Here is a 72089-nt window from a genome sequence, read left to right as displayed (position 1 = left end):
ACTCTCCCTGATGAAGATAGTCATGGGGCTTATCTCCATGATTACCTCCAACACAACCACACCTGCCCTTATCCTCCACCACCCTCCTGCTCCATTGTTCCAGCTCCTCATTTCATGTATCCCTTCTCAGTAGTTACAATCCCAGTGCTGTCCAGGTGTGTAAGATACACAAGTGCGTTTGGGGAAATTCTGCTCTCCTAGCTTCCCACCCCTGCTCTTTTGTGACTCTGCTAAGCGCTCCTCAGAAAATGGGTTCTGTGCTCCAAGCAGTGACCAGTAAACAAGAGCCCCATCTCCCTCTCTTTTTGTTTGGATGGGGACAGTGCTTCACAGAGCAGACATGGCTAGGTTGTGATTTTCATCATGTCTTACTATGTTAACTTCCCCTCCAAAATCACACTCCTCTACACTTCCTTTTTAGCATCAGGGGTCCCACTATCCTTCCAGTTGCCCAAGTTTCACAACTTTAGGATCATCTTTGATCCCTTGTTCAGTTCAGTCAGTACACAGTTGTCTCCAATTCTTCATGGGGTTTTCTTGGCAGATACTAGAGTGGTTTGCCATTTTTTTCCTCCAGCTTGTTTTACAGATGAGAAAATGAGGCAAATAACGCTAAGTGACTTGCCCAGGATCACACAGCCAGGAGTGTCCAAGGTCAGATTTGAACTCAGGAAGATGAGTCTTCCTGACACCAGGCCTGTTACCCTATCCATTGTACCACCTCGCTGCCCTCTTTGACTCCTGTTGTTCCCTAACCACACATTCAATCATCTGTCAAAACTTGCTGTTTACCTTTACACCATTTTGCATCTGTCCTTTCCTTTCTGCTTACAGAGTCATCATCTCTCACCTATCTCCCTACTTTAAGTTTCTCTCACTCCAATCCATCCTCCACACAGCCACCAAAGTGTTTTTCCTAAAGCACAGCTCTGGAGCTAATTAGTGCTGACAGCTTTTTCTAAGAGTTTGGTTGTAAAAAGGAGGGGAACTTAACAGACTGTAGCTTGAAGAGGTGGCAAGTCTAATGGGCTTTTTTTTTTTTTTTAAGGTTTGGGAAGATATGGTTGTATTTGTATGTAGTAGGTAAGGAGCCAGTAGGTATAGAGAAATTGAAGATTACAGAGGACTTGGTATGTTGACCAGAAATGAAAGGCATTCTTGGGCTGCATTTGGGGTCAATTAGTCTACAGGATTAAGGAAATGGTATTCCCCTTTTCTGTCCCTTGATCAGACTGTACCTAGAGTAGTGTGTAGTTTTGGCTGATACATTTTAGGAAGGACATTAGAAAACTGCAGTGTTCAAAGGCTGTGTTCCAACCAAGGTGTCAAGGGCCTTGTTCATATCATTTAGAATGTTTAGCCCAATAAAGAAAAACTTTAGGGGATTCATAATAACATCTCAAGAATTTGTAACACATAAAAAAAAATTTGACTACTTCTACTTGGCCCAAAGAACAGAACTTAGAACATGGGTAGAAGTTTCAGAGAGAGAGAAATGTTGATCCAGTATAAGCAAAAACTTCGTAAATACTCGCACTGACCAAAAATAGAGTAGGCTACTCTGGAGTATAGTTGGTCCTCCACTGTTTGAAGTCTTCCGATGAAGGCTAGAAAAGCATTTGTCAGGGATTATCTGTGTAGAAGGGATTCCTATTGAAGGGTGTGTCAAATCAGATGCTCTCTGAGGTCCGTACTCACAAAGATTGATTATCCTGAGGGCTTTTTAAAGCAGTAAAGGAGCTCTTGAAGAAATAAAATTATTTCAAACGTTGAAACTTTCTTCCAGGCAACTTATATTCTCTACGCTGGCTGTGTTGGCTGAGGAACGAAAACCTTTGGAATGTTTGGATGCTTTTGGGGCCACTGGTAAGAAAAGAAATTTTAAAGAAAAACCAAGGAAAATTAATTTTACTTGCTAGATTTGTGTTATCTTTTTTTTTTTTTGCCTTTTGGAGGGCAGTTGGGGTTAAGTAACTTGCCCAAGGTTACACGGCTAGTTTTTTTGTGTGTCAAGTGTCTGAGGCCGGAACCGAACTCAGGTCCTCCTGACTCTGGGGCCGGTGCTTTACTTACTGCACCACCTAGCCGCCCCTGTTACCTTTTTTTAAAATAGTTCTTACATAAGAGGCATGTGTATCTAATATGGAAAATTCTATATAAAATTGAAAATCTAACATAATGTAAATGGAGAACAGGAAACTGAACTAACATCCCCAAATATGGATACAATAGTCACAAAAGGAAAGTGACAAAAGCCAATAACATCAAGCCAAGTAGGCCACTTATGCTCAAGCCTCATTCTGGTTCTTGGAAGTTATTTTAGTCAAAGTTCTTTCGGACACCTTGTGCCTAATAAGGTGAAAGTTTGACCCCTTTGTCATCTCCCATTCTCCTAATGATGTCTTTGTGTAGAGCAGGGGGTCTTAACTTTTGTGGTTGGCATGGACCCCCTATAGCAGTCTGGTAAAGCCTATGGATCCCCCCTTCCCATAAAAATGTTTTTAAATGCATAAAATAAAATACCCAGGATTACATGCAAAACCAGTTATATTGAAATACAGTTATAACAGTATTTTTAAAAAGGAGTACATGGAACCCGGGTTAAGAACCTCTGACATATGGGGCGGCCAGGTGGCTCAGCGAGTAAGAGCACTGGCTCCAGTGTTGGGATGACCTGGATCGAATCCCAGGCTCAGATACTCAGCACCACACCCAGAAATAACTGGCCGTGTAACCTTGAGCAAGTTACTTAACCCCAATTGCTTTAAAAAAAAAAAAAAAAGAACCTCTGACATAAGAATCTAAGATACCAAGATTTTTCACTCACCAGCTTTCCCTTTCTTTCATTTCCTTGCTTCTCTCCCTTTCACCCCAGCCAATCAATCACCAAATCCTTTAAGTTCCTCTGTCAGTGATTCTTACTCCCTTTCCATTTCATCAACCCCTAATTTATTCCCCAATTACCTCATACTTAAACTATTGTGGGAATACTACCTCCTGTAATATACTAAAACAAGTTTGTCATGTGACTTCCCTACCTCTGCAACAGGTGTTCATCTGTAAGTTGCAACTTGGTAGTCTTTTAAAAATACTTGTATGTATTTATATAAATATGTACTTCAATACAAGATGACTAACTGTTCCATTAAATTATGGGACATTTTGCTTTTGTACACATGATCAAACCAATATCACTAGCTTTATTTGCCTCTTCAAGAGAACCTATGAGCCAGGCAGTTACAGCCTCCTCCCATCTTCTGATTTCATCTAGAGTAGGAATATCAAGATTTAGAGAATTCCGTTGCTCCGTTTAACAACTATCCAATGTTTTGAATACTAGTGTCTGTAGCTAGTCTAAGAAGTCTGATTTTTAGCTCCCTCTGCCCCCTTTTCTACCACGCCACTACTTTCCTTCTGAATTGGAAGGGGGCTGAGGACCACTTTGCTTTTTTCTTTGTTTCGTGGGTTGCCATGAACAGAGAATTTACTGTTAAATAGACAGGAGTGTCTAGAAACTGGTGATTAGTCTCTCTGTCCCTAGTTGGGCTGCTTCTGGAGAAAGCAAGTACAGAATTTCCAGGACAATTTGTGAGTCTTTCCAGCTTGGTAGGACTTGGCAGAATTTACATTCTATCAGCTTAGCCCTCAGAAATGCAGGATCACATCCATAACCACGGACAGGGTCACAGTGGTACTCTGGGACTTATAGGGCAGGTAGGTGGCACAGTGGAGTAAAAAACACCTGGCTTCCAACCTGTCCTCTTACACTTACTAGCCTGTGTGACACTTAACCTTTGTAAACCTCAGTTTCCTCTGTGTAAAATGAGGATCATAATAGCACCTTCCTTCTAGGGTTGTCAGGAGGGTGAGAAAATAACTGTAAAGTGCTTAGCATGGTACCTGGCACATAGAAAGTGCTGTACAAGTGTTGGCTATTATTATCACTATTATTATTTCTTCCACAAGTATAAACTTCTTAAGATCAAGGATTGCTTTATAGTCTGTTTATTCCCCTAAGAGTCACATGGCCCTTCCTATAGCAAGTGCTTAATAAATCATCGTTCAACAAATAATGAACCAGAAATCAGTAGCAGTCCTGTTTCTCCCTCTGTTCTCTTCTGTTTTTTTTTCCTAATGAAACAATTCTTTACAGTCTTGTGTTCCTTCCTCACGTTTAAAAATTTTATTTTAAGTTTCTCAGTTTCTCAGTTAAGTGGAGCATTGCTTCTGAAAATGGATAGATCATAGCACCTAGAAGGGTTGGAGCACAGTCCTGCTCCCTAAAGTCACAGAGGAGAGGGCCAGACTCTTCAGTAACTGGATGGCAAGGAGAGAGACTCCATCATCAGCCCTGGTTGGTAAGGCTGTGTCTCCAGCACTGAAATTGTGAATGACACTTAAGCCCCCAAACCAGTTGGCCACCCTTTTCTGGGGCAGGCCTATACCTTGTGGCAAAGGTTATCACCCCCATCTCTCATTAGGTGACTATTGTGTCAAAGAAGTTCTTGGTGCCCCAGCACTTCTCTTCAGCACTCCCTGGGTGTAAGAAGAATGCATTTGTCTTCAGCTGGGATCTAAAAAACCTTAATAGGGCTATGAATGAAGCATACTGAGCAGACTTTCTTTGTTAACATTAGGAAATATGTAGCTTCTCTGATGTTGACTAAATATTTAATATCCTAACAGACTCCTAAAAATTGTTTATGAAAACATTCCGAATTTAAAACATGCATTTTAATGTTTCTAAAATTGTACTCTTTGCAACAAGCATAATTTGCATTCTTCTTATTCATGGTTATTTTGTTCAAATAAAATATCTTCTTTTCTTCTTCATCTCTCCTAAGGCATAATGGGATTACAGTGGGCAAAACATCTTGGGAATGCAGTCAAGGTTACTATTAATGATTTTAATGAAAACTCTGTGACAATGATTCAGGAAAATTGCCTTTTAAACAAAATGAAAGTAATGTTGGACAGTAAAGAAGAGGATGAGTCTGATGAAGCTCTTGAAGAAGGAGAGGAAAACGTTGGTGCTATCGAAGTGACAAAAATGGATGCCAACGTGCTAATGCACTTGAGATCTTTTGACTTTATGTAAGATAAAATTGCAGTGTACTTGTTCCTTCTCTGCTGTTTATAGTAGTTCCTTTACTACTGTTGATGCTGGTTGAGAAATTTTTCTATGTTACCTTAAGAAAAGAAAAGCAGCGTTATGTAACACAGTAGACAAAGGCTCTGGCTTTAGTCAGGATTCAAGTCCCACTTTTGACATTTCCAGGCTGTGACCCTGGGCAAGTCAGTTAATTTCACAATGCCCCAGGCAGTTCTCCAACAAGCTTCGCTGCCCATCTTGGTCCTTAAAGGGAGATTCTTCACTGGTAGATCCCTATGCCAATTAAACCAGAGGTCCAGAAAAAAAGAAAGCTTAAGAAAAAGTATCATCAGCTTTAATTTTAAAGCCCTAAATTTTATACTTAGTCCCCTAAGCCCAACTTTATTTTGTTTGTTTCTGATTTGAATTTTCTCAGATTATCCACTTGATTTTCACATACTTTTAAAGATGAACTCCATGTCTGACTTGTAGATGTGTAAAATATTTTTATATCCATGATAGTTTGATAGGAGCATCTCTCCTACAACTCTTCACGTGACCAAATGTGTATCTTTTGCCAGAGTTTCTCTGATGAGCTAACCAGAAGGCTGATTCTCATGGGTTTTGTGGTTATTAATGCATTTTTAATTGCTCACACGTCTTTTGTGGTTTTAGACACTTGGACCCATTTGGAACATCAGTGAACTATCTAGATTCTGCCTTCAGAAATGTAAGGAATCTTGGGATAGTGTCAGTAACTTCGACAGACATCAGTTCTTTATATGCAAAGGCTTTACATGTGGCCCGGCGACACTATGGCTGTAACATTGTACGAACTGAATACTACAAGGAACTGGCAGCCAGAATCGTCGTAGCGGCTGTAGCAAGGTAGTGATTTCTAACAGCACACCTTGTAGTGTTCTAGCATCTTATGTAATTGTGCACAGTAGGGTTTACTGTCTAGTTTACTAGAATATTCATGCGGTATACATTGTATTTCTGTGTTTTGAGTTGAGATAATGATTTATAGGTTTTGTTTTATGTGGCAATTTCTAATTGTTGGGAGTTTCATATAAATAATTCTTGTCTTAAGACACAAAAACCTGTGCCAGGTGTCACCTTTTCCATGAAAGCTTTTCCAACACTTTCTCCCTCAGGCCTCACAAAGCACTTGGTTGTACCACTCTATATGCTTAAATATAATTTGTATTATAGTTATTTACTCATGTATCATACTGTGAGTGCTGCAAAAACCTTGTCTTTGTATCTCTCCCCCAGCACTTAACATATAGTAAATGGTTAATAACTATATATACACACACATACATATATGAAAAACCATATCCTCCTAAGTAAGGAGAATTTCACCCTCAAAATCATCCAGAACAGATTAGTGGCAAAGGAGATGGCGTATGGGACGTAGCTGACGGAAGTCAGCATAGCAGGGGGAGGAAGGGCAACTCTGATTCCTGCCTCACACTCCAAGTAGCCCCATTTCTCCATTTTTTAAAGTGGGTGAAAGTAATAGTGGTAGTTCTGTTTGTGAAGCATTTTTTTTTATAAGAATTGAATTCTCTTTCTTCTCAGTCTACACAGTCCAAGTTCGCATTATCCAGGTAGTGAAACTAACTAATCTCCAAAAGCAACTTCTCCTCTTTCTCATTCCTACAGAGCCTCAACTCGTTGTAATAAAGGTATAGAAGTATTGTTTGCAGTAGCCCTGGAACATTTTGTCCTTGTGGTTGTGAGAGTTTTGAGGGGGCCTACCCCAGCTGATGAAACAGCAAAGAAAATTCGATACTTGATTCACTGTCAGTGGTGTGAAGAGAGGATTTTTCAGAAGGATGGTAATATGGTAGAAGGTAAATAAGATTTTTAATTTCCCATATAATCTATATTTTATTAATATTTGATGTGGATATACTACTTATTTTATTTCCCACGTTAGGGGAAATTAAGGGGACCTTCCTTAGCAGTTATAACATGAATTTGTTATAACAGTTATAATATGAATTTATTAAAATGGTATTTGCTTTTATTACCAAATATATACTTTCCAACCCAACTTCCTCTCTAGTATCCACTTATATAGCATTTTCATTGGCTATCTCCCATACCGGGAATTCTCTCCCTCATCTCTTCCTCCTGGCTTCCTTCAAGTTCAGCTTAAAATCTCATCTTTGGCAAAAAAGCCTTTCCCATTCCTTCATGATCTTAATAGTAGACCTGAAAGAGGAGCAGCTTTTGTTGTGAGAGAACTCAGCAGGTATTATTGTATCCAAATTACAGCCCTGAGTGAAACAATGCTGGCAAATGAAGGCCAGCTTACTGGTGTGGCCACAGTGAAGTGGAACACCATGAAATTGGTTTAGGTTTTACAATCAAAACTAATCTAGCCAATAAACTTGTATGCCTACAGAAAGGAGTCAACAATAGACTCATGGCACTGTGATTGCCTCTTGCAAGAAAACACTATGCCACCATCATCAGTGCCTGTGCTCCCACCATGACTAACCCTGAGGAAGTAAAAGGAAAATTTTATGAAGGCCTGCAGACCCTTATTATCAATGTATCAGAAGAGAACAGATTTATAATTCTGGGTGACTTTAATGCTAGGTAGGTTCATACTACCAGGCATGGCAGGGAGTCCTTGGGAGGAATGGAGTTGGAAAGAGCAGCAGCAGTGGTCACTTACTGCTAAAGCCTTGTGCATCTCATGACCTTCTCCTCACCAACACTTTTCTAAACTCAATGAAACTTTGTGGATGCACCCTTGTAACCAACATTGTCATTCAGTAGACTCTGTGATTTTAAGGAGAAGAGACAGGCAGGATGTGAGGGTGACAAAGACAATGTGTGGCACCAAGTGCTAGACTGATCCTAGACTTGTCCTTTCCAAGCTAAATATTCACATTCAACAGAAGCAGTGACCCCAAGACAATATGTCTAACAGAAGAATTAATGTCAACAAATTAGAGCTCTTCTCTGAGTGGGAATAATTTTTTGCTAACTTGGAGGGAAAGTTGAGGCAATCCCTTCCTAGTTGAAATTCCAACTGAAGAAGAGGTTAAGAATGCTATTAGGCTCCTTTTGTGTGGGAAAGCACTTGGTGCCGATTCTGTTCCAGCTGAGTTTTACAAGGTAGGGGGTCCTTATATGGCAAGAGGAGGTTATCCCCCAGGAGTTCAAGGCCACCTCCATTGTCCATCTCTATAAAGTAACTAGATCGTCCTATGACAATCACAGGGTGGTCTCTCTCTTAGTCATTGCTGGCAAGATTCTTGCCAGAGCACTCCTTAAGGCTGATCCTTCACTTGGAAGATGGTCATCTAACTGAGAGCCAATGTGGCTTTTTAAAGGGCCAAGGGATAGTCGTTATGGTGTTTGCTGCCTGACAACTCCAGGAGAAATACCAGGAGCAGAACAGAGGTCTGTATACATTTGTAGATCTGACCAAGGCCTTTGATGTGGTCATTGCTTAGGCTTATGGAAAATTATGTCAAAATTTGGTTGCCCAGAGAATTTTCCATCAGCATGCCCAGATTCTGGATAATAGACAATGCTTTTGTGCTTTCCCAGTCACCAGTGGAATGAAACAAGGCTGTGTACTTGCTCCCATGCTTTTTTAGCATGATGTTTTCAGCCATGTTGTCAAACACCTTCATTGAGGACAAACCACAGCATCACTCTCAACTACTGCACTGATGATAAATTCTTCGACTCGAAAAGGCTACAAGCCAAGACCAAAGTGTAGGGAATGTTGGTGCGTGATGTTTTTGTTCATAGATGATGATTGTACACTCAGTGTAACCTTTGAAGCTGAGAGGCAACAAAGTATGGATCAGTTCTCTGCTGTTTGTGCTCATTTTAGCCTAACAATTAACACCAAGAAAACACAGGTGCTCCATTAGCCAGCACCACACCATCCATATGGGAACCATCAGTTACAGCAGATGGAGAAGTTTGGAGTACCTTCGCAGTGTACTTTCCAGGGATATATACACATTGATAATGAGGATGACACATCCATTGCCAGAGCTAGCTCAGTGTTTGAGAGACTCCAGAAGGAAAGTTGTGGGAGAAAATAAAAGAGGTTTGAGACTGACTACCAAATTGAAGGGCTACAGAGTCACTGTGATGACTTCATTGTTGTATGCCTGTGAAACCTGGACAGTATACCAGGCCCATGCTAGGAAACAGAATTGCTTCCATTTGACTTGTCTTAGGAAAATTCGGAAGATCACCTGGCAGGACCAGACACTGAGGTCCTTTCTTGAGTTGAACTGCAAAGCATTCAAACTGTACTGCAGACAGTACAACTCCATTGGGCTGACCATATTGTTTGCCAAACAGATACCTGCCAAAAAGACTATTTTATGGAAAACTCACATAAGGCAAGTGCTTACGTGGTGTTCAGCAGAAATAAAAACAAGGACACTCTCAAGGTTTCTGAAGAACTTGGGAATTGATTGCATAACTGAGAGACACTGACTTAGGACCACCCAGCATAGCATGCCCCCATCAGAGAAGGTGCTGTGCTTAGAGATCAAAGCAGAATTGAAGTAGCTCAAAAAAAAAAATGCAAGATACATAAATGTAGAGAATCCACCCCAAATGTTTACATGGACTATTTGTTCCTGACCTGTGGTAGAGCGTTCTGTGCCCATATTGGTATGAATAGCTGTAGATGGGTAGGTATCTTGGCTCTAACATAGTGATGGCATTTTGGTCCTCTTCAAGGATGGAGGACAACAACTAACAAACCTTTTCTTTGAGATATGCCCAATTTACCCTGTCTATATCTTATTACTTGTACGTTATTTGCACAAACATGGTATCTTCTCCCGGTAGACTGTTGGCAGACTCTGTTTTTTGTATTTCTTTGTATCTCCAGCTCTTAGCACAATGACTAGGGCATAAGAGGTACTTAAACACCAGTAGACCAACTTCATAGTTTACAAAGAGCTTTAATGTCCTTTATCTCTTTTGATCATGGGAGTTTTATCTTCATTTTACACATAAATAAGCGGAAGGAAGATGCAGAGAGGATAAGTGATTTTGTCCAAGTCCCACAGCTAAGGAGTAGAACCCAGGTCTTCCGAATACCAGTTGAGTGCTCTTGGTTCTGAACCATACCTCTGCACTTTAAGTAAAATAGATCAGATTACTTTTTTTGCCAAAACCATGTCTAGTCACAGAATCATAAATCTATAACTTGGAGGAATCTCAGATGCTATGTAAACTAATCCCCTCATTTCTGATGATTTATCTTCAAAGGTATCACCATCCTTCCAGACTCCCAGGTACATAACCTTGGCATTGCCCTGAGCACTTCACTCTTCATCATTCCTTTCCCCTACACTTCCAGTCACTTGCCAAATCTTGTCATTTCTACCTTCACAATATTTTCACATCTGTCCTCTTCTCTCCACTTACATAGTCATCACCTTGTCTCTCATCTCACCTGGGTGATTGCAGCACCCTCCAAATCATTCTTCCTTCCCTACTCCAGTTCATCCTCCATACTGCTGCTAAGGTCATTCTTCTTAATCATAGATCTGCTCACGTCACTCCTCTATGCAGTCAACTATAGTGACTTCCTGTTACCTCTAGGATCACATAAAGTCCCCTACTGAGCTCTTTAAATCCCTACACAGCTTAGCTGCAACCTATTGAACATTATTCCGCCTCCCAAACATTTATAAAGAATATTCTCTTATTTGAATCCTCATAGCAACCCTGTTAGGAAAATGCTATTCTGATTCCACCTCATAGGTCAAGATTCTAATGTTAAGAGAGTTTAAGCCAATCAGTGAGCAAACTTTTATTAAGCACCTGCTCTGTAGGGAAGCACTGTGCCAAGCGCTGGGAATACAACAAAGGGCAAAAAGGCAATTGTTGCTAACAGTCTAATAGGGAGAGAGCACGCAAACAGCTACAGACAAATGATGGAAATAATGGATATGGATCATAGATAATCAGAGATGACGAACAGAGAGAAAGCACTAGTATTAAGGGGAACCAGGAATAATGGTGTTTTCTCGAAAAGTGGAATTTTAGCTGCAACTTGAAAGAAGTCAGGAGGCATACATGAGGAAAGAGAAAATTCCAGGAATGGGGGACAGCTAGTGAAAATGGACAGAGTCCAGAGGTATAGAGTGTCTTCTTCAAGGAACAGCAAAGACATCAGTGTCACTCAATCTCAGAGCATGTGCGGGGTAAGGTGTAAGAATACAGGAAAAGGTCAGAGGGAGCCAGGTTCTGAAGGGGTTTAAAAACCAAACAGGATTTTATATTTGAACTCTTAAGTGATAGGAAATTCATTGAATGGAGATTGAGATGATCAGACCTGTGCTTTAGGAAGATGAATCTGACAACTCATTTTGGAGGATGGACTAGAGTGGGGAAATACTTGAGGCAAGCAGACCCACCAGCAACCTATTGCAGTAGTCCCAGGGATGAGGTAATGAGTACCCACACAATGATGGTAGCAGTGTTGGGGAGAGAAGGGGGCATATACCAGAGATGTTACAAAGGCAAAATTGACAAGACTTGGCAAAAAATTGGATGTGGGGGAGTGAGAAAGAGTAAGGATTTGAAGAGGACCTAGCTTAGGTGACTGGTAACGTGGTGGTGCCCTGAGAAGAATAAGAAAATATGAAAGAATTGGCCCAGTCGTGTAAGTGTCTGGGGCAAGATTCAAACTCAGGTCTTCCTGACTTCAAGTCTGGCACATTGTACACTACACTGTGTGTGTAATTATAATAACCAAAAGAAATTTTAAAAATGAACTTCCCTCCATTTTTTACAGAAATAGGACGCTTTGGCACAACCACTCAGTTGATATGTTGGTTTGTGTAGTCAGACTGTTATAAAGTATGGCTCACAGAGTGGGTGAAGGATACATTTGAAAATAAAGGGGATATAAATGCAAAAGTTGTCAAAAATTTAAAATTAATACTAGCGGTATAAGAAAATTCTCTCTGCTCCTTCAAATGCTACCACTACACTTGAATCAATATCCCCACAACTTCTAATATTTCATGGCTGGTATTGGCTTAGAACTAGGAGAACTGAAGAGCAGGATTGTGAGGACAAGCATGCTTTCAGGGGGTGAAAGAGAGAGATGGACTTACATGCCCAGGCCAGTTTGGGGAGGAGGTAGAGTGGGGGATGTCTTACCTGAAATATTTCTCTGAGAGCTTTGACTCTTCTAGAGTATTGATTGAGAGGTGCTAAATTCAACTCCTTATTTGCCATAATTCCCCAAAGTAGCAGTAGAGCCAGTACAGTCTTTTCTTCCTCTGAACCAGGAACGACTGGAGATAATGCCAGATCTCCTAGGGTTTTCTAATGAGTTGTGCTCTCCTTAGGCACACCCCTTTGAGATTATTCCACAAGTGAAGCCAGCTAATAGAATGGAGGGTTGGGTTTTCAGAAGCAGTTTGTGGTTTTGTTTTGGATCTTCCAGGTCCTAGCAAGAGCTGTGTTCTTGTTCTAATATGAGAGCATTTTAATCTACTTAAATAAATTACACCTATACCTCTCTTTTCTTTTATATGCAGAAAACCCATATAGACAGCTGCCATGTGACTGCCATGGAAGCATGCCTGGAAAGACAGCAATAGAACTTGGTCCTTTATGGTATGTACCTAAGAGTAAAATAATATATGCAATTGCTTATCATAGGCAAGATTCAATTAAAGACTATAAAACATTGCCACCTCTTTCTCTCTAGACCTCAGCTATTAATTTGAGATTCACTCCTTTCTTTACCCTGCCTAGCTGCTATCAGTGCTAAAAGGTTATATAGTAGAAGAGGAAAATAGTCTAGATAAACTGCCTAGGGCAGGTAGGGGGTGCAGTGGAGAAAGGACCCAATCTGCAGTGAGGAAGACCTGATTGCAAATTCTGCCTCAGATACTAACCTTGGTTAAGTCACTTAACTTCGGTCTGCTTCAGTTTCCTCATCTGTAAACTGGGGGTAATAGCATGTACCTCACAGGACTCTTGTGAGCTTCCAATGAGATAATAATTATGAAGTACTTAGCACAGTGCCTGGTGCATATAAATGTTCTCGTTTATCATTATAATTCTTGAACAAGAGAATTAGTCCCTGAATTGGAAGTTGACTATATATGTTAGGGAGAGGCTTTTAAAAACATAAAATTATAAAACTAAACTTTACCTTTTAAAAGATTTCTCTCTCACCTCTGACACAGGAGTAAGTTACGTGAAAAGGGTGTACATCAAAACAAGAGACATGAAATGCATATCATGTGATGTAGTAGAAAGTCCCCCAGCCCAGAAGTCAGGAGGCTTCCCATAACTAACAGAGTTATCTCAAGCAAGTCACTTCTGACCTTCAACCACAAAGCTGTAAGATTAGGCAGTTTTTAAAGTATCTTCTACTTGGGGCCGCTAGGTGGTGCAGTGAATAGAGCACCAGCCCTGGAGTCAGGAGGACCTGAGTTCAAATCTGGCCTCAGACACGTAACACAAAAACTAGCCATGTGACCTTAGGCAAGTCACTTAACCCCAATTGCCCTCCAAAAAGCAAAAAAATAAAAATAAAAAACATAAAGTATCTTCTACCACTGACATTTGGGAAACAGTATGACATCATGCAAAGAGGATTTGAGCCTGGAGTCCAGAGAGACCTGGGTTTGAATCCTACTTCTTGAGTGTAACATCTCTCTGCTTCAGACTCCACATGGGTCAAAGGTGAATGATAATGCTTGCAGAGCCTTCCCTCCCAGGCTTTGGGAAAGGCTCTGTCTGGAGGAGAAGCCCTGAATGAGGAGTTGAGGGCCCATCTCCTCATCTGGCCCAGGCCATTGATTCCCTGTGTCCTCAAGACAGTCTTTACCTCCTAGACCTTCCGTTCTTTCATCTGTAAAATAAGGAGTTTGGATTGAGTGTTCCTGAAGGTCCCTTCTAGCTTTAAAGTGAATGTTCTTTGCAAACCTGAATGCCCTGTTTGAGTATGATTATGTTACATTTAAAACAATGGCCATGCTTACCACTATCATGTCAGAAAAAGTTACTTTTCATGCACAGATCAGTTATGAGTTGTAGGAGTCTTAACAGTTTTAAGTTTTTATTTAGAATCTTTACCTCAGGCCTGCTCTGGGCAATATCACAGGATTCATAGCAAGCCTCTCTGCCATCTGCAAGGTGAAAATAGACATATTTTATTACTTCTGAAAGGTACTAATAAAAAGATGGAATTTAGAAGAACATCATGAGTTGGATTTTATGTAGGTAATTTTTTCTTGTCACTCTTATCATAGAATTTCAGTTAGGAGGAACCTCAGGAGGTCATCTAGTCCAGCCCATACCTGAAAAGAAATTCCATCTATAACATCCCTAGCACCATTCCCAGGTCATCTAGCCTTCATCAAGAACTCTGTTTCCCAAGGTTTCTCAGTTCTGAAAAGCACTGTACTATACAAAATTGGTCAATAAAAACCACAGAGTTTACAGGGGAAGTGGACTTAAGGATACAATGCACAAAAATTACACATTAATGTCTCATTTTTTTAAAAAGATAGGAACCTAGTGAAAGTAGGAGCGCAGTTTTAGATATGTGCAATGCTTAAGACATACATAAATAACAAATAGTGCGGCTTGGTCTGCTCTCTGGAAGCCACGAGGGAAGAAGGGAAAAAGGAGAGACCAGCCCTCCTCAGCCCACAGTCCATACTGTGCCAGAAAATGTGTAATAAATATGACAAAGACGTGAGGTTTGATTATGAAAGTGGGCACGATTGGCAGGGCTACAGCTTGAGAGTTATCACAAAGTGGTACAGTTTTCAGTGCTCGTTTCACTTTCCTATAGAAAAAATGACACAGAAGCACATTCAGAATTTGTTATGCTCAAAATGTTCCCTCGCCTTGGAGCAGAATGCACATTATATGAGAGCTGACTGTATGTGTTTACATCGTACAAATCCATTGATCAGCCTCTTAAACTTAATACCTTTTGCTCTTAGTTCTGCCCCCTTCAGATACTTGAATACAGCTGTCACATATTCCCCGAGTCTTCTCTCCAAGCTAAAGCCCCGTAAAAAACAGCATTATAGAAAGGAAAGGCTAAGGGTCTGAATCCTGGTCAATTCTGGATTGAAATCCTAGCTTGAGCAAGTCTCTGACACTCTTGCCTCATCTTTGTCATCTGTAAAGTAAGCAAGTTGTATTAGATGACCTAAATTCCCTTCTGACTCCATACCGTCTTATAATCCTTTCAGACGATCCTTGTGTGGCATACCACCTTAATTATTCTGCTTTTACTGTGTTCTTACTTGTGGACATCATTCCTAAAACATAGTGCCCACAATAGAACAAAATACTCCAGATTGGGTCTGATTGGAGCAGAGTACAATGGGACAGTAACCTAAATTGTTTTGAATATTTTGCCTTATCAATGTAGCCTAAAACCAACCACCCCACTCCCCCCACACATACACATCTTTTTCACATGAACTGTTTGTTGTACAACCATCCAATATTCCACTATATTAAGCATCTGAAATTTATTTTTTCAGACATAGGTAGTTTTTATTTCTAATTATTTAATCTTTTAGGACCCACACACAATAGTAACTCCTTCCTTCAAGTTCCACATCACTTACTTGGCATTTTTTGCCATGTATGGTTTAGTCATATTTTCATGAGTATTTTTATGTGGTATCTTTTCATTTAGTCTGAGCTCTAAACACTGTCTTATATTTCTTTGTATCTTTCTCAAGTGCCCAAAAGAAGGGTACCTTACACATAGAAGTATGGAATTCTTTTTCTTGACTAATCCCACTAGGTTTATCATTAAATAGCTGAACTGAGATCATAAAAAACTATACCCCAGATTAAAAGCAAACAGATCTAAAAATGAATCACAAATTCTATCTATTGAATATTAGCCCTCCCAGTATCACGTAATTATATAGATCAGTCCATGGTTAAATAATATAGTTCTTTTCCTTTAAAGACTCTATGCATTTTTCAGTCTCAGTGTTCATTTTATTTTCTTTATTTGTCCAGGTCAGGTTCCCTCTTTAATACTGGATTCCTCCGAAGAATGCTGTTTGAAGCGGTTCAGCATGGTTTAGACGACATTCAGCCCCTAATAAAGACTTTAATCTGTGAGGCAGAGTGCACCACTCTAAAACAGTTTTCTATTCATGCACCTACAAGTCTCAATAAGCAAGGTGACTAAGGATATGACATAGCACTCACCAAAAATATTTCATCTTTATTGGAATCTGCATTAGTTTTATAATTAAAAATGATGCGCAATGAACTATTAATCTTTCAGCTAAGGTTCCCTTTTCAGAATGAACAAAGGGGAAATTTTAAAAATTATCAGAAACTACTACATATATGCTAGCAAAGCTGAAAATTCAAAGGAAGTAGATGATTTTCTGCAGCAGTGGTGTGTCAAACTCAAATAGAAACAGGGCCACTAACCTGAAGGCCTGCAGATTGACTTAGAAAATTACATGTTAACATTATCTATGTTCTCTTATGTTTTTGAAGAACAGTTAATACCTGTGCCGCAAGAATTCTTTTAAAAAATGTAGAACTAAGTCCCTTCTTACTTGTTTGAAGTCACAGTTGTTTTAAGGTCAGAATATTCATCATGTAATTTGTGTTCATGCTTAATCAGAGGGACAGAGAACATTGATAGCTTTAGTTGGTGGATTATTTTAAATTAGAAGCTAAAGGTTCTTTGTTATTTATTTAGCCCCTTTTTCTGACTTGTAGAAAAGTACTGTTGAGGGTCCTAAGAGTCGTCTTGACCACACATTTCTGTAGGACTTTTTGGGTCTTATCCAAGTAACTCCAAAAAGTTGTTCATCCTTTTTTGCTACTTTCTTCTATAAATGTATTCATGTATAATCTGGCTAGCCCTTGATTAAGATCTGGGACTGTTATCCCCACCTTTTCTTCCATCTATAAATTAAAAGGTAATTCAGATAAAAATCGGGGGGAGGCTGGGGCAGTATCAATAATTTCATATTTAATTTTTGTCTTCACTATAATTTTATAAAATATTTTATCCCCATCTGCTCTTTATCTTTTAGAGGAATGTGGTGTAGTTATTAAAACTCCAGATACTGGAACAGATTATTATGTTGTACATGGTATGTATTTTATTTATCAAAAAAAAAATAGAGATAAGGCTTATTTTTGTAGCATTGTATTCATTGAAAATACCTTACTAGCAATTATATACTTATCTAGCCTAATGACATTTGGAAGTATTAAAAGAGACAAAAGTGCCTTTCAAATGAAAGAAAGATTTAATTTTATTTGTCAAGGTATCAGCTAGAGTATGTGATTATATTCTAGTTATTTAAATTTAAGTAATCTATATATACAATAAGAACTCTCTAATATGAACATTTGATTAATCAAAATACCATGTTCCTCAGCTTTGAGAGTTTTTAGTATGCCTATATGCTAATTAATTGAATTGCATGTCCATATTCTAAACAGTACAAGTTCTTTGGAGTATTTAGATTTAATTATTTTGCCAGATTTCTGTTTTTTAATGAACCAAACATAGCTTTTCATTACATAAAACCTCAGACTTTAAAATGTTTTTGGATATATGCCCCCCAAAAGTACAGAGAAGTGTTCATTTTTTCCCTGAAAAAAATATAGCACTAAACTAGGAGAGGAGACGTCTATGTTTACATCCCAACTCTTCTCTTATTTCTCCTGCAGAGAGGAGGGAGATGATGTTGTTTGGGATGTCTTAACCAGTACCAAATGGTTTTGATGATTCCTGTTTTAAAATATAATTTAAGGTCTGGAAGTACTTTTCCCCTTCATTTCTACATTTTTCAGTTATTTCCCTTAATATTCTAAATCTTTTGTTTCTCCAACTGAATTTTGTTATTTTGTAAAGTATCTTCTAGGTAGTTTAATTGTTATAGCATTAAATTTGTAAATTACTTTTGGGAGTATTTTCATTTCTTTTATGTTGCCACAGCCCAGCCACAAGCACTGAATATTCAGAAGGAGGTGTATTTTATTATCTGTCCTCTGCATCCAGCATTATGCATTGTATTTAGTAGTAATTCATCACAATTTAAGTCATCACAGTGGATGCATTTTTCACTTACTTATTCCAACCCCTGGAAATTTTTGTGAATTGTGGCTTTTGGTGAATCCATCACCAAACAAGTTTTATTGACATTATTCTATTTATTATGCTGTACTGTGAAAGATAAAATATATAAGATAGTACACCTAGCTTTAAGGAGTTTAATATCTAGTTAAAAATATAAACATGAAACAGTCAGCAGCAAAAGCTATAGTAGTATTTAACCTCCAGAGAACTTTATATTTCATTTTTTCATGACATTGGCCCTGTGAGTAAAGGCAAGTATCATCCCCATCTTGCTTATGAATGTTATTATTACATAGAATGTAAATTATTTACTCAGATAACATAGGGAATTAAATTATAATATCCAGCCTTAAGCCAGATCTATGACTCTTGAGTCCAGCAATTTTGTATAAAGATACCATAGTATATTACTAGTATCTCCTAAAGAAGTTATTGGAGTAATCTTTTCTTAGATGACTTTAAGGAATGAGAAGAGGGCAAACTTAAATGACTTAATTGGCACAACAAAAGCATATTTTTTTTGTTCAAGGCACTGTACCATGCTTTCCAAGATCTTTTATAAACATGCTGTTGTATATGTCTTTAAGGAAAGTCAACCAATGTTTCTGTATTTCAGGAAAGAGGAAAAGTAATGAAATATGCAGAAATGCTACAAAGAAACAAAAGGCCGACATCAATGCTGAACATCCTTCCTTCTACTACAACATCCATAGACACAGTATCAAGGGAATGAACATGCCAAAGTAAGAGGGCTCATTATGCCAAAGAGTGCCTTGATGGTTGCTTTTGAAAGCCATCTGATTTAAATGGAAAGGGAAGCATTCATCACTTTTCTTTTCTACTTGGCAGGTTAAATAAGTTTCTGCAGTATCTCTCCCAAGCAGGCTTCCGGGTGAGCCGCACCCACTTTGATCCCATGGGAGTCCGTACAGATGCACCACTGAGCCAATTCAAAGCTATCCTTATGAAGTACAGCACACCCACCTATGCTGGAGGACAGTCTGAGGGTCACATACAGTCAACAGCTGATGATACCAGAACAGACTCCATGCCTGTGTCAGTGGATGGCAGAGCTGACGAGGCCACAGGGAATGATAAATCCAGTGATGAGAGCTTGTTCCCAGATGTCCCGAAAAATGACTGGACAGCTCCTGTTCTGTGATTTACCACCCATGATGTAACAAATATAAAACAGTCAATATTTTTATATAGAAACCTCGGCAGTTTATAATTGGTTTCTAAGTTGGGTGTGAAGAGCTATGCTTTGGAACTTTCTTATTCTGAAGGAATCTTACAGGTGTTTCAGATGTGACTCAAATTTTGTGGTTGCTGTCACCCCTCTTGTTAAATATCTTGGAAGAGTTTCACAGCTGACTGTTGTATATACATTTCTCAAACCAGTTTTGAAATACTCAATTGCACATTACCACTTGAGCCTATTCACCATGTTTATGGTAAATAAACTTTTAATAAGGCAGATAGAGGGAGCCAGAAGCCTTTAAGCATTACCAGGACCTTGAGCGTGCAAGTGTTTCTTCTGGGCCTACATTGTATCTCATCATTAAGTAGTTAGACTATTGGCACTGCTCATGCAGTCCCACCAACCAACCAGTCAGATGTATGTCTGTGCCAAACGTAAAAATGACAAACATTTTATGAGTGAAAGGGAGAAGGATTGGTGTGCAGCAAATTTTTCTTATGCATTTGAGGCTTTTTAAAAATAATTATAATGTAATCCATCAGGCATCATACTTCTTAGACATGTAAGAGATCAACAGGTGAATGATCTCATTGCCTCATACACTGCATAAACACATTAATCTGGTTGTGATGCCTTTTAAAAGTAAAATATGTAATCTTATGAAGTGATTTATTATTTTCAGTGTTAAGCATTATATAAAAAGCATTTTATATAAGCATCAAAGAGTAAAAAGACTAAAAACAGGTTTAAAAATAGGGGGCTTTTTTATTTTTCTATTCCCTCTATCATTTGAAGAGCATTTTGGGCAAAAAGGTTTGGAATATGCTTTTCTGGTCTTAATTTATCCTGTTAATGGTTACTTCTAAGAGAATATTACTACTCTTGAAAGAGCTTTTTAACTTTTTTTTTACTTCAAGACTTAAGTAATATCACAAGTTCTTCCAAAACTACAAGCCTCTCCCCTCTTTTTTGAAGGTTATTAAGATATTTTTCCACCAACATTTCTTTAAAATCCCCAAAATATCAGAGCTTGCTTTAAGAGAGGCAGGGTGGGGAAAGCGGGGCACCAGAGATGGGAAGAAAGGGGCCAGACTTGTGATTTCACTGGTGTAGGGAACTCTCAGTAGAAAAACTCCCTCTACCAGTGCAGGTGTACAGCTGCTCTTTTTAGAGAGTTGCCTTTGGCACTGAAGCATTAAATGACTTTCTTGGGGTTACACAACCAGAATGTGTCAATGATTTGAACCCTGTGCTTCATCCACTATGTTACCCTCTTATAAAATCAGCTAAATAGGTTATATTATTCTTAAGTGAATTTCAGAGAAAATCCAGTGGTAGCTTCTGACATTTCAAAAGAGATTGTCTAGGTACTTGGACTTCACATGTTTTCAATGCATTGTTCTTTTCCAAATTTTCAAAGTTGTCATACTGAATGAACAATAATTTCACTATGCAAAAAGCATTCCCATAGTTCGTGCTCATTTTACAAGCCCAGGTTTTTTTCTTGAAGTGTTATCTTCAGTTTATATTGACAATGTGGTGGTCTTCAAATGGTTGTAAGGAAAATAAATGGTTACAGAATATCGTTGTAATTCCTTGAAGCTTGTTAGAGGAAAAAAAGTGATCCCGTCAACTACAGCTTGAAATAATACATAACTACCATTTAAGTACCTATTTGCAAATCATGATGCTACCTGGGATAGCATCTTTGTAGAACTCTCATGATAGCTTGAGCCATCACCTCTGCTGAACAAATGCCACATCTATACCTTCTGGACTCCACTGTCTGATTTTTACATCTCCTAGACATTCCCACCTGCGCATCCCACGCTGTCATCTCAAACTTACCTTTCTCCAGAGCTCATCCACCCACAGGTGATATTTAGATGTGTGTAATACTGTGGCAGTCTTCAACTCTTGAATGGTTAACTGTCCTTAACTACTTCCTCTTTCATGTCCAAATTAGCCACCAAACTTAGTTTCATCTTCCTTCATGCTTTGAGCATTTACTTTTAACAATTTCAGTTAGAAGGGAACTCAGCATCCATCTAGTCCAATCTCTATGCAAAAAAAGGACCCCTTCTACAACATACCCAGTAAGCTGCCCAGAGTTGTTGCAAGACTTCCAATGAAGAGGAACCCAGTGCCTCCCAAAGTAAGTCAGTCTACTCGAAGATAACTATAGTAAGAAGTTTTCCCTTACATCAAGACTAAATTTGCCTCACTCCCACCTTCAGATTCTTTCCTGTTGAATCAGTAAGATCAATTCTAAACTCTTCAGCATTGGGTCACATAAATGCACCCAACTACATTCCTAGTTCCTTCAGTTTGTATATTGTTCTACTCTGGATGTAGGGTCTGTGGGGTATTTGGGGAAGACCAACAGCTCTGGTATGAGGACTTGCTGAGCCCCCTTCAGTCATTCATCCACCTTTAGTGTCCGCCTGCACTCAGCTCTCACTTCTGGCTCCAAGTGTAGCATGCATAGCAGCCACACCCTGGGAAAACCAGCAGCAGATGAAGTGAACCAGGTTGAGGGTAATGTACAGCCCTCAAACCTGTGGGTGTTAGGGGGATGTGTATCCCAAGCATGTGAAGACTACCCCTGACAGAATGGGTGAGTGACAAGTTTCTTCCAACAGTTATGAAGGCGGCTATGGAGCATTTAAAGCTTGGTCAGACATCCTGGGCCATCACCAATCACCTTGACTTTTGTTCTACCACTGGACTTGAGTGACTAGAAGAGAGTGAGGCTGACAACTGCATACAACTCTGCCTCATTTAAATCCAGTTCACACAGAAGTCAAGATGTCATTGGTCCTTTTCAAAACAAAGTACAAACTCTGAATGTTCTGCCTTTCCTAGGACGTGGTGCCCAGAATCAAACACATTTCAGATGTGTTCTGACCAGGGCAGAACCTAGGTAGGACTATCATCTCGTATCCGAAAGTTACGCATCTCAAAGCATCCTAAGATAAAATTAACTTTTTTGACTGCAACACTACACTGACTCATTGAATGTGTGGCCCACCAAAACCTCCAGATCTTTTTCAAATCAGCTTATGGGATCCATTTTTGGAACCTACATGTATATCACTATATTTGTTCTTCGGGTTTACCTTAGAGAGGCAATGTCGCATAGTGTATGAAATTACAGGTTCTAACTGCCTCTCCCTGCCCCTAACCAAGTTTGGCCTACTGTTCTGACCTATCATCTTTTTGGATCCTGTCATCCAGGGTTAGTTATCTCCCCTGGTTATGTCATCAGAATGCTTAGCTATTCATAGGAACTGCACTTTTAATTTCATTGGTACAGAGAACTCCCAGAAAAAGAGATTCCCTCTACTTGTGTGGGTTAGTACCTTCTATGTAATTTGTTGTCTTGGCTGCCTAGAAAGATCAAGTGACTTACCCAGGGTCATATCTCCAGTATATATCAGAGCCAAGACTTGAAAAAAGATCTTCCTGGCCAGCACTCTGTCCAATTAACCACAGCTTCCTCTCAGGTCATTGATAAGGATGTTTAGTAGCAGAGTTTAATAGACCTACAGATCCCTAGAACACTCCACTAAAGATCTTTATGAACAATTAATGACTAAGCCTTTCTTTGTATCTCTAGTGCTTAAAACAACAGTGTCTCACACATGATAAGCAAAGTAAGTGCTTAATAAATTCTTGGCTGAAATTCCAAATTATTCAGAAGCCCTAGAAGTTATTACCCAAACCCATTACCATTCCTCCCCCCCACACACACAATTCTTATTCTCATCACCCTCAAACCTCCCACCCCAAAGTCTTAACAAAATGCCTTCCATTGTACTCCCTAGGGTGCCTGTTCCACAGACAACAAACATCCTTTCCTTTTATCCTGAATCTTTCCTTCTGTCACTCCTTCCATCTTTTAGCAATCAACAAGACCTAGCTCCTGTTGCCCAACCCCCATGACAGCATTCCTGGCCACCCTTTCCAATACTGGCTGCATTTTCACTCTTTCCCCTCTCCTTTCAGGGTGAAACAGGCAAGTTCTCCCCCCACTTGGGGACTCTTTCAAATAACTCTAACCACTCATTTCCTCTACCTATTCAATTCCTATGACCTACTCTTCCACCTTTCCTTAGCCACGCAAAAAGATAGCCATACCCTTGGTCTTGACATCATTCACAAATGTACTATCTCCATGTTCAAGAATTCTGAATCCCCTCATTTGGCCATAATCTATAGGTTTTCCACCTCTCCTGCCTTCCCTTACTAAACCCTGCACTTTGTCCACACCATGAGTTTCAATCCTTTCGCCCCTTCAATTCTATCCTAGGCAATCACTGCTGCACTAGCCACTCTCTCCTATTCCCTATCTTGACTCCTTAGTGAACCATTTCAACTGTACAGTGTCCTTTTCTTTTGAGTCCCCCGACTCCCTTATAATATCACTGATTGTTACCTATCAAGACTCCCACCATTAAATCACTCCCACCATCTACTGCATTTGTTTCTGCATGTGTTGCTGAATAAAGGTGGAGAAAATCATACAACCATTCTAACTAGGTCCATTACAAATTATGTTACACAACCTCATCAGAGCCTTCACTGCTACTAGGCAATCTTTCTACACCTCTCTTATCAACTCGATATCCTGCTCTCCACAGTAGATCTTCCAAACCATCCTTCCTCCAGCCTCCTCTAGATCCTCCTACCCCGACCCTTTCAGGTGAAAACTTTGCTTCATTTTACAGAAAAAGAAACTGAAGTCACTTACCATGATTTCCCTTTTTTACTCTCTTCTTCATCTATTACCCATATGCTTTCTACCACTATCTCTCCCATTACTCCTATCTCACATGAAGTGGTCACCTTACTCCTTAACTACCTGCACTAGTGATCTCATCCCATCCCATGTCCTCCAAGAGACGGTCATCCCCACTTTTATTCATCTTTGGCTTCTCCTTGTCTGCTGGGTCCTTCCTTATCACCTGTAAAACGTCTTCCTCAAAAAGCCCTCACTGATCCTGTCATCCCCACCATATCTCCTCTGCCTTTTGTGGCCAGATTTTAGGCCATCCACAACAGGTGCCTCTCCTCTCACTCTCTTCAAACCCCCTTACAATCTGGATTCTGACTTTATCATTCCAGCTAAACTACTCTCTCCAGAGTTGCCAGCGTTCCCTTGGTTGCCTAACCCAATGGCTTTTTCTCAGTCCTCATTCTCCTTGATTTCTCCACATCCTTTGACACTGTGGATCACCCTCTTCTTAATTCTCTTTTCTTTTTAGGTTTTCAGGACACTGCTCTCTCCTGTTTCTCATACCTATCAGACCACTCCTTAGTCTCCTTTGCTGTATCTTTATCCAGGCCACGTATGCTAACCATGTCCCACAGGGCTTTATCCTAGGCTCTCTTCTTCCTCTATGTGATTTCGCTTGGTGATCTCATCAGCTCTCATCTCTATGCTGATGATTTTCTAACCTACCTATCCTACTGTCTCTGCTAACTTTCACATTTCCAACTGCCTTTCAGACATTTCAGACTAGATGTGCAGTAAGACATCGCGATGTGTCCAAAACTGAACACTTATTGTTCCCCCTGGACACTCCCACGTCTCCAAACGTCCTTATTACTGTAGGGCAACTATCCTCCTAGTCTCTCAGGCTCATGGTCTGGGTATCATCCTCAACTCTTCACTACCTCTCACCCCTCATAAGCCAATCTTTGGCCAACTTCTACTGATTTCACCTTTGCAACACCCTTCAAATACACCCCCTTCTCTCCTCTGAGATTGCTACCAACCTGGTGACAGGCCTTTATCACCCCACAACCAGACTACTGCAATAGCCTGCTGATGGGTCTACCTGCACAACTCTCTCCCTAACTACCATCCATCCTCCTTTGAGCCACCGAGTGATTTTCTCTAAAGTGCAAGTGTGACCCACACCCCCCTACTCAGTAAACTCCAGAGACGCGATCACCTCTAGGATCAAATACAAAATTCTCCATTTGGCATTCAAAGCCCTTGATAACCCAGCCCCTTTCTACCTTTCTAGTCTTTTTATACCATACTCTTCAATCCAGTGAACCTGGCCTCCTGGCTGTATCAAGAACAAGACAATCCATATCTTTCCTCAGGGTTTCTCTCTGGCTGTTCCCCATGCCTGGAATGCTCTCTCTTCTCTGCTCTAACTACTGACTTGCTGGGCTTCCCTTGGGTCTCAATTAAAATCTCACCTTCTACAGGAAACCTTTCCAAACCTCTCTTAATTCTAGTGCCTTCCCTCTCTTATTTCCTATTTATCCTATGTGTAGCTTGTCCATGCCCTTAGATTGTGAGCTCAGTCTGGAGAGCAGGGACTGTCTTTTGCCTTTTTTTTTTTGTATCCCCAGCATTTAGCACAATCCTGGCATGCAGTAAGCACTTAATAAATAAATAATTGACTGCATGAACTTATGAATCACTATTCTTTGGGTCTTGCCATGCAACCACTTACAAATCCACCTAATTATGCTAACTACATCTCCATCTTTTCCACAAGAAAAGCCTAAGACTTGATTAAATGTTTTGACAAATCTAGGTAAACCATCTGTATCATTTCCCTGAAGTATTGGTTCATAAGTAAGGTTAATCTATACCTATTCTTGATGAAATTATACTAGCTCTTTATGATCACTTTTTTTACTAGATGTTCACTTAATTTTTTCAACAATAATGTCTTAGAATTTTGCCACAAGTTTTAAAGCAAGCTTATAAGTTCATAGTTTGTTTTCACTTTCCTTATAAAAAAAAAGAATTGAGACATTGACCTTAGACAATCCTGAACTCTGCTTCCATATTTTTCCATATTCTTTCAAGCATTATTGACAGAATCTCAGCAACCTCACCTGTCAGCTCTAGACACCAAGATATACTTCATGTGAGCTGGCTGACGAACTCTATCGAGATCCCCTAGGTGAACTCTTATCTTACTTCAACCTTCTATTAGCCACTTTGGTTCTTTGTTTTCTGGTTCAGAGGTCTTTCTCCTTATTAGGACATAAAAGCAGCTTGGGAACTGAGCCCCTGATTTCACCTTCTGTGTCATGACCCCATCCACCCCAAACAGTGGTCCTGTCCCTTTTTGCTCATACTCTTTGCCAATATATTGCCAATTTTTATTGTCCATGGCCTTTCCTCACATCTGGAGGACTGTGTGCACGTCTGGGCACCACATTTTTGGGAAGGGACACTACCAAGCTGGAGCATGATCTGAATGAAATAGGCGACCAGATTGAGTTAATGCCATAAGAGGCCCCCTTAAAAAAAGAAGCTCAATGATGAAAGTTGAAGATTCCGATGGAAAAACTAAAGCACCACTTGTATCACAGTATTCCCCTGTCCACAACACTTCAGTGGCTCATCATAGTGGATAGGACAGAATTCAAATTTATTACTCTTGATCCAATACCCTATATACATTCTGACCCTCCTATCTTCATCTCTCATTTCTCCCATACACAAATCCTCTACTCAAGCCAAAATACTATTCCCTACAGAAGTAGCCAATGATACTGACTACTGACCTCTCTTGCTTCCTTTAAAGTCCCAACTAAAATCCCACCTTCTACAGGAAGCCTTTCCCAAGCTCTCTGAATTGTCTTCCATCTTTTAATTACTTTCTGTTTATCCTGTATGTGGCTTATATTTGTAGGCTCAGAAGAACCTTTTTTCATATTCCCTCTGCCTAAAATTAACAGTACACCAACTTTTCCCCCACCCCTATGAATTATAAGGTCCTTCAAGAAAAAGCTCAAATCTTCCATAAACCTTTAGCTTTTAGAACAAGACTATATACACAAAAGGCATTTTTATTTGTCCTTAGTTGTACAGAAACATGCTCCCAGCCCTCAAAATTCTACAATCTAATTAACTGGTATTTGCCCAAGTATGACTTGACTTCTGTAACTCTTACCTTCTGTGAAAATTTGGGCTGATTATGAAATGGGATTTTAATATTTAATCCACTAAAGATTTAGTAAAGACATTAACTTCATTACCTCTAAAATGGGGATTGGACTAGATCATCTCTAAGGCCCCTTCCAACTCTAAATCCCATGATCCAGGGAGAAATATTAAGGGGTAGAAAATATCAAACTAGTATTTTGATAGGAAATATATTTCAGTGGAAACTGTAAAAAATCCCCCTAAATCAGTATGTTCAAACTTCTGATAAGGCACTATGCTGATCTTGGGGTCGGAAAAGAGCTTAAGCTGGTACCCACATGTCACATAAATGAAAGCTACTTTCCATCTTGTTTCTTTTTTTGACTCACTGCTTGTTCACTTTTCTTTACTTGTCAAAATCTATCTGAAATTCAATTTGTTTCACAAGAAGATAAAAAGGGATTACTGAATTAAAACATTTTTAAGCATATCAAGGTAATGTAAAAAAAAAAAGGGAAAGTAGAAAAAACAGAATGGACTTTACAAATATATGTACAATTAAATAATTTGAAGTTTTTAAAAAGAAGACAGTATCTGGAGCGTAGATCTAATATCACAAATAGCACGTAGAGACTCTTGGTTCGTATAAGAAAGCGATCTCTTATTTGGACTCTATAATAGTCATGCTACATGAGAGAGTCAAATACCTTTGGCAATCATGTCTACCTGTTTTACACTTCACTTGATAAGTCATTAAAAGGTCTCATCCATTATCTCTAAATCTTCCAAACAATCTTTGGAAATGATGGCAGGACACCTTTATTGAATACTTTTAAGGTGATGTTTTCCTCTTAATTAGGTCCTTGATCTTTTCCAAGCATTTGGTACTTAAGTATCACATCTGGATATCAAACTTTAAAGTCCCCTACAAATCACTTTCTTGCATCCAAAAGTTACTTATTCATCTTACTTCTGGCCTGGAGTTTACAACTTGTTCCTAAAATCATAAATCTGGAACTGGGTCACAAGATTATAAATCTGCAACTAGAAAGGGTTATCAAGTGCAATTGCCCCTTATTTTCTATATGAGGCAAAGAAGTAACTTGCCCATTGCCAGAGCTGTTGTCTGAGATTTGAACTCAGGTCTTCTCAACTCCATCTCCAGTGAAGGAAGCCCCCAAACCAACTATTCCAATCCTGTCATTTTACAAATGAAGAAACTCAGACCCAAAGAAGTTAAAATTGCTTACTCAAGGTCACATAGGTTATAAGTGTAAGTGGTGGGATTTTAATTTAGCTGCTTATTGTGGATAACCTATATAAAGATAATTGCATTCTTAATGCCTTTTTCTGTCATCAATGGAGACTACAGTCATGTAAATCAATTTTCCTAATAACAGGTTTTACCTAGCTTCTAAAATATTCTCATAAACTTCTTTGCATTCTTAAACAGACTACACTATACAATTTAACCTTAAGAATTCTTAGCATTATGAATAGCTTTTATTGTACTATAATACTGACATGCCATTGGTATAATTAAGTCCTGCCTTACCCATTGATAGAAGTATAGGCGTTAGGGCTGTTTTGTCAGTGGCATCCCAGAGGTAGAAACATTTGTTAAGCAAAGACTTCCCTGAGGAAAAGATGAAAGAAACAAATTCTTATTCAAGTTGGTATTACAGTGTTATGCTTATCTCTTAAGCTAACGAAAACTCTCAAAAGATTTCAGGCTCCAGCAGAAACTCAATAGTACAGGAACAGCAGACTCGTTCTGTCAATCAAAATGTGATCATTAATACCATCTTGTGGTGGAAACTAGTGTAGCTACTAATGTTTATTAACTTCTTATTGATGTAATGGGAGTGCCTTGAATCATGGAGATGCTATGGACAAATCTTACCACTGATCTTTCTTCAGTACAGCAAACACATGCTTTTCCAAGCAAATCACAAGCCCTCTGAGGCTTAGTAGATTACGTTAACATAGTGAGGAGTCTCTCTATACATAGGCGAGTTCTCTGGGCTCATCTCAAACCCTTTCCCAGCTTGGCCGCACTTGACAGGAGTTTGTGCCTGTACATAACTGAATTGTAACAACGTCATCACCATATCATGAGGTATCAGAGGGCTTTAGTGGAGTCCCAATAATCTGATCACTGGTCTTTTCATAGAAATGTAACCAGACGATTCCCAGGATGATTTCTTGAATAGCTAATAATTTTAAGCAAGCAGTTATATACCACCCAGATGCAAACTGAAAAGCTGGCCACCCGTGTATAAGAGTGGAGGGGAAAGGGGAGAGAGGGGTAGAAGAGCAGCAAGAAGGGTTAACAGTTCATCTTTAACATGTAAGTTTTTCCAAGTAAACTTCCAAGTTTACTGACATAAATTTTTAAATACTTGTAGTCCTACATGAAGTAGATACAAATGTACACACATTTCTTGGGCTTTTACTTTGTTGTACAGTGTTGATAACACGGCAGACGTTCAAATACTGCTTGGTTCCAGTATTTATTAAATATACAATATATGTGAAGTACCAAGGAAAATTAAAAACATACATAAATGGACCAAGACTTGAGGAACTTGATTATTGTACTATAGATGGATGATTTACATCATTATATTAAAAACTTGAAACTACTACAATGCAGTAATAATGGCTTTCCTTTCAATGGCACTTTACAAGTACCAAGTGCTTTCACACACATTATTACATTTGATCCTTACAACAGTTCTTGACACAGGTAAGGAAAAAGCAGAGAAATTAAGTGGCTTGCCTAAATACTAGCTAATAAATGGGTGCAGGTTTTAAATCAGTTTCCCTTTTTTCTAATACCTCACACTGTTTCCTTATGCTATATAAGCCCTCACAAATTTAACAATGTGAAGCTAATCTAAATGATAGCATATTTATTAATATTTGAATGTACAAATAAGTTGTCAAAGTATTACCTAGTAAGACACCCTGAGATGGAACTACTTTCTACCAAAACAAGGCAGATAGTATAAAATTTAAGTGGGAAAAAGATTATTATCGAGGCAAAGGAGACCTGCAAATCATTTATTTTATTGTTGATATGTATGTAAATGGAACAACAAGCTGAAACATTTTGGATATGCTTTGCAGTGCTACAATTTGTCATTTTTATATTAAACCATTTCTATTTCTCTTAGATGGAAGGATTTAGAAAGCTGGACCAAGACACAATATATATGTTTTGGAATCACACAAGTTTTGAGTTGGTTAATTTTTTTTAATAAAGACAGTACACTCAATGATTTATCAAATGCTTACATTATATTTTGTAAAGGACAACAGTCAATAAATTCACTAGTGGTGTAAAGAGATTACATTCTCCCACACTGACATATGAGCACACACATACATTCTCTAAACATAAACATAGCTTAAATTCACAAATACCTCTTTTGCTTCAAGACTAAAGTTCTATTAAAAATCACACAATGGTAATGTAGTTATTTGATGCAACCACTAATCTAATATTTTTCCAACAAAACCCAAGTATTTATATCACAAAACCCAGGTTATAGTCAGTGGACATGCATTAATATACAACTGAACATTTCACCAAAAAAGGTTACCAAATACAAAATTTCTCTTAATTTTGGTGGCTCTCAATTTCATGGCACATTACAAAAAAAAATTGTAAAAACAGGTTTTAAATATTAGAAAGAAATGGTAAAAAAGAAATTATTTAATAAAACTACTGAGTTTTCATGTAGGGCTGAAGCACTTAGAACCGACCCCAACCGTCAAAACAGACGGCTAAATATTTACAAGTATTAGGTTTTAATTACAAGGGAAAGTAGAGGATTCCTTTCTCCCTCTCAAAACCTTACAGGGTTTGGTTTGTCAATGTTAATAATTTTCTGTAAATACTGTAACACTAAAAACTCAGAAACATATCTGGATACATGGCAGGAATAAGAAATAACACGCAAACCTTATTTTTGACCACCAGTTCAAAGCCTTGTCACTCCCAAACACCTAACACTGTACTTCATGTTACAGTAGCACCAAATTAAGAACAGCAAGTGCAGCTTCCTCTTAGGCTGTGCTACTACTCCTTTAACAAAGCATCCTGCACTCTACCAGAGCAGGGCTCAAGTTCTGGGTGGGCTAAACATATTTTTCTGTGGCTCAACAGGAATTGCAAATTATGCTATAACAACCCCCCAAAAAACCAAAACCCAAAATCCCAAAAGCAACCACGGAGGTAAAGTTAGAAAACAACATGATAAATACAAACTTTTCAAATAAAAAAGTATATCCTTGTTTTCCTTCTGTCAGTGTCATGCTGATCTCAAAACGTATAGCCACAAAAAAAGGAAGTGAGGGCAGCTTATTGAAATAGTACAGTATTTTTCATCAAGGTTAAAGTGCAAGTAAGTATATCCCAGAATCTCTGGTATTACAAGAGGGTTATCAAATACTATAAAAAAATGACTATCACAAGGGACTAAAAAAGATGTTTTGGTTATGATCAAAAAAGTGATCCCTTCAATTTTACAAGTGAGAACTACCTATTTAGGGCTAATTTAACTCCCACACCTAGTAAGAATTTTGCAAATATTATACCAGTGTCTCTTTATAGTGTTGATTCGTGTAATTCACTAACTATAGCAAGAGTTCTAAGGCTGGTACTTCAAGAAAAGTGAACAAATAACACAGCTTGAAGAGTAAAATAAGGAACATCAACTTTTAAACAAAAATGCTAGCTAAGAGATTTAATAAAGAGAATCCCATGAAATAAAAATATAAGCATATTTTTTAAGACCTATTTCACCTAGAACTGTATTAAATAAATCAGGTCTTCGGGAAGGAGATCGTATCTTAAATCATATATGTTCCTCAAAAAAATGCCTAATCCACAATTATACCATTAGCTAGCAAAAATTCACCATGAACCAAACTTAACATTCTTTAGCATTAAAAAAACTTTTGAGAGGAAAGAGAAAAACTCCAATTAAAGGTTGTCATTAAGTATGGAGACCCATTAACTCTTCCTTTGCCAGATGAGAGCCTCAAATGAATCCACTGCTTTGTCAGTGAAAAGACACACGTTTTTAATTTTAAAAGAACGCACTGGATAGCTTCATTCAGTCCCTTTGAAAAAGAAAAGCTTAAATAAGAAACAAACAAAACACAAATTCTAATAGTGTAAACAAGTCTGGCTCAGCAAGGAAACTGAACGCAAATCCAAGATGATGTCCATGAAAACAATGATGGTGCATCTTTAATATTAAAGAAATCAGAGCTATAAAAAAAGGTTCATTTTCAAAGCCTTCTTTCCAAAGTTTATTTGTGCTCCTTTGTTGGTGCGTAGTAAAGTTCCATGGGTTTGTTCACTTTCCAATATTTCTCACTGACCAGTTCCAAAGAAAAAGAACCATTTAATACCTAAGAACAAAGAGAAAATATGTATAATTGGGGGTAAGAAATATTATAAGAATTAAGAATTTGAAAACTGCCAAAAGACATGAAACAGTGACATTGAAAAACAAAACATAAATTAGTTCTTGTGTAGTCTAAAAGTTACTTTGGCTAAAAACAGCCTTACCACTGGCACGGCTTATTGTAAGAAATAAAGAGGGTCAGAAAAATCAGCTTCCATAAAGAGCAATTTCTTTCTTTTTCCAGTGATCTAGTATGTACAATTTTCTTCCAATAAGGGAAGGTATATGCTTATAGAAATACTCTAGGCAAATACACTCTAAAACAATAAAATTAGGAAATGTTTCATTAACCAATATTTTCCCCTTTATGTCTTAAGCATACTTTTCCAAATGCTTTCAAGCATTTATCTACTATGGATAAACAGGACACTGAAACTTCTAATAAAACTAGCTCCAACCCTCTTTATGAATCAAAATGTATTTTGTATCCATTACTACTTCTGTTCTCTTCAGGTCACTGTCATTATAGAAGCACAGCCCCATGTTTCAGATCCAATAGGCACTTAAATAAGATACTAAAATGTTCTAAAGGAATCCAACAAAAATTTCCATTCCTTAGAAAATAAATTCCACAAAACTTCTTATGTTAAAATACTGTATTTGAAAAAACCTCAAATACAGTTCCAAAGACTCTCCAAGGTATACTGTTCAAGTCTCTTAGAGTTAAAAAAAAATTTATAATTTGTTGCTATAGCTTCTCTTATCCTTAATCTTTATTCCTCACAAAACCCACAGAAAATAGAAGTGCTATTAAGTACTCAGTATAAAGAAAGTAACCAAGTATTCAAAGAGTATGTGAAATATGTGGCAACTTAAGACCTGAAGTGAATTCAAGAATTACATGACAAATAATTCCCTCCAAAACTCTTAGGCGTTCATGGAATAAGAAAAGGTTCCCTAAAAAACAGGAAGAATGCCTTCTACACGATGGGGATGGGCTGTGCTTAATATTATGCTGCTAAAACTATACCTTAACAGAATTACATATTAATCAAGTAAGTAATTTCAGGTACTTACAGTGAACTGCCCATTGGCTGTAGCAATGTAAATCGTGTACTGCTTCTCACTGGCTGTATCAAGGTTCATCTGATTTGATTCTCCCTTGCTCCGAAGCTCTTCTAAAGCTAATCGCACAGCTAGGTACTTGGATAAGTGATCAACTGTGGCATTGCCCGAAGTCTTTATATATCTGAAAGAGCAGGAATTTTTTAAAAGCCTAAGTTTAATACTGAAAACAAAAGTAATCCTCAAAATCTACTTAGAGTGTATCTATAATTTGAGGTACAAAATAAATGAATATCTGGAAAGCTGACTATGAAGCAAATTTCTCCCTTATATAATTCCTAAGATATATTTCTGCATTTCCTATAGCTCCCACCTTGCTCTACCCCATCCACTGTATCCTACCTTTCCTTCGTAACTCAACTTCAATGATATCACCTACACAACAAAGTTTTCCAAGTCTACATACTTGTGAACGCTTTCTCCTTCATTTAATTTCAGTTATTTATAGTCTCATACAATAGTCTATTATTGCTCTAATTTGTATTATAGTTATCTACATGTCCCTTTGCCCCTCCCTGTAAAGCTTTTGTAGAAAAGGACTTTAGGTATCTCATTTATCCTTGAATATCCTAGAATGAATTGTAGAGAGTATATGCTTGCTAAATGTTTGGTAAATTAAAGAAAGGTAGGGATAACCGCAGGGTTCTCCCAAAGTGGTCATCAAGTTGCTACCTTCATTTTCACTGGTCCTCCCAAATACTCTACTCAATGACTGTGCAAAGTGAGAAGACAGATTCCAAATACATACAAAATGAAAAAAATCAGAACACTATATACTGCCTTGTACATGTATGCCCCTCTGCTACCTAGTATTCAAAACTTCAGATTTCTCCCATCTGTAATAGAACAAGGATGGAGTTCTGGGATTCCTACAACCTCTTTACCTCAAGGTTTTAAGTCTCATAAACTCAATTACTTTAATTTCCAATTCACTAAATTCAAATTTACTGATAAAAGAAACTCAATCTAAAAGCATTTATTAAACATTTACTACATGAGAGGCCAGCTGCTAGGTAAGGGACAAATTCCAAGGGGGGGGGACCCCAGTTCCTGCCCTCAAGGAGCTTTCACTACATATGGAAAAGAATATGCACATAATCTAAGTACATACAGAGTAAATTCACAGTAATGTATGAGTAGGTGATAGGGAGGTAAGAAGACTAGTCTCATGTAGAAGATGGTACTTGAGCTAAGCTTAGGAGCACACCAGGGATTTTAAAAGTTGGAGGTGATAAGGAACTATATTCCAGGCTATGCAACTAGAATGAGGCAGCAAGGTGGGACACCAGGTGTAAGGAGCATCAAAAAGGCTAACCTGTAAAGTACATACGGTTGTGGTACCGATGGTGGTGCCGGCAGTGAAGTAATTTTCTTCATTATGTTCAACTTGGTTCATGACTCCATTTAGGGTTTCCTGGCAAAGGTACTGGAGTAGTTTGCTATTTCCTTCTCCAGCTCATTTTACAAATAAGGAAACTGAGGCAAACAGGGTTAAGTGACCTGCCCCCCATCACATGGCTAGTAAGTATCTGAAGCTGGATCTGAACTCAAGAAGAGGAGTCTTCCTGACCCCAGGTCTTGCACTCTATCCACTGTGCCACCCAGCTGCCCCATACAGTGCATAAACATAACTAATTTACAATAAGGTTAGAAATGTAAGCTGGTGCCCTGTTGCGAAGGGCTTTGAATGCCGAATATAAAGATTTTGTATTTAAGTCTAGAAGTACTAGAGTAAAAAACTATGATTGGACCTATGCTTTAGGGGATATTCCCTTTGCAACTATATAGAAAATGGAATGGAAACAGGAAAGATTTGAGGCTAGAAGACTACTGTCCAGGCAATAGCCCAGGTAAGCTTGATGACTATGTGAGTGGAGAGAATGCACACATGCAAGAGATGCTGTGGAGCCAGAATTGATAAAATTTGGGAACTGAATATGTGTGATAAAGGAGTAAGGATTTAAGTAAGCAAGGCTGAAAACCTGGATGATTTTAAGAAAGAGAGTGGTACCTTCTACTGATCTGAAAGTATATACCTATCATATCAAGGCCATCTACTATTCATAAAAATTAAAACAAGGATTCAATTCAATAAGTATTAAATACCTCCTATGTACAAGGCAACATGCGTAACAGGATGCGTAAAATCCATTTTCATTATAAAATGAATAATACTTTGGATCTTCTGAAATTAAAGCACACTTACCTTGTCTGTGCACTATCATCTTTCTCCATAAGAGTGGGATGAGGCCTGAAAACTAATTCAATTTCACTAGCACCATCCATTACTGGATCTATTGCCACAGTGGCATTGTTGTTATCAAGTTCTAATCCAGAATCATCTGATGTTTTGGTCCTTTTGTTACTAGGCCCTGCTTCTTGATTACTGTGTGTTGATGCATTGCTACAGTGTGAACTGTCCCCATTATCCTCTGCTCCACTGCCATTTTCAATCTGTTGTTTCTTGCCTCGCTGAAGCCTAATGAACAAAATTATATGATATTACTAATTAGCTACTAATTGTTAAAAGTAAAACAAAAAAGTAGCAAGTCTTATGCTTTAACACTTAAGTCTTGACCTAAAGATATAACAAAAACATTTCCCCCACCACAGGCTTGTAAAAAATACCCTAGAAAAATTGGAAGGATTAAAAACGTAATAGCACTTAAAGATTAGCATTATTATGATATAAGTGACAGAGTATTAAAATTGCTAAGAGAATTTCCAGGAAAACTCGTAAATTCTCCTTTGTATGCATTACATGTTTTAAAAGACTTCAAAATCCAACATTCATTTTAATATAATAAGTACATTTAATTTTTCAAAAAATTATAACCAATATATTTTCTCCTACTTTGAGAAGCTGACTAGATAATCTCCAAAGTTCTTCAAACGCTAATGTTATCTATTTCTATTTAATACAAGATATTAAAATTAGTTTAAATTCTGAGTACAAACCAAGTGATGATGATAGTGCCTTATGGTTTGCAAAGCACTTTACGTATCTCATTCCCTCTTGATAAGAAGGTGGCTGCTACTAGCCCCATTTAACCAATGAGGAAACCAAAGGTACAAGAGGTTAAGTGACTTGTCCAGGTCACAGAGCTAGGAAATGTCTGAAGATGGGTTTGAATCCAGGTTTACTGACTCCAAGTGAAGTGCATCACCTAGCTGTCTATGAGCAAGGTGGGACAAGGGAGCCTAGAAACATCCCAGAAGCAATCTGAAATTTAAAAAGGTACTACAGAAAGTTCACACTCAGATACTGCACTATGACTGCATATACTGTAATGACATATCCAGAAATCCTAATTCCTTAGTGATACCAGTGAGCTTTTTCAGATAATAATAATAGCAAATATTTATATGGGGCAGGATCCCTTCAGGAAGTAACGATTGCCTTCTGCTAAATGATTTGCCACCAACAGCTAATGGCCTCTCCCCTATTTTGTACTTAGTGTGTATATACTTATATACGTATATGTTGACTCCTCCAGTAGAAGGTAAACTACTTGAGAGCACGAACTGTTTCGTTTCTGTCTTCATCTCCTCAGTGGCTGGCACACAGTAATAATACTTAATGCTTAATTAGTAAGCTGAACAGGAAAAATATAAAGAGAGTAAACTGAGAAACATGTTTTGAGGATTGTTTAATCACTCATCACCAACCTAAAGGAACATCTCCACTGATACACTACAGGCTTCTATATATACTCTTGTCTCTTCAACATTTTTAACAACTACTTAGATGAAAACATATATGCTTAACAAGAGTGTAAACGAGAAAGCTGAAGATGGCTTAATACCATGGATGGCAAAATAAGGATTTTAAAAGATAAGTCTGAAATAATAGGTCAAAACTAAGAAGATTAAATCTAACAGGGATAAACTTAAATCCTACAGTTTGTTGCATAAAACAAGTATAAGATAAAGGAAGACTAGGGTTTTTAGTCAACTAAGCTCAACATAAGCCAACAGTTAGGCTAAAAAAATTATTTTGTAAAATTTGGCTATACTGATATGGCCATCCAGATTAAGAATGGTCTCCATTACATTCATCAGTCTGATTTTCTATAATCAGCCTGATTACATTTTATTCAGTTCTGAGTACTATATCTTAAGAGAATCATTAGTTAAATTAGAATACTTCCAGAGAAAGCCAACTGATAGCAAACTAAATATAACTGCATGGCTAAAAATATTAGTGAATTTTACCTTATAAAATAAATTATTTCGGAGAACATAATACGTGTATTCAACTAAATGAACAGACGACACGTGAAATATTGTATCTCTGAAGCTTCAGAAAGCAAATCTAGATCAAGGAGTAGAAGTCAGACAGAAGTATATTTCAGTTCGGTATGGTGAACCATCTTATAATGGAAGCTGACCAAAAGGGTACATTGTAAAGGTAGTGAGTGTCCTATCAATAAAGGTGTTCAAGCAGAGGCAGGTCCTATCAGTGGTTGAGAAGACTCCTACTTTGAGAAGTTGACTAGATAACCTCCAAAGTTCTTCAAACGCTAAGATTCCATGATTCTGTTAATAAAATACAACTACCTAGTCTTTATTCTCACTTTGATACACAGTGATATATGTGAGTTCCTCATAGCCATAATGGAAAACATCTTTCAATTTGCTGGCAAATCTAGACTGCAATTTGGATTACTATGAGACTGCAACAATCCTCACAATGGAATTAACCAATGAGCATTTATTAGACATCTAAAAGCCAGGTCGCGTGCTAAATGTAATACAAACAAAGGCAAAAACACGGTTCCTGCCCTCTAAGAAGCTCACTTTTAACAGCAGAAACAAATGCAAACAACCATGTACATATAAGATGGATACAACATAATTGGAAGGTAATCTCCATAGTTTACACTGGAGAAAAAGTAACCTATTTAATGTATACTCTTATACACACATTCTCAAATTATCTACAAGCAAAGAAGAATCAAAAATAAGCACAGAAACTAATGTAAGAGAAATATACATAAATATCAAGAATGAGGAAGTAATGTGTTATTATGAATATCCTATGCTGAAATGCATTTGTTCAAAAGTAAATATCCACATGAAATGTTTAAATGGTTTTACTGAGTTACCTTCACAATAAACCATTAAAAAAACCAAATGTCACAAAAAACTCATCATTTCCAACTATTCACTCTTCTCTTCCCCACATACCTGTTCATAGCCTGTATCTTCAGTCCCTCTTCAATACTGTGACTGAGAGCTTGTTGATTATTGTGTTTGCTGATCCTTGCTAACACTCTCTCTTGATGAGCTTCATATTCATCACGACTTGGATAAATTTTACTGATGAGAGCATCAAAGTTTGGATCTGGCCTTAGTGATCTTTTGGAAACCAACTTTTTCCGACAAGTAGGACATTCTTTGTTCCTAAACAAAAGGAAAATAAAATTAATTTATAAAATACCTATATCCTTAGGTTAAAAGAAAAATATCTCCTCTGCAACTGGTGGTTAACGTTATTAAGGTGTGTTCTATCAATCTGTAATTGCCATGAATGAGTTAGAAAAAATTTCAATAGGGACAGCTAGGTGGTACTGTGGACAGAGCACTGGCCCTAGGGTCAGGAGGACCTAAGTTCAAATGTGGCCCCAATACTTAACTAGCTGTGTGACTGTGGTAAGTCACTTAATCCTGACAGCCTCAAAAGAAAAACAAAACAAAAATTTTAAACAGATCAAGATACTTTCAAGAAGAATATTTTTGAAATTCTCATTTAATCATATTTATTGATATCTTCTGGTTTTAGACATGTTATAAATACATATTCATATTGTGTTATATAAAAGTATGTTACAGATTATATTGTTATAAATTATAGTAAATGATATTATAATCTATTAATAGAAACCCAAGAACACAAATTACTTGGAGGAACTATCTGACAAAAACTTTTGGGAAAAATAATTTGCAGTTTGGCAAAGTTAGGTTTAGACTCACTGCTTATACCATAAACTATATAATTGAGCTCAAATTAGAGATATTACTTATTACTAAAGGTAATACCATAAAAAAAGAGAAGAAAATCAAGATCAGTTACTTTTCACAGCTATTCCTAGAGGACAGGTCTTAAGGGAAATATGTTTTATCTCTGTAATTAATACTTTATTCAGTTTCCTATTTCTGGTCTTTCCATTAAGATTTTTGTAGTCATTGTGTATATTTTTTCCTTGCTTTTGTTCATTTCACTCTGGCCCCAGTTATGTAAGTCTTCCCAATGCTACTATGAATTTAAATATCCATCATTTCTTATGCTGCTATAATATGCCTTACATTCACATACTGCAATTTGTTTGTAGTGATGTGCATCTATTTTGTAATCAGCTCATTGCTACTGTGGTAGTTATTTTTGTATTTATATCTTGGTGTATGTGAACTTTTCTGTTTTTGACCTTCTTGGAGTATGTTTCTAGGCTGTGCAATCCCTTGATCAAAAGGCAAGAACATTTTAGCCACGTTTTTAGCATAATTCCAAACTACTTTCCAGAATGATTAGATCAAAGCACAACTCCAGAAACAATGTATCAGTATGCCTATCCTTCTGCAGTCCCTCCAATGCTGACATTGTAAGGCAAAACTTAAAAAGTTATTTTAATTTTCATTTTTGTTACTGCAATTTAGTGATTTGGTATAACCTTGCATATTAACAGTTTGTAATTCTTTTTTTTTTTTTTAAGCAATCGGGGTTAAGTAACTTGCTCAAGGTTACACGGCCAGTTATTCCTGGGTGTGGTGCTGAGTATCTGAGCCCAGATTCAATCCCCAGGTCATCCTGACACTGGAGCCGGTGCTCTTACTCGCTGTGCTACTTGGCCGCCCCAACAGTTTGTAATTCTTTTGAGAAGTGTTTTGTTTGTAGGTTTTCTTTGTCCACTTATCCATAGAGAAATGGCCCTTGGTCTTAAATATCTGTATTAGTTTCCTTAGTAGATCCTCATCAGAAATATTTGATGCAAATATTTTTTTCCTCAAGCAATATCTTCGTGTCTTATCCTAATCCTTATCAAAATCCTGCTGATTTTGTTCATATAAAATCTTTTAAATTTCATGGAGTCAAAATGATCTATCTACTCTTTTGTGATCACCTTTACCCCCTTAAAATGTTTTCTAGGCATAGCTAAAAAAGGCAATTGGTCTGGTTCTCTCTAATTTTCTTTTTTACAGTGTTATCTTTAATAGTAAAGTAACCCATCTATTTTGAGCTTATTGTATATGGTACATGGTTGGTCTAAATTCAATTTCTGCCAAACTGCCATTAATTTTCCCCAAAAGTTCTTGTCAAATAGAAAGTAATTTATGCTCTTAGATTAATAGCAATAGGTAGCATTTATACAGTACTTTAAGGTTTGCAAAGCACTTTATAACTATAACTTAATTTGATCCTCACAAAACCACTGGGAAATAGGTGCTATTATTATCCTCATTTTACAGATAAGGAACTTGAGATAGAGTTTCCCTTAGAAGTGTCCGAAGCAGAATTTGAACTCTTCCTGACTCTAGGTCTAGCAGTCTCTCCACTGAGTTATCAAATACTGCGTAATTCAATTCAGTGGTTTCTAGTTCCTCCTTATCTGTAGTCTCCTTTTTATTTATCTTTGCTAGATTTATAAAATAGAAAAAGAAAACTAAACTCTCCCATAATTACTGTCGCTATGTGCATTTTTACAATTTGGTTAATTTTTTGGTATCTTATCAGCTGAAGGAAATGGGCATCCTGATCCTGGAAAAAAGAAAACTGAGGGGAAACATGATAGGTATCTTCAAGTAGTAGAAGGACTATTATGTGAAGGAGAGATTGGACTCATTCTTTTGCCTTCATAGGAACAAAATAAGCATAATGGGTGGAAGCTGAAAAGTGACAAATTTAGGGCTGATATCAGTAAAAAGCTTCTTAACAATTTAGAGTTATGCAAATCCTCCCTAAGTGATGAGTTCCCTATCTTTGGAGGTCTTCAAGCAGAGGCTGGACAGTCACATTTTGGGTATGTCATAGCAGGGATTTCTTTTGTGTAATGGCCACTGAGGTCCTTTTCAATTGCTAATTCCTATGATTCCTTTATCAAGTTATATGCTATGGAGCACACAATTTGGCACTAAAATTGGTTCATTATGTAGTTTCTTTAAGCATAATGTAATTTCTAAAAATTATCTCTCTTGATTTTATGAATTTTTAATTTCTGAAATGTCTTTTAGCATGATTCCAACTTCAGTTTTTTTCATAATCACTTGCTACACAGTAACTTGTCCTAATTTCTCATTCTGCATGTATATTTAGTTTTTTAAAGTGTTTTTTAGAGCAGATAGGTAGGGTTTGTTCTTATCCATTTTACCAGGCTCTTTGAATTTTAGTGAATTGTTTAATTCATTCACATTTGCTGTTTGTCTTTTGTTCTCTAAGAAAACCATGACAACAGGGAGAGGATGCCATCACATGTAGGATTTAAGTGAGGGAGGACTATGCAAAGTCACCAGCCTCACTTCCTTCTCTGGAGTCATCTGGGTCCAGTGGCTAGACATGGATCAGAACAACTGGAGATGGCCCAGGAAGCAGTGGGGGACTTTGGCCATTTCAAGCTAAGGTCTTTAACAGGTCTCAGTCTGACTGAGGCAGCACTCATTCAGTGATTTAGGCTTAATAAAAAAAAAAAAATGGAAGACCAAGGTCCCCCACTGCATCCTGGGTCATCTCCAATTGTCCTGATCCATATCTGGTCACTGGACCCAGATGACTCCAGAGGAGAAAGTGAGGCTGCTGACTTTGCACAGCCCTTCCTCACTGAAATCCAATTCACTTGCATGTCAGGGCACCACCTCTCTGACATCACTGTTCTCTTTGAGAAAAAAGGGTTTGTTTTTTTTAAAGAGGCAATTCACAGTTAAAATTATTGAGAATGCCAGGTTTCTGTTTTTCTCCAATTTATTTTTCTTACATTGCTCTTATCTATTTCCTCTTAAGTTACCATTCTGTTCCTGCATTAGCTTTGCTTAAATTATTCTGATGAGTCAATTCCCATGGACCCTCCTTCCTCATCACCCTCTCCCCAATTTAAGTACCCTATCCCAATCCCAAATTCTTTAAATTTAAATTGTCACTTTATTCACCTATTGCCCCCTTTTGATCTCTTTTAATTTAAATATCATTGTTTTGCTTACACTCTTTCAGGAAGCTTTTTTTTGCTTACTCCCTTCATTACTTCTCTTCCCTCCTAGTCTATTCTAAATTTTGTTTTGATTCATTACTTATTCCTTCTATATTCTCAGTCCTAGACTATAGTAACATTTTTAACACCCTCAATGCCATTTCTGTTATGACCTTTGTAAATTATAACCCATATAACCCATAGAAGCAGTAATACATGCTGGTTGGTCACCAAGTTCAAAGTCAAAATGTTAGCTCCCCATAAAGACTCTATCACACATCTCCTCTTCTTTCAGTGGGATACTGTCCAGGGAGATACAATTTTTTCTCTGGAAAGGGAGTATCCTAATATATGTACAAAAAACTCATTATAAGGTCTATATTTCTTTCTATAGACACAGACTAAATCCTTTCTCAAGGGAATGTTCTTTTCTGGAACCTTTTCCTCTTCCCACCTGGGATAAGACTTCACCCTTCTATTTCATCATTCTCATCCTAGTATCATCCCTCCATTGTTTTAATCCTATTCTCCCACAGCTCCTCAATCTTATTAAGAAATTAATGTCATTATTATATCTTCACTGTACAACTACAGGCTTGGCAAAGTTGTACTGACCTGTTCAACTATGAGCTTGGCAGAGATGCATTGACCTATATCCCTGTTAGTTATCTCTCCTCTCTTCATTTGCTCAATTAGCTATGCTGTTATTTGCTCCCACAAAAGATACTGATTCACTTACAAAGAATAAGGATATTTATTTCATGAGGTATTCATTCAAGTCTTCCTTTCCTTCTCCAGATTTCTTATTTCCTCTTAAATCTGTAGTCCTCTATTTTTTTTGTCCTAATAATGGTTTTGTTCTCTACCTTACAAACTGATTTTTTTTTTTAAAAAACAAAAGCTTATAAACATTAGTAAGTTTAATTAAATTTACCTTTTTTCTTTTTGTTGTTTGGGATGTTTGTAAGAGGAAAACATTTGTTCATATCTTTTTTTAGGCTATCAAATGGAGTGATAGTTCCATTTCAGAATGGAACAGGAAGTAAGTGCGGGCAACTAGGTGGTGCTGTGGATATAGAGTGCTAGGCCTAGAGATAGGAAGACTTTTTCCTGAGTTCAAATCAGATGCTTACTAGCTGTGTGACCCTGGGCAAGCCACTTAACCCTGTTTGCCTCAGTTCCTCATCTGTAAAATGACCTAGAGAAGTAAATGGCAAACCACTCCACTATCTTTGCAAGGAAAATCCCAAATGGGGTCAGGAAGAGTCGGAGAAGCCTGGAACAACCAAACAACAAATGCCTCAAAGACTTCCCTTTTGTTGAAAGTTTTTTTTTTTTTAAATTATGAGGCTCAGATTGAGGTCAGTTTGTGCTACTTTGTTCTTTAGAATATACTGTTCCTGGGTGGCGAGGTGGTGCATTGAATAGAGTACTGGCCCTGGAGTCAGGAGGACCTGAGCTCAAATCCAACCTCAGACACTTAATACAAAAAACTAGCCCTGTGACCTGGGGCAAAGTCACTTAACCCCAACTGCCCTACCTTCTCTCCTCCAAAAAGCAAAAAAAAAAAAAAAAAAAAAGCAAAAAAAAAAAAAATATTTTTTCCTTTTTTTTTTTTTTTACTTCACATAACTGTACAATAATTTTGAGTTATTTAAAATACCTCCCCTTTTATTTAAAGATCTTTCTCCTAGCTACTTAACCCCTGTTCTACTGGATTTAAGATACTTAAGTTATTCTTTATATCTTGTCTTTTAGATCAGTTACTTTAAATTGTGGAGAATGAATGTTCTTTTAATACTGTTGCCCTTAGTTTCTTCAGCAAAATACCCTTCCACTTCAGGATTTTTGTGTTCTACACATATTATTTTCTCTCAAGAGATTCAACTTAGAAGAAATTCTATCACGACTTCATTTTTCCTACTCTGTTGTTGTTGGCTTTTAATTCAGCACCAAGAGTCCCAATTTTTTATCTAATTCCTACCTTGGCTGGATTTCAAACTACAGCAGTAGTGCTCAAAAAAGGTGAAGATAGGTTGGGACCAGCTTGTAAATAGTTTTAAAAGTTTCACAAATTAATCTATATTTTAATCTTAAAAGTAGCAGGGAACCATTTGAATTTTCTGAATAGAGGAGTTAAAATAGCCAAATCTTTAATTAAGGAAAATGATTTTGGCAGTAGAAAACCCAAAATGAATTGCAACTGGGCAGAGACAAGGTGTAACAGGAACTAAGGCCATGAACTAAGGTGGTAGGCTCTGAGTAGGGTAAGGGGTCGAATATGTGAATGGACAGAGTACAGCAGAAGAGGGACTCAACAGTTTTACTGAAACGAAAAATGTAAGATTGGAAGATGGCAGTACCTTAACACAGAGTGGCACGTTAGGTAAAATAAGTTCTGTTCTAGACATGTTGCACTTGAAAGGTTGCAAGATCAGGTTTGAAATAAGGAATCGATGATATAGGAACCCAGCTCAGAGAGACACTGGATCAGGTGGATCTGGGAGTTATCTGCATAGTAATGATAAGGTTACCAAGAGAGAAGAGAGTCCGAGACAGAGCCTTGGGCAACATCCACAGTTAGGGGCATGCGGCGGATGATGAGCCAAGAAGGACACTCACAAGAAGCGGCCATCACAGGAGGAAAGCAAACTTGAGGACTCAGAGAGGAGAAGGCATGTACAATGGGAGAGAGAGGTCGACAGCGCCAAGCGCCGCCGACAGATCCAGAAGGAGAAGCACTAAGACCTCTTCTCATTAGGTCTGGCAGTGAGGGGCTCACTGGCAACTTCAGAAAGAGCAGTTTCAGCTGAGCAATGATGTCAGAAAGCGGAGAGAGAGATAACTTTGTGGCATTGGTACGGCCTCACTGGTAGAGACCACGGGACAATGAAAGGGAGGCAGAAAGGGGAATGCTGCCGAGCGGCTCACATCCAACGGACTCACTTTTCTCTGTAAAGTGAGAGGAAAGGTGCTCTTCTGAAAGGAGGGAGGGAAGGCTTATTAAGCAGAAAAGAGCAGGTTTGGAATAGCTTTTGAAGGAAGTGAAATAGGGAATCAATTATGGAGGAACAAATGGATTCCTTTCCTGCAAGGAGGGCCCAGTTAAGTTGGGGAGCATGGATTACTAACTTCTTCAGCAATTCCCCAATCACTTACTCTTTCTTTCTTTTGACACTTGTTGGATGGGGTTTGAGGAGGTTCAAACTGTGAGGAAAGTGGATAAAGATTTCCCATAGCCATTTACTGAATCACAAGTCTTAGGGTTTACAGTTACTAAAGTTTGGGTTGGGAGATGGGAGACACTGAGTAGGAATGCTAAATATTTGTTTGCAAATGTTACTAGATTAGATTTTACTCTGTTCAGTGTTTGTGTTCTCTTATGAAGATACAGCTTCAGGTTCTCATCTTTAGTATATCATTCCTTTCCCTGAGCTTTTCAGCTGGTCTACCCCAAAACAAAGACTTTAGAAACTGCACCAACTCTTGACGATAACTAAAAATATAGAGAACTCTCCATGATTTCGTATTTCATTAAGAACAAATTATGCTCACTAGACACGATCAATGTTAGAAAAAAAATTCTCTCATAATTAATTTTCCCATACTCGTACACAAAACACAAGAAACATACTCATGCCTGGATTTATTTAAAACGTGTTATCAGCTTTTACCTTAAAATAGTTTGTATACCATGTTCTATAAGGATGTGATTTTATCCACTTAAAGACAGAAAAAAGTATGACTTGCTTTCTTCTCAACCTTCCCAAGAAACATGAATCTTATATATACAGTCTCTTAAGATAACATAAGAACAGAATCAACTCTTCTCATTACTTATCTTTAATATTTTTCTCATTTCAAGATCCATGAAGTTGTTGATTTATTGCAAACATGTTCCACTCTAGTTCTAAAATGAATGATTCATCTTATTTACTGTATTCTGTATATTCTTCTGTGTACATGAAAATTATAATTTCATCAACAACTCTCAGGGCACCAGAATACTTTCTAATAGTTAAAGGGCTTTCTAATTCCCATGCAACAAGGACCTAACAAAACTTAAGAGCCTAAGGAAATCTTTCAACATACCCCTCTCTTTTTCAAATTTTGATTAACATTTTTTCAATAACATATAAAAACAATTTTTCACCTTTTTTAAATTTTTAGTTCCAAATTCTCTCTTCCGTCCCTCCTCTACCAACTCCCTGAGACAGCATGCAGTTTGATATAAATTATACACAACATACCCACTTCTGAGGGCTGTAATGATACAATCTGCACAGAAGCGATGTAAACACTCTTTTGTGGTCATAGTATTCTTCAACATATCCAAACAGATTGGGCACATTAATTCACTATGTAGACTTCTAGGTGACACCACAATTTCCAGGCCATCAGTTATTGCTTCCTATAGAGCAAAAAAAAAAAAAAAAGAAAAGAAACGAGTGAAATGCTCATACTTCTTTCTTTATAAATCCCTAAAATCAGATTTCTGTAAATATTTGAAATACTACTACATGGGAGGCAATATAATATAAGAGAAAGAGTGCTGAACTAGAAGCTATGAGCCTACCTGTTGGTTTCACAGTGAGAATACTCCCACTAATTAGGCTTCATTTCTCTCTTACTGGACTAGATAAGGTCCTTTCCAGTTTTAAATATCTATCTTCTGAATGAGTGTTTCACAACAATCCCACAGCCCAGTAAAATATCTAAATCCTCTACTGCAAACTACTTTGCCTCACACAAACTCAACCCAGAAGCTCAAGGAACAGGAGACAGTTGATGGTAGGAGAAATAGGGTACAAAAAGGAGGAAGAGTCATTTTAAGTTCAATGGTTTTAGGACTTTCAGTAATAAAAGTTTTGCATACTGATAAAACATATACTTGGTACACTGGGAAACAGTGATAAAATGATGCACATCCCATAAAGGCATGCTCAACCTAACATCATTAGCTGTTCCTACAAAAAAAATTACCAGGCAAAATGACATTACAAGGGGCACTTGGCTCAAAGTACTACTGACCATCTTTTTTGCATTATCAACAATCAGAAGGGTTTAGGTTATCAGGGTATGGCAAAATGTCAGTGGTCAAGTTAACAATATATAAGCTAATTTCTAGTTCATAATTTTTTCAAAAAAAATTAAAATAGTATACAGATTTACCTAATCTATAAAGTTTTAGGCATTTTTTCTTCAATTTTATTTTATTAAATTTGTTTATCTACTTTTAGTTTACAACATTCAGTTCCACGATCCCTTGAGTTCCAAATTTTCTCTTCCTCCTTCTCCTGCCCTCTCCTGTCCCCCTCTCCCCAGCGGCATGCAATCCCATATAGGTAGGCTCTACAAATATCTTCGCGTTAAGCATTAGTCAGGTTGTGAAGAAGAGTTATAATCAATGAAGTGAGCAATGAGAAAGAAGGAATGAAACAAAACTAAACACAAAAGAGAGATCAGGTAGTTTGCTTCAATCTGCATTCGAATTCCATAGTACTTTTCTCTGGATGTGGATATCCTTGCCATCATGAGTCTTTTGGAGTTGTCTTATAACCTTACATTGCTGAGAGGAGCCCAGTCTATCAAAGTTAGTCATCACAGATACGATGTGTCTGTAATCGTGTACAAAGTTCTCCTGGTTCTGCTCTTCTCACTCAGCATCAGTTTATATAAGTCTCTCCAAATTATTATAAAGTACGTCTGCTCCTTGTTTCTTATAGCACAATATTATTCCATTATATTCATACACCACAACTTATTTAGACATTCCCCAATTGATGGGCATCCCCTTGATTCCCAATTCTTTGCCAACACAGCTGCCATAAATATTTTTGTGCAAACAGGTCTTCCTCCCACATGTATGATTTCTTTAGGATACAGCCCTAGAAGTGGTATTGCTAGGTCAAAGGGTATGCATTTTTAAATAGCCCTTTGGGCATAGTTCCAAATTGCTCTTCAGAATGGTTGGATCAGTTCACAACTCCACCAACAATGCATTAGTGTTCCAATTTTTCTACATCCTCTCTAACATTTATCATTTTCCTGTTTTGTCATCTTAGCCAATCTGACCAGTGAGGTGTGGTACCTCAGAGTTGTTTTGATTTGCATTTCTCTAATCAATAGTGATTTAGAGCATTCTTTCATATGTTTATAGGTATCTTTAATTTCTTCCTCTGAAAACTGCCTGTTCATGTTCTTTGACCATTTATCAATTAGGGAATGACTTGTACTCTTATAAATTTGACTCAATTCTCTGTAAATTTTAGATATGAGGCCTTTATCAGAGACACTGGATGTAAAAATTTTCCCAATTTTCTACTTCCCTCCTAATCTTGGTTACATTAACTTTATCTGTACAAAAACTTTTCAATTTAATGGAAACAAAATTATCCATTTTGCATTTCATAATGCTCTCTTCTCTCTCTTATTTGGCCATAAATTCCTCCCTTCTCCATAAATCTGACAGGTAAACTATTCCTTGCTCTCCCAGACTACTTACAGTCTCAACCTTTATATCTAGATCATACACCCAACCCATTTAGATTTTATTGTGTTATATGGTGTAAGATATTGGTCTATGCCCAGTTTCTGCCATACTATTTTCTAGTTTTCCCAGCAGTTTTTGTCAAATAGTGAATTTTTATCCCAAAAGCTAGAGTCTTTAGGTTTGTCAAACAGGAGATCACTATAGTCATTGACTGCTGTGTCTTGTGTACCTAATCTATTCCACTGATCCACCACTCTCTTCCTCAGCCAGTACCAAGTAGTTTTGATGACTGCTGCTTTATAATACAGTTTAAAATCTGGTATGGCTAGGCCACCTTCCCTAGCATTTCTTTTCATTAGTTCCCTTGATATTCTGGACCTTTTGTTCTTCCAGATGAATTTTGTTACTATTTTTTCTAGCTCTATAAAATAATTTTCTGGTAGATTTATTGGTATGGCACTAAACAGGTAAACAATAATTTAGGTAAAATTGTCATTTTTATTATATTAGCTCGACCTAGCCATGAGCAACTGATGTTTTGCCAATTGTTTAGATCTGACTTAATTTGTGTGAAGTGTTGCCTAATTGTGTTCATACAGTTCCTGGGTTTGTTTTGGTAGGTAGATTCTCAAATATTTTATAGTGTCTACAGTAACTTTAAATGGAATTTCTCTATTTCTTGCTGTTGGACTTCATTAGAAATGTACAGAAGTGCTGAGGATTTATGTGGGTTTATTTTATATCCTGCAACTATGCTAAATTTATTTATCTCAAGTAGCTTTTTACTTGATTCTCTAAATATATTATCATATCATCTATAAAGAGTGATAGCTTAGTCTCTTCTTTGCCTAACCTAATTCCTTTGATTTCTTTTTCTTCTCTTATTGCTACAGCTAACATTTCTAGTACCAAATTGAACAGGGGTGATAGAAACAAGGACATCTTTGTTTCACCCCTGATCTTACTGGAAATGCTTCTAGCTTGTCCCCATTATATATAATACTTGCTGATGGTTTTAAATAGATGCTACTTATTATTTTAAAGAAGATTCCATTTATTCCTATACTTTCTAGTGTTTTTAATAGGAATGGGTGTTGTATTTTGTCAAAGGCTTTTTCTACATCTATTGAGATAATCATATGGTTTCTGCTAGTTTTGTTGTTGATATGATTGATTATACTAACAGTTTTCCTAATATTGAACCATCCTTGCATTCCTGGAATAAATCCTACCTGATCAAAGTGTATTATTTTCATGATAAGTTGCTGTAGTCTTTTTGCTAATATTTTATTGATATTTTTGCATCTATATTCATGAGGAAAATTGGTCTATAATTTTCTTTCTCTATTTTGGCTCTTCCCGATTTAGGTATCAATATTATATTTGTATCATAAAAAGAATTTGGTAGGACTCCTTCTCCAACTTTCCCAAATAGTTTATAAAGTATTGGAATTAATTGTTTTTTAAATGTTTGATAGAATTTGCTTGTAAAACCTTCTGGCCCTGGAGATTTTTTCCTAGGGAGTTCATTGATGGTCTGTTCAATTTCTTTTTCTGAGATGGGGTTATTTAAGTATTCTACTTCCTCTTCAGTTAATCTGGGCATTTTATATTTTTGTAAATATTCATCCATTTCACTAAGATTATCAAATTTATGGGCACATAATTGGGCAAAATAACTCCTAATTACTGTTTTAATTTCTTCTTCATTGGATGTTAATTCACCCTTTTCATTTTTGATACTGGTAATTTGGTTTTCTTTTGCCTTTTGGAGGGTAATTGGGGTTAAGTAACTTGCCCAAGGTGACACGGCTAGTTTTTTTTGTGTGGGTATTAAGTGTCTGAGGCCGGAACAAAACACAGGTCGTCCTGACTCCAGGACCAGCGCTTTACTCACTGCGCCACTGCCCCAGTAATTTGGTTTTCTTTCTTTTTTTTTTTTATCAAATTGACTAAAGGTCTATCAATTTTATTGTTTTTTTTTTCATAAAACTAGCTCTTAGTTTTATTTATTAGTTCAATAGGTTGGCTTTTTTTTTTTTGCTTTTTGGAGGGCAATTGGGGTTAAGTGACTTGCCCAGGGTCACACAGCTAGTTTTTGTGTTAAGTGTCTAAGGACTGATTTGAACTCAGGTCCTCCTGACTCCAGGGCCAGTGCTCTATTCACTGTGCCACCTAGCTGCCCCATCAATAGTTTTATTAATTTCAATTTTATTCATCTCTCCTTTTTTTTTCAGTATTTCTAATTTAGTATTTAGTTGGGGATTTACAATTTGTTCTTTTTCTAGCTTTTTCAGTTGCATGTCCAGTTTATTGATTTCCATTTTCTTTATTTTATTCAACTTCCCCTAAGAACTGCTTTTGCTGCATCCCACAAGTTTTGGTATACTGTCTCATTATCGTCATTCTCTTGAATGAAGTTACTGATTTGTTTCTAATGATTTCTTGTTTGACCCACTCATTCTTTAGGATTAAATTATTTAATTTCCAATTAGATTTTAGTCTATCTTTCCATGGCCCTTTATTACATATTATAAGTTTTAGGTTTTTAAATGTCAAAAATAGTAAATATACAAGTATTTCTATAAATTAAGTCATTATCTTATAAGTGCACAAATTTCTTATTTCAATGTTTCAAGTTAAAGTTTTATCTTGTTTTACATTACCTGAGGTGTTCGCTGTAATTCATATAAACTTAGTTCCCATGTTTTGCTTAAAGGCTGAGTTCCATTTGTCTGCACAGCCTGAGACATTGCTGAAAATAAAGTAAGAGAAAAGTTTAATTATTTGAACAGGATAAAAATACCACAAAAGTATTTTTTGAATACAAGTAACTTAAGGCAAAAAATAACCCTTTTTTAAAATCAACTTTGTAAAAAGTTCCTTAAAGAAGTTAAGGTTCCAATAACACTAAGTATTTTTAAAAGGTCATTAAATGTCAGAACTCAAATTTTACCTAAGAAATACTTAATATACTCTAAAAACTAGAGAATGGTTTCTTCACATTTAAAAAAGAGGGTAAAGGATTGAGGTGGGAAAGCAGACATCAAAAAAATCATTCAGAAATTTTTGTTTGCCAACAGGCAAATGTGGAAAAGAAAGGATAAATGATCTTAAAAGCCAAAGTTGCTCCTTTTCTCTGCAAATGTGATGATCAGCAGAAAAAAAAAACTTAACTTTCATTTTTCCATTTTAAAGAACATATTTTAAAAGTTAAAATTTCTCCAAGTCAATTAATAAAATGACAATCTCTTGGGACACACACACACATTCTAACATAGCTTCATTACCATAATAAAAATATTAAATTTATAGTCATATTCCACACATAAAATAGTTCTTACTTGTACTTTTAGGTTTTTTTTTTAAAGATATTCCCAGAAGGGGGAAAAATTTATTAAGCAAACTGAAAGAAAGCTAAGACAATGACAAAAGAAGACAGACACCATCATTTATCTTTAGCCATTAAATACATATGTATATGTAAATTTTGATTTGATATAATTTAATCTCAATTGATGGTATCATTTCCATTGTTCACATATCAGTTTCAAATTTCATGGTTCTAGTTACTTATATAAATCTTCATTTTTCTTTAATAAAGAATAAGACAGAAATTTAAAAAATCATTTTGTGCTTGGATAAAAAGATAAATCCTTTACTTATCCAAAATTTATCAAAGGAAAAAAAATTCACTAAGCTATTCTCCATATGTAAATGATAAAGTGAATTATGTAGCAAATAAAGAATCAGGAGATAATGAACAATTTGCAAAAATGAAAAAGCAGTACATATGAATAGAGCTAACTGGTGAGAAGAGTTATGGTGATTGACTGTATTTTGATTTACTGTCACAATCTGCCAAGTAAGATGCAAAATATGCTGTCAAGAGAAAAATTATGACACAAGAGAAGAATTTTCTTTATTAGACAAGAGTTTTGTTTGATCATTTTCAATTCATTTAATAAAATGATATTACCAATTAATCAATACAGAAGCATTTGTGTTTACTATGTGAGAGGCACTATTTAAGTGCTGGGAATACAAAGAAAAAAGCAAAAACTATCCCTGACCTCAAGGAACTTGCATTCTAATGCAGAAGACAATACATGCAGACAAATAAGTATATACAATGTACATGAAGCATAGATAACAAAGTAACCTTGTGGAAAGGCCTCCTGCAAAAAATAGGAGCTGATTAAGATCACCAATAGAAATGATAGGGTGGAAAAGAGGATTTAAGAAGGTACATGACTAGCAAACAAGACAAGAAGGAAAAGTCAGACAGGTGAGAGAACCAGGAAAGAAAAATGCCACACACCAAAAAAATGAGAGAAGAGAGCACCAAGGAGAAGAGAGAACTGACCATGTCAAAGACATCAGAGAAGTCAAGGGGGATGAAAGTTGAGTTAAGGGTACTGGATTTGACATTTAAGAATTATTCGCAACTTTGGAGAGCACTTTCAGTTGAATGATACGATCAGAAGCCAGACTACAGAGTTAGGAAGAGAGAGAGGGAAATAAAAGCATCTATTGTAGATAACCCCCTCAAGGAGTTTAGCCATAAAAGGGGTATCATCCAAGATGATACCAGGAATGGATGGATCAAGTAAGGATCTTCTGAGAGTGAAGGAGACATGGGTATGTTTGCAAACAGTAGGGAAGCAATCCCTAGAAAGGGAGACACAAGATTAGTGAGAGAGTTGGGATGATAGATGGGGCAAACTACAGGAGAAGATGAGACAGAACAGGATCATTTGTGCACATACTGGGGTTTGCCTAGGTAAGAAGGGCCACCTATAACCTACCCTTTCAAACACACCTAGGCCTACCAAAATCCACCCTTCAAGACATATATTCCATTATTTCTCTCTAGTCAAAAGTTTTACTTACTGTTTCTAAATACATTGACCTGCACATAAAAAGTGATTAAAGAATGCCTACTTGATTGTAGATGCTATAGCTGTTTATAGCCCATATTAGTCTTGAATTCCTAGTAAAATACTTGACCACCTTTCATGAAAAGTGTGAAATTTCTTAAAAGTATAATTCAGTATTCTTTTTTTTTTTGGAGCGGGGGGAAGGCAGGGCAATGGGGGTTAAGTGACTTGCCCAAGGTCACACGGCTAGTAAGCGTTAAGTGTCTGAGGCCAAATTTGAACTCAGGTCCTCCTGACTCCAGGGCTGGTGCTCTATTCACTGCACCACCTAGCCGCCCCCCAGCATTCATTATTCTTAATTCACTCAAAAATATAATGCAAACACACACACACACACACACACACACACAGAGTTTATTTTAAATATATTACTGGGCAAGCAGGTGACACAGTAGGTAAAGCACTGGGCCTAGCATCAGGAAGACTTAAGTTCAAATCCAACCTCAGACCCTTTCTGGCTGTGTGATCCCGGGCAAGTCACTTAACCCTATTTGCCTCAGTTTCCTCATCTGTAAAACGAGATGGAGAAGGAAATGGCAAATTATTCCTGTATCTTAGCCAAGAAAACCCCAAATGGGGTCATAAAGAGTTGAATATGACTGAAATGACTGAACAACAACAAAATTAAGTTATATAACCTCAGTATTTAGGATCATAAGATCCGATATTTATAGCTGGAAGGGGATATGATCCAATCCTAGCCCCATTTTACAAATAAGAAACTGTGACTTGACTTGCTCAAGGAAACAAAAGTAACCCAGGTCCTCTGACATGCAACATATTTTAAAATAATTAGGTTTTGCTTGATTCCTCTGGTCTTGTATATTTAAAACTACAAGGTCATGGCTCCATTAATGTATCACAACATTTATATAGCAGAAAGAATTTAGTTCAGTGCCCCTAGTCAAGTAACAGCTTCTTTCAGGCTAAGTTCCTTATTTGTAAAACTGGGTTAATACCTACCCTAACTACAGAGGATTGTTATAAGGATCCAAATGAACTAATGGAGATGGAAGTACTTTATTAACTAAATATAATGCCTAATCAAATCCAACAAGCATGTAAGGGTTAACTATATCTTACAGGGACTGGGAAGAAAAGGAGTACATCCCCTCAAAAAGGTTATATTCTACCAGGGAGTGATTCAACAGATAGGGATAAGTCAATGCACAATAATTTAATGTGGAAGAGAAAATTAACATGAGAAGTGGCACATGAAAAAATATATCCCGGATATTACTTACTGAGGATGGGGGTAGAAGAATTCAGGAACTCTAAGGAAAGGTAGGGAGCAAGATTTGGGCAAGGCTGGCTGAAATATAGAACATGTAAAGGAAGAGTTATGTGAAATGAAACCAAGAAGTTAGGGCTTTAAATGCCAAGCTTAAGAGTTTGTACTTTATCCTAGAGGACTCAAGGTCTTTCACTGCATCCAGGGCATCTCTAGTCATTCTGATCTATATCTTGTCACTGAACCCAGATGACTCTGGGGCTATCTGCAGTTGTCCTGATCTGTATCTGGCCACTGGACCCTGAGAGTCTGGAGGAGAAGGTGAGGCAGATGACTTTGCACAATCCTCCCTCGTTTAAATGACAATTTACTAGCATGTCATGGCATCATCTCCCTGATGTCATGGTATTCTTCAAAAACGAAGGACAAACAACAATAGGGAACCATTAAAAGTTCCTGAGCAGGAAAAGGAGTGTAATATTTTAAGACATAGGCTTTAGGAAAATTCTTTTGGAATCTACATGGAAGATATACCGAAGAATGGAGAGACAAAGGCAGAAATCCAATTATGTATAGGGTTCCTATACTTAACTCAATCTTCCTCTTACCTGCAACATGGCTAGAAAATTGTCTTTAGCAACTGTCTACTTGTCTCAATTAACCTGAGCATGATTAAACTGAAGTTTAGCTTTTCTGACACTGTCTTTTTAAGGCTATGCCACTCTTTTAAAGCATGTGTCTTCAGTTACTTTAATTTCATTTCTTGTACATATTCTTTTTTAATTGATTTTGTCAATGATGTCACCATTCAAAGATACCAGATTCTTTAGACATCAATTCCTTTTCTTCCTCAACAGAAGTGATGACACCAGAACATTTTAAGAAACTAACACAAACCATCTAGTCGGATGCAACCATTGATTTATTTCATGGACTCAACAATGCCAGTTCTTAACTTGGAATCTGAGGCTAGATTTTAGGGGGAAAATCTACTTCTTTATTGTTACTAACCTCTAATTGAAATTTAGCATTTATTTAAATTATTTAAAAATAGTATTCTGAAAAGTGGTCCATAGGCTTTGCCAGTCTGGCAAATGGGTTCATTACACAAAAAAAGATTCGGAACACCTGAAAGTTTATTAAGCATCTATGTTATCCACAGAGAACTATACTAGGTGTTGGGAGTGATCATGAATTTAGCTAAAACATGGACCTACTACTCCTACTAATAGGCTCTAGCAAGAACAAGCCTTAGAACTTGGCTCCAAACTTAAACACAAATAATTTTAAGTTTTAGCACCAGGATAGAAACTAACTTCAGAATTAAATAGCTAATAATAATAGCTAACATTTGCATAACACTTAGAAGCTTGCAAAGCACATATATATATGTGCTCATACACATGCATACATGTGGTGTATATATATGTATAGATAAACTCTCATTTGAGCCATACGTTATTAATATATTTTACAGAAAAGAAAACTCAGGCTGAGTTAAGTTAAATAACTTGCCCCGGGCCACAGAGCTATCAAATGACTGAGCTAGGCCTCCAGTCTTTCTGTCCATTGCACTTGGACTATGTCCTCCTCTTCAAACTCGTGCTTGAGTCAAGAAGACTTAGGTTTAAATTCTGCCTTTTCTGTGCCTCAATTTATCTGTAAAATAAAGTGCCTGGAAATTCAATGGCTTCTAAGGTCCCTTCTAAGCTCTAAATCTATGAACATGTTGTATTTTTACCCATTCCCCTCAGTCCCTTTTCCCTTCCCCAGCCAAAACCCCCACATAAACTCTGTAAGAGCAGAAACTGTTTCATTTTTATATTTTTATTTCCAGTGGCTAGTCTGGGATATATCTTATAATGGACAATTAAGCAATGACAGGTTGATTATAATTTCGACTCTAAAAGGAAACTGAAAAAAAAAATAGGCCATAATAAGAATAAATGAATAGGTACACATGAAGATAATATTAAATTCAACACGCATTTTTGTATAGCTTATGTATTTCTACAATTTCAAATTTATGAATTTCTACACTGCACAACATAAGCTCAAGGATAATGAGTCTTTTGCCCTTGAACAGGTACCACAGGACCTGAATCCTGATTCTGCAGTTTAATTCCTGTAAGACTTAGAGCAAGTCATTTCATCTCTCTAGGTCTCAGTTTCTCCACATGTAAAATGGGAGAATGACAACAGGTGACCCCTAAAAGGTCCCTTCTAGCTCTAAATTAAATGACCCAATATAATTTATCTTGCTTCCACTCTGAATTCTTCTGTTTTAGTACAGTACTACTTTCCTTTCCTGGTAAGTGGACAAAAAGTAAGCTGTCAGAGAAAGGCTCTGAGCAGAGGAAAATGACAGAACAGAGTTGTGGCAGAGACTGAGGGAGAAATGGCAAACTGGAGCAATGAGCCGAACTCCAAATATGCCTACCAAACCCAAAAGTCATGTAGCCAAAGCCAAGTTTGCCCCTCACAACTAAGCACTACCAGCACAGTAGAATCAGAGTTCAAACCATTTTTTGGTTTTAGTGAGGTCTAAGTAAATAGGAAGGAGTCAGGAGAAACGTAGGAGCCCAGTCATTCTGAAAAGCAACTGGGAACTACTAGGTCTATACCCCAAAAAGATCAAAGAAAGAGGAAATGGTCCACTGTACAAAAATATTTACAGCAGCTCTTTTTGTGCCAAAAAAACTGAAAACTAAAGAGGTACAATTGGAGCGTAGCTGAATAAATTAACATTTATAAATCTATGATTAAGTTTCAGAGAAAACTAGTCAGACTTGTATGAATTGTTGTAAAACAAAGTGAGCACAATCAGGAGCACATTTAATTCAATAACAACACTAAAGATTAACAACTTTGAAACACTTAAGAACTCTGAGTAACCTAAAGACTAACAACAATTCTAGAAGATTTATAATGAAATTTGCTACCTACCTCCTGACACAGAAGTGATACACCCAGTGTGCTGACATTTTTTTGGACATGGCAGGCACAGGGATTTTGTTTTGCTTAACTCTGCATGTTACAAGGATTTGGGATTTTTTTTATTACACAAAATTATACTAATTTCTGTTTTATATTCTTAATTTCAGGCATAGGAAGTCACCTACTAAGCCAGCAAAAAAAGTTTGTTTTGCCTAGGAGGCAGAGTAGAAGAGAACTAAAGACCTAGGAAGAGCCTTAAGATCATCTAGAGATCCATCATTTTGCCCCAAAAGGAAACATTTATTTCAGGGTCACACAATTAGTTATTAGCAGACCTAGAAGCCCACTGCTTCTGGTTCCCAGTCTTGTACTTTTGCCCCCAGCCCATGTAGCCCACTCTTACAATAAAATTTTTATTCATTATTTCTTAGGTTTTATTACAATGAATTTTACACATCTGTGAGCAACATCAAAACATCTCAACTTAGATTAGCATTTAAATGTCTAATTAAGCAGCATAAATTTTAACTGACAACTTTCTCATTTGCCACTGTCTCCTAAGAGATATGTGATAGCACAAAATAACCCCTGGTGCATGGAAATACTTGATTCAAACTAATCAGGGTCACATACAATGGTTGAGCCTCAGCAGAATTTGTTTAAAAAACAAAACAAAACAAAACCCCACCACTCTTTCAACTTGGTAGTACGTTAATAACTAATTGACATTTCTGTTTTACCATAGTTAGCCTACATTCCAACACAGAGCTCCAAGCATACAATTCAAAATAAACTGAATTGACAAGCTGTCTATATTTTGCCTAACAGAAATATTAGCTTGTCAAAAATGGTTACGACTTATGGAGTGAACAATTAATGAAATGAGCTACATAGATAAGACACTGCTAACCTCAACTGACAAATGAAACTTGCTTTGGTACTACTGTTAAAAGAAATGCAAACAATTTATCACTTTAAACAAAATAAATGTTAACATTAAGAATAAGGTCATTTGTCCATAATACCCAGAAAAATTCTCATACTTAGCAGTCACCACCAACAGCACATAAAAGTAACATGTATTCTTCTTGTACAGAAACACTGGGCAGATTTTCTCAGAGCACAAGGGTGCTCATTATTTTCACTGTGGAAAAGACCAATTAAAAGGTCAGGTTTTTTTTCCCCCAAATTTCTAGCTAAACACTTTTAAGAGTAAAGATGAATTCCCTAAAATCTGTCAAGTGTCAAAAAATTATCTCAATCTTGTTGCTAATTTAAATCAACAAGCATTAATAAGTGCCTGATGTAAGTACTGCACTACGGTAGACATGGGCAAAGTCCTTGCTTTCATGGAACTTATAGCTCAACAGAAGGGTTACAAGTAGACCACCAATTACAATGCAAAACACTAACTACTTAGGATATATGCATGCAAAATGTCATGTGAAATCCAAGGAGGGAAAAAGACCTCAAAAATCATTCATTATATTTGAGTTAGATTTTCACAGATAAAAAGATTCGATATGATGGCCTAGGACCTAGGTATATAATTTACTTTGTCATTGTGTATCTTTAGTGACTTTCCAAATATAAGCAAAACCAAATAGTCTGCTTCCCCACCTTCTTCATTTCCCTCCCACTTGAGAAAGCTGGTGGCACAGTGGACCAGAAGCACGGGGTTTGCAAAGAAGACCAGAGTTCAAACAGACCCTCGGACTCTGACTATGTGACCCTGGGCAAATCACTTAACCTGTTTACTTCTGTTTCCTCAACTGTAAAATGAGAATAATCAAAGGATTGTTGTGAGGATCAAATGAGCAATTTATAAAGGCGCATAACACAGTGCCTGGCGCATAGTAGGTATGCTGTAAATGCTTATTCACCTTGAACCTACAAAATAAATCTGAGGCTTTCGGTTTCTAGTGGTTGTGTAGCACCCACAGATAAGGAAAAACGGTGCAGGGTCCTAAATTCAAAACAAAAAAGGTTAAGGTGAGAAAAGAAATATGAACTAAAGTTTTAAGTTAATCTTAAAAAAGTAATTTTATATCTAAGGGGAAAGAAGGCTTAATGGAAGGAAAGTACTGTGGATCTTTTATTAACCATGGATGCAAATTTTCCATCCCCCACTCTTTTATATTTAAAAGAACAGACTTTTATTTAAGACCTACCCATTAAACCATGTGAATTTCGGCTTCTTGAAAAGAATGCTCAGGTTTGGCTTAAAAAAATACTGTTACAATAAACAGGATAGTGGTTTCTCTTGAAAAAAGGAGACTATCACTCAGAGACATACTAGATTTGAATATTCTGCATCAAACTTTTAAATCACTTTTACAGGGGCCAAACTTCTTTTTTCCTTTCAGTAAGATGATAATGTAGTACTACTTTACCCTAATATTAGCAACTATAATATAACTAGATAAAAAATGCATATAGAAAAGTTTGAAATATGAATAATAATTATCAGGAAAATCCTAATTGCTTTTAAAAAACAGGCTTGAGTCATGATTATTCTAATCTTTTCTATGGAAACTAGGGAGGGACTAAAAATTAAAATGCCACAAAACCTTTTTTCTTGCATACCATTTATTTACTGATATAATAGTGTTCCTCTACCCAACCAGTCCCACCCCCCAAAAAATTTGATCACAGTGAGTGGAAAAAAAAACAAAACCTCCCACACTTCCATAAAAAAGGCGCTGAATAGATATGACGCTAATAGTTTTAATTACAGGATTATAGGTCTCTACTAAGCTAACATTTAGTTCCTAAATCCCACAATTTCAGTCAATAATGCTACAGGTATTTTGAGTCATATATTTCATATTTTTACATGAATATAAAGATTATTTTTACAGTTAACATAAAGTTTTAGAAAAATTAATGGACTTTCACAAAGAAATATAACTTCAAGAATTACTGAATAATCGGATCCTACATGAAGCTTGAATGGGTTATACAGACAAGTAATTTTTAAAAATACATTTGCTCCTTCTACCCACCTATCATACTTTCCTTTCCTTCCAACTTCGATATCAAAGTGCTGCTTATTCTGCCTTATTTTTTGTTCACTTTGTTTAGATACATATTTCAGATTGTTAAATTTGCCTCCTCAATAATTTCATAGTTGAAGGGTAAAAGAAAGGTATGAAGAGGTAAGGACCAAAGGAAAACATCCAAATGTATAATCTACTCCCAAAAGAGAACAACTTTCTGATGTTTCTCTCATTGTTTGAACTCTGGTCTAAATGTCCTTATGGTAATGAAGACCTAGGAAATTTATACCTTTCAACGGCATAAAGCCCTCTTCTATATTATTCTTGCTATCACTCTTCAGATTTAAATATATAAATAAGTTTCCTTAAAAGAATTTAGGGTAGGGGAGAAATAATGAAAACAACAAAGTTACCATTAAAAAAAGTGATAAAAATCCATTTAGCCACAAGTCATAAAAATTCCAGGAAGAGAATACATTACCTACTAATAAAAAGTTTTTCCATGTTTTAAATTAAAAACAAACACAAACTGTAAACCTTAATGTAGACACAAAAATGCACTGAGGTTCCCATAATTCTGTTTTCAGGGCTAAAGTCTTTTAGATACTTCATTTAGTGAAAAACCTGCATAGGGGTTCAAAGGAGAGTGAGTGAGTGAGTGTGTGTGAGTGTGGAGAGGAAGAGAGAAACAGAGAGAGAGAAGAGAGAAATAGAGAGAGAAAAGAGAGAGAAAGAGAGAGAGAGAGAGAGAGAGAGAGAAGAGTCAAGAACAAGATTTGCTGTAAAGTGGAATTTGATGTAAGATAATGAATTCTACCTTAGAGGAAACCTTGTTTTGGAGCAAATATGTCAAACTAGCAACTAGGACAGCATGCAAGTCTGAAAATAAAAAAGGCACTTGAGTACAGGCTCAATCAGATTAAAATGTTATTGGGAAATGTTTAACAAAATAAAAATACAGCATAGAAAATGTTAATTTGCAGTTTTTTAAGTCATTAAGGCCCACAGGAATCTGTTTCTATGTGAGTTTGACACAACTGTTCTTGAGCAGTTCAACTGGCATCGACGTGCTCACCTTTAAAACCTTAAGTATTAATATCTTACATTAAATCAATATATGCAAAACCAGTAACCTGTAATTGAAAACAAGTTTACTGAAAATAAAGGCAATTCCCCTAAAATTCATGCTTTTCTATTTAGAGAGGGCAATGAATTTCTTTGTATTTTAAAGCCTTCCACAAAGTTGTGGATCCGAAAGGAAGGAGCAAAGATGCAGATAAATGACTAATATTTGGTATTTTTAAAAAGTGATTAACCTGAGAAGTGAAGAAAAAGGCAGTATGAATTACACAAGGTTTACAGAACTGGAAGCTATTTCAAGGTTGTATAATAAAGTGTTCGTTTAGGCGCTAGGATTTTATTTAAATATCAAAAGGAATCGCTGGTCTGGTAGAATTTGTAATGGACCAAAAAACCCCAAAGCATTATTCCTAGCTCTTGAATAATAAATGAATAACTAATAATTGAATAAACTAATTCATGATTAGAAGTTTCAATCACCTAATCATCTATAAAATCAATTCCCACCCAATTTCTCCAGGGTGTGATGGATAGAGCACTGGACTTGGGAGTAGGGAAGATCTGGGACTGAAAACTTGCTTTTCAACTGCTTGAAACTAGTTTTGTGACCACTATAAGACCACTGTGTGAGCAAGTTACTTAACTTCTCTAGGCCTTAGTTGCTTCATCTGTAAAAATGGGGCTAATAAGTAGTACTTGATCCTCAAAAGGTTGTTTTGAGGCTCAAATGAGATAATGCATGAAACTAGATGGTGCAGTGGGATAAAGCACTGGAGGGGAGAGTCAGTTCCATCTGAGTTAAAATGTGGCCTCAGAAACTTACTAGCTGTGTGACCATGGGCCAGTCATGTAACCTGTCTAAAATTATAGCACCTACTTCCCAAGGCTGTAAGGATCAAATAAGTTAATATTTGTAAACTTGTTTGCAAATGCTAGCTATTATTAACATATACTAAATATGTCTGAAAAAAATTAAAGCACTATAAAAATGTCAGCTATTATTCTGGCAAGAACGAAGTATCTGTAAGTACAATAAACTCATCCAAGAAAGAGGTCAAAATCACTTTACTATCTCAAATCCAATTATCCATCAAATCAACAAGTACTTATAAAATGGCTGGTGATGTAAAGAACAAGATATTCTGGAAACACGAGAAATGTTTAAGGTACAAATGCCAAAAGGTACATGATTAAGTGCCATAATTAATGTTATAGGAATTCAGAAATAAATCAATATGGGTGGCTGCTTAGCAACCTGGCTTGCCTTCCAAACAAAAATTATCTTGAAACTTTACCAAAAATAAACTGGATTATGAAAACGCTATATGATGTTTGACCCATCTATCTTTGTCCTAGAATTTTCAGTTCACAGCTTCGAAACCAAGCTTTAACTTTGCCTTGGTGCCATAGCCAGAGAGCTGGAAGGCACATTTGTGGCTATCTATTGTAACTTCTCATTTTATGGAGGAGGGAACTGAGGACAGTGGCCCAGAGGGATTAAATAATTTGCCAAAAAGCAGGAATTCCCGATCAGGGAATTTCTAACTTCCAAACTGAGCTCCACATTATTAAAAAGGCAGTTAACCATGGGGTGGAAGGGAGAAGAGTATAACTCAATGCAAGAGTATACAGCCTTGACTATGAATTCCGATTTATCCTTTCCATGACAAACAAATGTGATTAAAATACTTAGAACGGAACGGAACAACCCAAACCTTAGGAAGGCAGGCACCTAATTCTAGTCGCCTCTAAATATATACAATTTTCTCACAAAGGGTCTCACAGAGAGAAAGTCTGGTTTCGGTGGATTGGGACAAGTTTTGTAGATTCATTCATTTCCAACAGTACCTGAAAAAATACTTTGATATGAAAGAGAAATCTGACAACCCCAATGACGTTCCACCAGCGCCACCAACCTGAAACCCAAGGCTGGACCCCGGGCGCCGGAGGGGGGTCCCAGGAATCAAGACCTGCCCCCCTTTCCACACACGATCCTTCCCTCTCCGGAGAAGAGGAAAAGGAGGTCCCCCCTGCGCGACGCCGGCTCCTCCCAGCTTACAGAATCCCCCGGTGTCTGAGACCCAGGCACCCTCCCCACCCCCCTAGCACCCCGACTCGGCCGCACAGTCGGAGGGGCTGCTACTGGCACAAAGAACATCCCCCCCAACTCTGCCTGCACAAACACGAGCTCCCCTCCACAGCGGAGGGGGCGAGAAGGATCCGCACGCCCCCCTCCAGAGGGCTCACAGGGGCAAGAACCTCGGGGGGCGGGCGGAGTGCTGAAGGGGCGTGGGGGCTGAACCCCCTCCCCGGGCCCCCAGCCCCGTCAGAGCCTGGTGGAGAGGGGCGCTCAAGGGGGAGAAAAAGGAAAAGAGGAGGGGGAAAGAGAGGGAAGGGGGAGGAGGAGGGAAGAAAGGGGGGGAGGAAAAGGGGGGAGGGGTGGGGAAGAGGGGCAGAAGGAAGAACGGGAGTAGGGAGGAGAGGAAGAGGAGAAGAGGGGGAGAAGGGAGAAAAAGAAAGAGAAGGAAGGGGAGGAGGCGAGGAAGAGGAAAGTGGGGGGAAGGAAAGAGGGTAAAGGAAGAAAGACCGGGGGAAGTGGCGGGGATGGGGGTGGGACCCTGTCTCTCCAACGGCCTGATGCCCCCCAAATGTGCCTCGCCCCCGCCTCCACACACCCCCTCCGACCCGAGGGAGACTCCGGAACAATGAGCATTCTCCGCCGCCGCCGGCGCTCCCCAGCCCTGGCCGGAGCTGGAGCTTGAGCCCGAGCTCGAGCCAGCCCCGGGCGGAGGGAACCGAGAGGGCGACGGCGCCATCTCCCCGCCCCCCACCCCCGGCCCGGCGGCCCCGGGCCTGCCCCCGCCCTCACTCACCCGCGCCCGCCCCGAGCCTCCGCGGGCTCCGCTCGCCGCAGCAGCTGAAGGGAGACGCAGGGCGACCGAGGCCCCAGCCGCCGCCGGCAGCGCCGCCGCACAATATGGCGAGGCTTCGCTTCCGCAATGGAGCTCGGGAAATCCAACAGGGGCCGCTCAATATTCATGAGAGACCGAGCCCGAGCCGGCTCCGGCAAGGGCTGGACGCGGGGCGGGAATGGGGGGAGACTGGGGCTGGGGGAGGGGGGCGGCGCCGGCGCCGGCGGGGGGAGAGACACCTGGAGGCTCCGAGCCGCCCCCCTCGCTGCCCGCCCCGCCCCCCGCGCCGCCCCGCCCCTCCCTCCCGCCCCGCCCACTCCTACCCACCAGAGCACCCTCCCCCAGGTCCCTGCCCTCCCATAGATGATGAAATAAGTACGTCACCGCCCTGACATCATCATTCCCCACCACCCCAAGGTGGTTTGGGTGTCACTTTATCAGGACCACAATCTGCCCCCACCTTACCCAGGAGTCTGCTTTGGAACAGGTGTGTCCAGCTGCATGTGTAGTCACGGCTCAGGGACCTGGAACCTAGAGAGATGGCAGCTGTTTAATTCTCTCCCGCTCTCCTCATGGACTCATAGTATAGATGTCCTAACTTTTAGGTCAGCAGAGACTTAGCACTTCCTCCTCTCCAGCCGCGTAAGGAGCTGACTTCTGACTTGGTATGACCTCTTGGCCTCTCCCACCCCCACCCCTTTCCCCTTGACACGATAGATATTCAGTTGCACTTCCATGAAAAACCCAGAAATTTGTGGCGCGAGGCACCCATCATCCCAGATACAGTTGCGAACTATCAACCCAATTAATATTATGGGAAGAGGTCTGGATTTGATACCAGAGGTGGTTTTGAATCTTGATTCAGGAGAAACTTGCATGACCTTAGACAAATCAGTTAACCTTTCTGGCTCTCGGTTTCTTCATCTATAAAATAAGGTGAAGTGTTCTCTTAGACCCTTAATACTTTGGTGCCACCCATTCTACTCTTAGGACCCTAACACTTTCCAGAGACTGTTATCTGATCCTGAAGGTAAATTTCCCTTAGTGCTTACCATCTTTGGGTGTATTCCCTCTAATGATGCATATGGAAATTCATGCCCATTCGTTCTAAGTGACTGGTTCATCCACAGTGTTTACAAGACCTGTGATTTCATCTAGGTAGTTCCATCTAGTATACGCTTGACAAATACTACATTTAATTAAAATATTCTCAATTTACAACTAAGATAAATATATTTAGAAGCTATTAATATAGCTGCCAAAACATCTTTGTGTTAACAATACAAACCCTTCAATCAATAAATATTTGAGCACCTACTATGGGCAAAGTACCTGCTATGTGTACCAAAGGGAATACAAAGGATTAAATATTCAAATATTTTTTTATAATGGTCCCTGCTCTCAAGAAGGTTAAAATTAAGTTAGGGATGTAAGATTTATGCACATTGATACAAATAATTAGCAATGCAAGATAGCAAATAAACTTAGAATTATTGATGTGGCTATAAATGAAATATAAATGATGTGCTTTATTACAGTTTTAGACTGAGCGGTTTGGCATAGTGGAAGGAATATTGGAGTTAATAAGCCCAAGTTCTAGACTCTGCTCAGGCAGTAATTTCTTCTGTAAAATAAGAGTTGGACTATATCAGGGGTGGGGAAACTCAAGACCACATGTGGCCTTCTAAATCCTTGGATGTGGCCTTTTGACTGAACCCAAATTTTACAAAACAAATCCTTTTTATTAAGGGGGTTTGTGAAGTTTGGATTCAGTTAAAGGGCTGCACTTGAGGACCTAGAGGGCTACATGTGACCTGGAGGCTGCTGGTTCCTTATCACTGGACTAGATGATCTCAGATCCCAGTGAGCAGCCAATAGGAAAAGGTTGCAAGGTTGTTTCCTCCTCTATCCTAGTCCCCACTGCCTGATTCCAATAAACATTCTATGCTCCCTCTTAACAGAATGGTAACTTTTCTTTACCTCCCTCCCTCTACTAGGCAACCCAGAATCTTTGCTTCAGCTGAGCCCACTAAACCCTCTTTTATGGACTGGGTACATAGCCATTCATACCATTGGATGCGTAAGAAGTCTCCAACTATGATGGTAGACCATTGGACCTTATTCCATATACCCTGCTGCAACAGCTTTCACACCTCAGACATTGCCATGTGATCTACATATTAACCTGTGTTGTTTCATATTAACCTTCCACTATATTTTGTCTCCCCTAATTAGCATCTGAGCTCCTTGAGAATAGGGACTGTTTCGTTTTCCTATTTGTATCCCAGCATTTAGCACAGTGTACAGTCCTTAGTAAATGCTTGATAGATGCTTTTTTCATTCATTCCTAAGATTCTTTCCCACTACATGAGTCTTTGATCTCTATTAATGGTACCAGCAAAAAGTTCTATATGAGTTCTGAGGGAGGCAGGGTAATTTCTGGCTAGGGTAGTCAGGAAAGGCTTCCAGGAAGAAGCAGAATTCAAGTTGGATTTTTCAAGCTTGATTAGACTTTGGATGAGGTGAAGCATGACCTAAGAGACAGGAAGAGTGGGGTTGAAGTCTTGCGTCTGAAACATACTAGCTGTGATCAAGTCCATCAAACTCTCAATATACTCAAGCAACTTTCTAAGACTTATAGGATACAGACGAGTTGTGGGTTTTTGTTAATGGAGAGACCTATGAAATCACAGATAAGAACCAAAAAAAAAAAAAAAAACTGAAAACCAAAACCAAAAAACCCTCAATAACTTTGGAGAGAAGTTAAGTATTATAGATATAAAAGAAATTTAATATATGCTTGAAAGCTTTAATAAAAGAAGTCTGAGTCAAAATATTCAGTTCATTTCAGTGACTTGTAAACTCTCATCTGATAAATATATAAGGAGTTTGGATTCTCTAACCTTACAAATTCTTCAAGGTTAATGAACTCTTTATCCAAGAAAGATCAGAGCTAATGGGAATTTTTTGACTCTTCCATTCTGACCACAGTGTACCTTCCCTAAAAAGACAGTGAGTGCAAAATATATTTCCTATACAATGACTAAGCTGAAGCCATCCCCTTTTACCAGCCTGTATGTAGGCGTACCCACTCACCAGGCCAATCAAAGGGAAACAGCACATTCTTAATTTAAGACTCTTTTTGGCTATAGTTAAAATGTTTGTGAGACTCATGATATGTGGTTGGATGCTTAAGCAGTTCAATTGATGCTAAGGAAAGCAGTCATTTGTGGAAACCAGAGGAACTCCATAGATGCAAGTTAAATATAGTACTTATGGGAAGTTCATTGGATAATCATGGAGAAAATGGAAAAGTCATGATATAGGTTTTTGTGTGCTTTGTGTTAAATCTGCTAACAAGGAAGAAAAGATCATATGGTCTTTTGTTGAGCATGTTATAGAAGTGTTTTTGTTCATATGGGTCATATTAGGCTGAAGTCCTCCTCCACTTTGTGATTCTGAGATAGTCCCTTGTGAATGATACCACTCACAAATTTACCTTGATTTTTTCCCTCATCCAAAAAGGTCACCTTTGAAGCAATTCTCACCTAGCCCTGCCATACATCCCAAATTCCATTCTTCCAATATTGGCTCAATATTAGAGTGGAAATAGGAAAGGCATCTTTTCAAAAGTAAATTATTTCTTTGAATGCCAGAATTCTTACTAGCTATAGTCAATCAACTACAAATAAAATCAACTTCTAGGTCCTTTACCATTTTGTTTTAATTATATACTAAAAATTAATGCCATCTATGATCAATGTGCCAAGGTGACATGATCTATTATTTCACCAATGCTGGTTTCTTAGTATAGTTATTATCAATTATTAGCCGGTGACGATGCTTTGTTTTGTTTTTTCCCCTACAAAGGGCATACAAGCATGTTAAAAAAATCTATTTGAAAGATAGAGGACAATATCATTCTCCCAGCACCTCACTGTCTCAACCCTGGAGTAATCTAGGTAGAGCCTAGTTGATGACATTTAATAGCTACTTAATATTCTATAGTTCTATATAAATAAGCTCTATATTCAACGTATTAAGCAATAATGTGATCTAAGCTGGTATTTCCAGTCAATCAGTCAATAAACATTTATTAAGCACCTACTAAAAAGAGGCAAAAGATGTCATTACAATGCAGGGGACAACAAGCAAACAAACTTTATACAAGATAAATAGGAAATAATTAAGAGAAGGAAGACACCAGAATTAAGAGAGGTTGGGAAAGGTTTCCTGTAGAAGATATAATTTTAGCTGGGATTTGAAGAAGCCAGGAAAACCAGTAGGTGATGAGGAGGGAGAGAGTTCCAGGTATGGGGGACAGCCAGAGCAAAGCCCAGAGTTGAGAGATGGAAAGTCTTGTTCATGGTGCATCCAGGAGGCCAGAATCACTGGATTGAAGAACATGTGGTGGGGAGTAAAGTGTAAGAAGACCGGAAAAGTAGGAGGGGACTAGGTTTATGAGAGGCTTTGAATACCAAATAGAGGATTTTGTATTAGATCTTGAAGGTGATTGGAAGCCACTGGAATTTGTTAAATAGAGTGTCGACATGGTTAGACTCATACTTTAGGAAAATCACTTTGGTGGCTGAATGGAGGATAGACTAGACATGAGAGAGAGGCAGGCAGACCCACTAGTAGACTATTACAATAGTCCAGGCTAGAGGGAATGAGAGCCTGAACAAGAGTGGTGGAGGAGTCAAAGAGGATGTATTTGAAAGATGTCAGGTGAAATTGACAGGACTTTGCAATATCTTGGAAATGGAGGATGAGAAACAATAATAAGGCTCTAACTAGATTACTTCTAGATTGTGAGCCTGAGGTGCTAGGAGAATGGTATTGTCCTCTATTGTAATAAGGAAGGTGGGAGAGGTGGAGGGTTTGGAGAAAAGATAAGTTCAGTTTTGGATATGTTGAATTTAAGATGTCAAGTAGACATACAGTCAGAGAAGTCTGAAAAACAGTTGGAGATAGAGATTTGAGGTCAGCAAAGAGGATAGGTAGATTTGAGAATTTTCATCATAAAGATGGTATTACATCCATGGGAGTTGATCAGATGACCAAGTAAAGTGTGTATGTATATATATATATATATATATATATATATATATATGTAAAGATAGAAGAAGAGGGCTTAGGACAGAACCTTTCTGGGATTATGGTTAGAGGGTATGATCCAGCAAAGGAAACTGAGAAGGAGCAGATAGATAGAAGAACTAGGAGCAAATAGTGTATGAAAAATCTAGAGAGAAGAGAGTATCAAGGAGGAGAGGGGGATGAGCATTTTCAAAGGCTACAGAAAAGATTGAAAATAGACCATTGGATTTGGAAATTAAGAGATAATTGGTTAACTTTGGAGAGAACAGTTTCAGTGGGATGATGAGGGTGGAAGCTGCATTTTGAGGGGTTAAGAGAGTAAAAAGAAAGTGGGGGAACCCATTATAGAAAGCCTCTTTTAAGGAATTTAACCACGAAGGACAAAAGGGATGTAGGTTATCTAGAGTGGCTAGGTGGAGAAGTGGATAGAGTCCCAGGCCTGGAGTCAAGAAGACTCCTCTTTTTTAATTAAAATCTGGCCTCAGAGACTTACTAGCTTTGTGACCCTGGGCAAATCACTTAACTCTGTGTGCCTCAGTTTCTCATCTGTAAAATGATCCGGAGAAGGAAATAACAAACCATTCTGGTATCTCTCCCAAGAAAACCCCAAATGGGTCATGAAGAGTCAGACAAGAACAATAATTTCATGTATTATTTTATAAGGTCAGGTAGGTGGCATAGTGGCTTAGACTCAGGAATGGCAAACCAATGTAACTTTGCCAAGAAAACCCCAAATGGGGTTGCAGACACAACTGAAAAACTACTTAATCATGACAGTTAATGGAGATCATAAAATCAAGTGAGGGTTTTCTAAGGATAAAGGATATGCTGTCAGGTTTGTAGGCAATAAGTAAGAAGCCAGCAGACAAGCCAAACCATTAATTCAAAAGACTAAAGGTGAAATATGCCACTCACCTCTTGCCAAAGAGGTGATGAATTTAAAATGCAGGAAGAGATTTATTTCCTAACATGGTCAATGTGAGAATTTGTTTTGCTAGACTATGTGTGCTTGCAATGAGGATTTAATATTTCATTTTTTGTTTTTCTTCCTTTTTTATTTGCTCAATTGGGAGCAACAGATTATTATATCTAAAGACATAGGAAAATAAATCTTCAGGCCACCAAAAACCTTATAGTGGAAGTCAACAACACTCTTCAAGTCTCTAGTTGCTAAAGGGAACTTGAATCAGGCACCTCCCCCTACATCCTCAAGGTGGTCAATCTCCAAGAGGGAACTATATGCAGTTATCCTGATCTATATCTTGTCACTGGACCCAGGCAACTTTGGAAGAGAAAGTGAGATTGGTGACTTTGCACAGCCTTGCCTCACTTTAATCCA

The 72089-nt window shown here is 37.8% G+C and overlaps 2 protein-coding genes across 4 annotated transcripts in view; one reads left to right on the top strand and one right to left on the bottom strand.

Annotated features, from left to right (window-relative positions):
* Window positions 1-21012, top strand: part of TRMT1L (tRNA methyltransferase 1 like) — a 60845-nt gene extending 39833 nt beyond the window's left edge. For all 3 annotated transcript variants that reach the window (XM_069074425.1, XM_069074424.1, XM_069074423.1), the window contains 9 exons: window positions 1787-1866; window positions 4845-5094; window positions 5768-5980; window positions 6764-6954; window positions 12658-12736; window positions 16133-16299; window positions 17176-17235; window positions 18847-18973; window positions 19080-21012. In XM_069074425.1, coding sequence (XP_068930526.1) covers window positions 1787-1866; window positions 4845-5094; window positions 5768-5980; window positions 6764-6954; window positions 12658-12736; window positions 16133-16299; window positions 17176-17235; window positions 18847-18973; window positions 19080-19392 — 1480 coding nt within the window. In that variant the 3' untranslated portion in view covers window positions 19393-21012. The remainder of the gene's footprint in view (window positions 1-1786; window positions 1867-4844; window positions 5095-5767; window positions 5981-6763; window positions 6955-12657; window positions 12737-16132; window positions 16300-17175; window positions 17236-18846; window positions 18974-19079) is intronic.
* Window positions 21013-30618: 9606 nt separating this feature from the next.
* RNF2 (ring finger protein 2) lies at window positions 30619-65839 on the bottom strand. The gene is made up of 7 exons (XM_069074418.1): window positions 65615-65839; window positions 52221-52309; window positions 47312-47472; window positions 39076-39291; window positions 36092-36364; window positions 33838-34009; window positions 30619-32764 (listed from the first exon to the last, which is right to left on the bottom strand). Exons 2-7 carry the CDS (start codon window positions 52305-52307, stop codon window positions 32663-32665), a joined length of 1011 nt encoding a protein of 336 aa, XP_068930519.1. The 5' UTR covers window positions 52308-52309; window positions 65615-65839; the 3' UTR covers window positions 30619-32662.
* Window positions 65840-72089: the final 6250 nt, after the last annotated feature.

This window comes from Petaurus breviceps, unplaced genomic scaffold (assembly GCF_028583685.1).
Source record: "Petaurus breviceps papuanus isolate PSGF00001 unplaced genomic scaffold, PetGlider_PUasm1.0 90895, whole genome shotgun sequence".
NCBI classification, from domain to species: Eukaryota; Metazoa; Chordata; class Mammalia; order Diprotodontia; family Petauridae; genus Petaurus; species Petaurus breviceps.
The sequence above is the reverse complement of the archived record's forward strand: the minus strand, read 5'-3'. Positions and strand labels throughout refer to the sequence as shown.

Bases quoted from the DNA above. Each gene is read 5' to 3' on its own strand.
- RNF2 (XM_069074418.1), bottom strand. From the start codon at position 52,307: ATGTCTCAGGCTGTGCAGACAAATGGAACTCAGCCTTTAAGCAAAACA. The intron at 36,365-39,075 runs GTATGTGGGGAA...TTTGTTCATTAG, and splicing joins AAGATACAGGCTATGAACAG to GCTTCAGCGAGGCAAGAAAC. The intron at 34,010-36,091 runs GTAAGTGTGCTT...CTGCTCTTTCAG, and splicing joins GATGATAGTGCACAGACAAG to ATATATAAAGACTTCGGGCA.